Source organism: Papaver somniferum, chromosome 8, assembly GCF_003573695.1.
Source record: "Papaver somniferum cultivar HN1 chromosome 8, ASM357369v1, whole genome shotgun sequence".
Taxonomy (NCBI): domain Eukaryota; kingdom Viridiplantae; phylum Streptophyta; class Magnoliopsida; order Ranunculales; family Papaveraceae; genus Papaver; species Papaver somniferum.
In genome coordinates this window covers 149,573,693-149,645,781 of record NC_039365.1, presented here as the reverse complement: position 1 = coordinate 149,645,781, position 72,089 = coordinate 149,573,693, and the positions used below count along the sequence as shown (strand labels likewise).

Sequence of the window (72,089 nt, the reverse complement as noted above, 5' to 3'; positions counted from 1 at the left end):
AAATCAATCTTCTTTAGTTGCAAAAGATATTTAGTTTCCTTTCTTCCTCCAGCTGACCACAATGAAAGAAGTGGTCTTCCTTAAGAAAATGTGTCGACCCTATTTTCCTAAAGTAATTAGGTTTAGTCTCAAAACTTAATAACCGACACATCTGAAAATCATATGTTCCCACAATTGGAAGAAAAGTTTTTGGTGGGAAAACAAAGTCAATCTTGGTATCATAGCCTGGGATAACCACATCAACCAGAGGATGGGTTTCTAACAACTGAGCTCTCTTTTGGACACAACTAGGTTCAGGAGAAGTGTATGAAGATAATCTTATAAGATGGTTGAGGAAGAAATATCAAATCCTACACGAGGGAACTTTCTAAAAGTTAAAGGTAAGGCACCAGGAAAGTGATAATCACCCTCAAACTTAGAGTTTTCAGTGTCTCTAGGTAGACTAGTCACAATTTCCCTAATTTCTAAATCATTAGATTCCTGAAAATGGTCAATTGATTCTTCTAAGTTGTAATCAGGTGTATCCTCACTCATTTTTACGAGTTCACTTTCTTTGTCTAAGACTGTTGTTTCTAAATCGCTAGAATCAAAATAAACTCGTTCCTCTAAACCATCATCACAATCATATAAAGGATTATCAGAGAAAGCTTCTAGTAAAGGCTCATTAACTAAGGTGTTAATCAAAGTTACTTCCTCCGATTCACTGATAGGCACATCTAATAATGGATTATCCAACACACTGCAGGCTAAAGAATCATGAACTACATCGTCCAAAACGGTGGTATCCCTAGTCAAATCCTCATCCTTTTGAATAGATGAATAATTATTAAAATTATTTGGATTTGTACTAGAAACAAAACTATCATTATAAAGCTCAATCGGAGTAACAAATTCCTGATCACCATGCCTACATATTTCATGTTCTTCGTCAATACTATCCTCATCATAATCATCATTATAATAACATGAAAATGATCGAACCTCATATAAACAAGTAGTGTTACCAATTCTAACCTCTTCATCTTGATTATTATAAAAAGTATCCTCATTTTCACGAGTGATATAGGAAAGAATGTATTGGAAATCACGAGTAATTCGAGCTTCTCTTTCTCCCGTCTCTAATTCAAGCCCACGTGTTGACTCAGCAAACTCACGTGTTGACTCAGTTAATATACATGTTGACTCAGATAACTTCCTGAGTTTATCTTCTAAAGAAGGTTCACTCATTGTTACAGTTCTTACGTCTATAACTAAGTCATCTGTGTCCGCTGACTTATGTGTCAACTCATGTAACTTACGCGTTAACTCAAGTATCTTACGTGCCTCATCTAGAGAAGAGGAATTATAGGAATTTTGCTCGTACGACCGGTATTCATGTGAATAGTAATTGGGCTCACCATGGTATGACCCATAACCTTCAAAAGTTTGGTGTTCCCAACCACTATTCACACTATGGTCATAAAATGAATAATGTTCATGTTGCTCAGTCGAATAATCATTGTATTGGCTATACCAGTTCGACATCCTAACTGCAAGGGAATTCTAAACAAACACAAAGAAGGCTGACTCGACCATAATAAGCCTATTTTATCTAGCAAACAAAAAGCATGATGGCTCCCTTAGATTGTTTCTAGACCATATTTTATTCTTTCGAAAAGGAATTCGTTACAATATGATCAAACCTCTCTGGAATCAATCTGAGTTAAAGTAAGTTCAATAGAGACGAGGGAAGCCTCAGTGGAGCTTTGATACCCAAGGCCTCACCGGCGTTACAAGGAGGCATATTCAACTCACAGAAACCATCATGAACTTCAAAGTATGCTCAAAATAGTAACCAATTTTTTCCGAACGACTTTCCTAATAAGCTCGTTACCCCATCGATCTCGTTCTAGTCCAAATTTTAAGGCTTAGGTTCGCGTAGGTTACGTGTTCCTAAGGCGGGAAAGAAGGAAACGATGATGAAATCCGAGTCCTTATCTTGATTTAGCCAGGCCTTTCCCTTTACTAGAAAATTAAATCCGATTTCAGGTCCTCAACTATATGCATACGAAATCATCCAGTAAACCCGCTGACAGGGGATTCGCGGGTGTTTAGAATTCTTACCTCCCGTTCCAGACGGGGGATGAACCGTTGAAGTCGACTCGGGCCAAGACTCCTATTTCATGTACCTAAAAACAAATTTGCGTCGGCGGCGCCAAAAATTGATCGAATTTTATATAGTGGTAAGAAGGTTGTCGTTCTCTCGGACTTGTGAAGATTGATTTAAGATTATGGAAAGAACTGAGACTATGGATTCCACCATTGACCAATTTTTAAGTGATTCAGTTAACAACAATATTTATGCAATTCATACGTTCAATTTGATTCTAAGATATTGTCAATATTAGATTTCCAAAATATTAATTGTTAATCGCAAGTATGGAACATCAAGAGCTCTAAGCTAAGCATGCACCATCAAGAGAGAACACAACTAATTAATCAAAATATTAAAATCAATTATAGTTCAATGCAAATAATCATAAAGAAATTGCAATAATAAATTAATAAGAAATACCACTTTATTATTGGAACAACGCTTCCTCCATAATCCCAGCATGTGATTCTAGTTCCTCATTATTATAAAGAAAACTAAAACAAATAAAAGAAAATTGTGAAACTAGCTACCGGCTCACCGGCTCTCCCATCAATACCCTGGTTTCCTACTCTCGACATCAATATATAGATTTCAACGGGAGTGTGCCACTTGTCTAAGAATACATAATATTATCTAATAAAGACTCGCCACATGTCCGACCACTTGCTTTTATTTTCATGGGAAAGAAAATATTATATGAGCACATACTGATCTTATGCTCAAAATCAATCTTCTTTAGTTGCAAAAGATATTTAGTTTCCTTTCTTCCTCCAGCTGACCACAATGAAAGAAGTGGTCTTCCTTAAGAAAATGTGTCGACCCTATTTTCCTAAAGTAATTAGGTTTAGTCTCAAAACTTAATAACCGACACATCTGAAAATCATATGTTCCCACAATTGGAAGAAAAGTTTTTGGTGGGAAAACAAAGTCAATCTTGGTATCATAGCCTGGGTTAACCACATCAACCAGAGGATGGGTTTCTAACAACTGAGCTCTCTTTTGGACACAACTAGGTTCCGGAGTAAGTGTATGAAGATAATCTTATAAGATGGTTGAGGAAGAAATATCAAATCCTACACGAGGGAACTTTCTAAAAGTTAAAGGTAAGGCACCAGGAAAGTGATAATCACCCTCAAACTTAGAGTTTTCAGTGTCTCTAGGTAGACTAGTCACAATTTCCCTAATTTCTAAATCATTAGATTCCTGAAAATGGTCAATTGATTCTTCTAAGTTGTAATCAGGTGCATCCTCACTCATTTTTACGAGTTCACTTTCTTTGTCTAAGACTGTTGTTTCTAAATCGCTAGACTCAAAATAAACTCGTTCCTCTAAACCATCATCACAATCATATAAAGGATTATCAGAGAAAGCTTCTAGTAAAGGCTCATTAACTAAGGTGTTAATCAAAGTTACTTCCTCCGATTCACTGATAGGCACATCTAATAATGGATTATCCAACACACTGCAGGCTAAAGAATCATGAACTACATCGTCCAAAACGGTGGTATCCCTAGTCAAATCCTCATCCTTTTGAATAGATGAATAATTATTAAAATTATTTGGATTTGTACTAGAAACAAAACTATCATTATAAAGCTCAATCGGAGTAACAAATTCCTGATCACCATGCCTACATATTTCATGTTCTTCGTCAATACTATCCTCATCATAATCATCATTATAATAACATGAAAATGATCGAACCTCATATAAACAAGTAGTGTTACCAATTATAACCTCTTCATCTTGATTATTATAAAAAGTATCCTCATTTTCACGAGTTATATAGGAAAGAATGTATTGGAAATCACGAGTAATTCGAGCTTCTCTTTCTCCCGTCTCTAATTCAAGCCCACGTGTTGACTCAGCAAACTCACGTGTTGACTCAGTTAATATACATGTTGACTCAGATAACTTCCTGAGTTTATCTTCTAAAGAAGGTTCACTCATTGTTACAGTTCTTACGTCTATAACTAAGTCATCTGTGTCCGCTGACTTATGTGTCAACTCATGTAACTTACGCGTTAACTCAAGTATCTTACGTGCCTCATCTAGAGAAGAGGAATTATAGGAATTTTGCTCGTACGACCGGTATTCATGTGAATAGTAATTGGGCTCACCATGGTATGACCCATAACCTTCAAAAGTTTGGTGTTCCCAACCACTATTCACACTATGGTCATAAAATGAATAATGTTCATGTTTCTCAGTCGAATAATCATTGTATTGGCTATACCAGTTCGACATCCTAACTGCAAGGGAATTCTAAACAAACACAAAGAAGGCTGACTCGACCATAACAAGCCTATTTTATCTAGCAAACAAAAAGCATGATGGCTCCCTTAGATTGTTTCTAGACCATATTTTATTCTTTCGAAAAGGAATGCGTTACAATATGATCAAACCTCTCTGGAATCAATCTGAGTTAAAGTAAGTTCAATAGAGACGAGGGAAGCTCAGTGGAGCTTTGATACCCAAGGCCTCACCGGCGTTACAAGGAGGAATATTCAACTCACAGAAACCATCATGAACTTCAAAGTATGCTCAAAAGAGTAACCAATTTTTTCCGAACGACTTTCCTAATAAGCTCGTTACCCCATCGATCTCGTTCTAGTCCAAATTTTAAGGCTTAGGTTCGCGTATGTTACGTGTTCCTAAGGCGGGAAAGAAGGAAACGGTGATGAAATCCAAGTCCTTATCTTGATTTAGCCAGGCCTTTCCCTTTACTAGAAAATTAAATCCGATTTCAGGTCCTCAACTATATGCATACGAAATCATCCAGTAAACCCGCTGACAGGGGATTCGCGGGTGTTTAGAATTCTTACCTCCCGTTCCAGACGGGGGATGAACCGTTGAAGTCGACTCGGGCCAAGACTCCTATTTCATGTACCTAAAAACAAATCTGCGTCGGCGGCGCCAAAAATTGATCGAATTTTATATAGTGGTAAGAAGGTTGTCATTCTCTCGGACTTGTGAAGATTGATTTAAGATTATGGAAAGAACTGAGACTATGGATTCCACCATTGACCAATTTTTAAGTGATTCAGTTAACAACAATATTTATGCAATTCATACGTTCAATTTGATTCTAAGATATTGTCAATATTAGATTTCCAAAATATTAATTGTTAATCGCAAGTATGGAACATCAAGAGCTCTAAGCTAAGCATGCACCATCAAGAGAGAACACAACTAATTAATCAAAATATTAAAATCAATTATAGTTCAGTGCAAATAATCATAAAGAAATTGCAATAATAAATTAATAAGAAATACCACTTTATTATTGGAACAACGCTTCCTCCATAATCTCAGCATGTGATTCTAGTTCCTCATTATTATAAAGAAAACTAAATTGAACAAATAAAAGAAAATTGTGAAACTAGCTACCGGCTCACCGGCTCTCCCATCAATACCCTGGTTTCCTACTCTCGACATCAATATATAGATTTCAACGGGAGTGTGCCACTTGTCTAAGAATACATAATATTATCTAATAAAGACTCGCCACATGTCCGACCACTTGCTTTTATTTTCATGGGAAAGAAAATATTATATGAGCACATACTGATCTTATGCTCAAAATCAATCTTCTTTAGTTGCAAAAGATATTTAGTTTCCTTTATTCCTCCAGCTGACCACAATGAAAGAAGTGGTCTTCCTTAAGAAAATGTGTCGACCCTATTTTCCTAAAGTAATTAGGTTTAGTCTCAAAACTTAATAACCGACACATCTGAAAATCATATGTTCCCACAACTGGAAGAAAAGTTTTTGGTGGGAAAACAAAGTCAATCTTGGTATCATAGCCTGGGTTAACCACATCAACCAGAGGATGGGTTTCTAACAACTGAGCTCTCTTTTGGACACAACTAGGTTCAGGAGAAAGTGTATGAAGATAATCTTATAAGATGGTTGAGGAAGAAATATCAAATCCTACACGAGGGATACACAATATCATCTAATAAAGACTTGCCACATGTCCGACCACTTGCTTTTATTTTCATGGGAAGGAAAATATTATATGAGCACATACTGATCTTATGCTCAAAATCAATCTTCTTTAGTTGCAAGATATTTAGTTTCCTTTCTTCCTCCACCATGTCGACATACCTCGTACATTAATTTTTGAGTAGGATTTTTCATTTTACGTGATACCTCCTAAATCCTTCGAGAACTAATCACCAAGTCCTTCATCCTAAAATCCACAAGACCAAAATGCCCGAGCATGTTAATTTCTTAAACCAACTTCAGCCCATCATCTCCTTCACTAACTTAAATTGGGCATATCCCATTTAGATCCAAAAGTATCCACGACCCCTGTACTCCGTAGTCCGTATTCTCTTCTTGGAAACCTAGGTTTAGCCGATTTTCTTGGAAGAGCCCGTTTTATTCATTTACCTACAAAAACACAATAAATGCCAAAATAAGCACCAACAATATATATTTTGGGTAGTAAATATGTAAGAATTAATCGCTCATCACACCCCCAAACTTATATTTTGCTAGTCCTCGAGCAAATTTATTCTTGAAAATAAAAACTCACTAGGTGGCCCTAGTGACTGATTTATAGTCTCGGGAGGGTTTACCAGAGGTGTACCCACAAAACCTTAACTCCAGACCCTAGCTATCTACGCAGAACCTTGAAAGGCACTAAAGAATCTCCTTGGTTGGCATACAAACATTGACTATAGGAGGAAGTACCCTGATGCGAAATTCCAATTGTTGTACACGAGTTTGCACTCAGCATACTATAATTCATATATAAGTGACATAGCTCTACTCAGATAGTTTCTAGACATCATAACCGGATTCAAACAATCACATGGAAAGATTAAGAAGATGAATAAAGAGAAAAAAATAGATGGTTTAAAGTGAACGGTGTTTCTCATATCTGTCTGAAGGCCTCTGCCAAGATGAACCTATCCTAATGGACTGAGATACCGCTCTGACTAATATCAACACAACTGGAAAATACAAGGGAACCAGTGCTCGATAAACCTAACTCTAGGTCAACACAACTGGCATATACAAGGGCACCAGTGGTCGACTTTATTGAATTTATTCTGGTTGGTTTGATGGTCTGGTCTCTTTTTTTTGTGGTGTCTCAATTACTCTATTTCACCCTAGCAATGGTAACAACTTGAATCGTGTGCCTCACTAAATCACTTTAAAAAATAAAAACAGAAGGATTAGGATTCAACGAGATATGGCGAAACTACCATGTTTATTTCTTTTAATTCTAACACCTGAGATCTGTGCTTTTATGAATAGACTCTTTAGATGTTTCCATCTAATCAGATTGGTTCCTCAACTCCTACAACCAAGATGTTCCCATCCACTTAGATTGGTTAGTGACATCCTTAATAAACATAAATTTTTAGGCTTTGGAGTTTATTTATTGCAACTAAAAAGTTTCTTCCATATCTCCAAACTTAAAACTAACATTGTCCTCAATGTTCTAAAGATAAAATTAAAAGCAGGAACAAGGAGAAACTGTTACCACTCGAACCAAAAGAGTTAAGGAAAGATATTACCGTGTTGCATGAGATTGGGTTACCTCCCAAGAAGTGCTAAGTTTAAAGTCTTCAGCCAGACATCGGAAGGAATTAATCACCTCATAGAATCATAAAGCAGTATCCGGAATAACTGTGGATCATCTGGATCAAAAAGTGCTATTGATGTTTTTTCAAAGTTGTTGTAGTAATAAATAGAGTTTGTTCAAGACTTGTGAAGGTTTTGCTTTTAGATTTAAATTTTAAAACTAAAGAAAATAAAGCAAATTAAAACTGATTATATTAGAGAGACCGGGGTTCAGGATTTCACCATTCACCAAAATTCATGTAATTTAATGTTAATTTTTATCATGCAATTCTAAACAATATAACTCCAATCAAAAGAAATTGTGATTCTAATCATTGCCTAAATTAGATTTTCAAAACATCAATTGTTGATCGCAAGCATGAAGTATCAAAAGCCCTAAACTAAGCATACTTCATCAAGAGAAAACACAACTAATTAATAAAAATCATTACTCAATTTTCATTAGGTACAAATAATCATAAAAGAATTGCATAAATAAATTCAAATAAATTTTACCACATAACTTTTGGAAGAATGGCTTCCTCCATCGCCCCAGAAGATTGGGTTTAGCTCATCATGATGTTGGAAACACGCTCAAAAATTGATTTCATTGCTCAAAGTAGGTGTACAAATGATGAAATGGAGAAAATGATGAAAATCAGGTGTTTGCAACGTTTATAATTGTTGCAAAACACTGTTACAAAGAACGATAAAAAAGAACTGTTGTTGTTGTATCTCTGCGACCCTCGTGTGGATGGCGTTGTCACTGTTGATAAACGACTGCCTCTAGTGGTCTTTTGTTCTTCGTGTTCTTGGTGCAGCAGCAGAAACAGAGTTATGAAAACTCTTGATTCTCGCCTCCTGAGCTCTCCTCTCGACCCCAAACTCTCTGTCCCGCTTCTATGTGATCCTAGGAACCTATTTATACCCAGTAGCACCAAGAAATCTCTCTTAACTCGGCCTTGATGAAAAATATTTTGGGAATATTTTGTTCCCTGATTTAGCTTCTCACACTGTTTCCCCACGCCAAATTACTCTCAATGCATCCAGTCATTGTCCAGAAGTGTTCCAACATGCAGCAGCCACGCGAAAATCTCTTGGTCACTAAATCAGGACTCGGAATGGAAAACCAACCCATGATGATCTGATTTCATATCTTGGGTTATCTAGCCAAATTTGATCGAAACAAACACCCATACCAGCTCTGTTAGGACATATCACAGCTCCCCATGAAGTTTCAGCGATTGAATCGCACAAAAACTCCTCCAAAATCCGATCGAAAAATCTGCAGTGAAGTGACGTTTTTTTTCCCGCCATTTTTTATTTTTGAAATGTTGAAGATGAAGTGCCCCTATCCTTTTCTGGGGTGCGAATAGCAGATGGGTGCTGAGGATGAATTTGGGCTACCATAACCTTGGGTGTCCCTTATCCAAATCTGGGGTCCGTATAACAAATGTCCTCCAGGGGTCCAAATAACACTTTTTGAGCAACTTTTTCCACACAAGTGTATTTCTCCAAAAACACCTACAAAAACATAAAAACACCATAATAAGTATAAAATCAAGCACTAGCAATACAGACACTGAGGACAATTCATACACAAAAATGTGTCTATCAGCTACCCACAAGAAGAGGAAACTATAACAAACCAAGAAGACATCGAATATACCCTTGTTTAAGACAACTACATCTAGTTGTGGTTCAGGTTCAGGCTCTATAAAAGAGTCAAAATAAAAAGATTTCATCGGTTGGATTTCCTCACAGGCATTCTGAAGATCATGGTGAAGAGTCTGGAAATACTCAACTAAGAACTTAGAAGCGCATAACAAAAGCCTGAATAATTGGGGGTCCTCTAAGTCAATCAGATTTGACTCACACACCTGACCACAATGAAAGAGGTGGTCTTCCTTAAGAAAATGTGTCGACCCTATTTTCCTAAAGTAATTAGGTTTAGTCTCAAAACTTAATAACCGAAACATCTGAAAATCATATGTTCCCACAATTGGAAGAAAAGTTTTTGGTGGGAAAACAAAGTCAATCTTGGTATCATAGTCTGGGTTAACCACATCAACCAGAGGATGGGTTTCTAACAACTGAGCTCTCTTTTGGACACAACTAGGTTCAGGAGAAAGTGTATGAAGATAATCTTATAAGATGGTTGAGGAAGAAATATCAAATCCTACACGAGGGAACTTTCTAAAAGTTAAAGGTAAGGCACCAGGAAAGTGATAATCACCCTCAAACTTAGAGTTTTCAGTGTCTCTAGGTAGACTAGTCACAATTTCCCTAATTTCTAAATCATTAGATTCCTGAAAATGGTAAATTGATTCTTCTAAGTTGTAATCAGATGCATCCACACTCATTTTTACGAGTTCACTTTCTTTGTCTAAGACTGTTGTTTCTAAATCGCTAGATTCAAAATAAACTCGTTCCTCTAAACCATCATCACAATCATATAAAGGATTATCAGAGAAAGCTTCTAGTAAAGGCTCATTAACTAAGGTGTTAATCAAAGTTACTTCCTCCGATTCACTGATAGGCACATCTAATAATGGATTATCCAACACACTGCAGGCTAAAGGATCATGAACTATATCGTCTAAAACGGTGGTATCCCAAGTCAAATCCTCATCCTTTTGAATAGGTGAATAATTATTAAAATTATTTGGATTTGTACTAGAAACAAAACTATCATTATAAAGCTCAATCGGAGTAACAAATTCCTGATCATTATGCCAACATATTTCATGTTCTTCATCAATACTATCCTCATCATAATCATCATTATAAGAACATGAAAATGATCGAACCTCATCTAAACAAGTAGTGTTACCAATTCTAACCTCTTCATCTTGATTATTATAAACATTATCCTCATTTTCATGGGTGATATAGGAAAGAATGTATTGGCAATTGATAGACACATTTTTGTGTCTAATTTGTCCTCAATGTCCGTATTGTTGGCACTCGATTTTGTACTAATTTTGTTATTTTATGTATTTGTAGGTATTTTTTGGAAATAAATATTTTAAGAAAATTCAGCTCGAAAAGTTGATTTTGGCACCCGGAGGACAAGTGTTATTCGGACTCTCGCTTTTGGATAAGGGGCGACCACTGGATAAGGGGCGACCTTCTTTCAAAATTCAAAATTTGTTTGGCGGGAAAATTCTTTCCTTTACTGGCAGATTTTCAATTCGACATTTGAAGGTGTTTTAACGAGATTAAAGAGCTTAGACTTAATGGGTATATGTGATATGAGTATATGAAGATATTATGGTGGTTGGGATCGATCAAATTTGTCCAGAAAATCAATTCCCAATCAAAACAGAGAAAAGAATATCGTCTCATTTTTGGAAAGAAAATCACGTAAAAGATGTTGCATGTTTGTGTAGTTAAGCCCAGATATTCTCCTAGGATGCGTATAAATCAGTTTATGAAGATTTCCAAGACAATTAACGTACACAGAGGAAGAAATAAGAAATTATTCTCAAAAATATTTTTCTTCATTGTGAAGATTTTTGAGGAGTTATGGCGAGATTCAATGAGGCTTAGGTGTATAAATAGGTTGCTACTATCACAGGGAAGGGCTGTCGAGAGTTGGGAGTCGAAAGGAGGGCCATAGGAGCAGAAATCAGAGTTTTCAGAACTCTGTTGCTGCTGCTGCTGCTGCCCGTGAAGAACAAGGAATCGGCCACGGTTCCTTCATCCATTTGCAACTGTTTCTTTAACTGCTCTGCAACGTTTATCTTCATCGCAACAGTTTCTTCATCATATTTTGCAACAGAGAAGTAAACCACAGCATTTAATTTTCCGTCACCTTTTGTTTCGCTGTGTCAGTTCAACATCGTCTTCGCAACAGGAACTGCTGTTGCGATTTCTCTGTTGCATTGTTTACTCAATTGTAATCAACTTTGGAGCAATAATAAAACATTTTGAGATTATGATTAATATGAGGAGCTAAACCCAACACTGGGGTGATGGAGAAAGCCTTATTTCACACTTGGGTAATTATATTTAATTCTTCTCATGACTTTTGCACTAATTTTAATTGAAATTATGATTTGAAAAAATTAGTTGTCATTTGATTTGATGCGGCATGCTTAGCTTAGATGATTTGATGCCTCATGCTTAACATTTACATCTAATATTTGGAGAATTTATCTTGGCAAAAATAAGAGTCAATATATTTATGTTTTGAGCAGTAATTGTTAAGAACAAAAAATATACCACATGCATGAAGAATTGGCCAAGTCCTTAGTCCCAATACCTCTCGAACATCTTGTGACAAATTTGTACATATATTTTCGTTTTAAAATCTATTCAAGTCCGAGCAACGAACTTTTACTTACCTCTTGAAAATACTATAACAAAATGGCGCCGCCGACGCGGACTTGTATATAGATTGATTTATTTTTTTTAGGTTTATTATTTTTTTAGAATTGTTTGTTCCTTTTACGTTTCTTTTTTTTCTTTTTTGCAGGTTCGAAGTGAGCACTAAGGACTTGGAGAGGAAAAATCTTAAAGCGAAAAGCGAAAAGAGAAGAAAAAAGGACAATTTTAGGATTTAATTTTTAATTTTTTTTTTTTAGAGTGTGTGAGGAAAACTGTAATTTTTTTTAATTTATTTTGGACTTTATTCTGGACAATTGGACTTTATTTTTTTTAACCCTACGGAAGGGTATTATTATTAAAAAAAAAAAAATATTATATAAACTGTGTGCAGGGAAGGACGACGATTACTATATCGTCTCGGCCCCTCGGGTTCGTACACGGCATAGGAGTCGTGGCCCGAGTCGACGACAACGGTTCATCGCCCGTCTGGTACGGGAGGTAAGTCCAATCGAAACACCCGCGAATCTCCTGCAAGCGGGTTACTGTCTGCCTTAAGGTGATAATTGTTTGAGGACGAACCGGACTGTCTTTATTTTCCTAGTAAAGGGCAAGGCCTGGCCAATACAAGATAAGGGTTCGGATTTCATCACCGTCCCTTCTTGCCCGCCTTAGGAAAACGAAACCTAACGCGAACCTAACTTAAAATTTGGAATAGAACAGACCGATAGGGTAACGAGCTTAATAGGAAACTCGTTCGAAAAATATTGGTTGCTCTTTAAGCACACTCCAAAGTTCATGATGGTTTCTGTGAGTTGAATGCGTGACTGCGCCGCCTTGTGATAGCGGTGAGGCCTTGGGTATCAAAGCTCCACTGAGCTTCCCTCGCCTCAATTCAACTTACTTTGACTCGGATTGATTCCAGAGGGGTTTGCTCAAATTGCAACGAATTCCCTTTCGAAAGATAGAAGCTGGTCTAGAAACAATCTAAGTGGAGCCATCATGCTTTTTGTTTGCTAGAAATCTTTAGGTTTGTTTTGGTGGAGTCGAGTCGGCCTTGTTTGTGGTTGTGTAGAATTCCCTTGCAATTAAGAATGTCGAACTGGTATGATAGAAGCCAATACAATGAGTATCGACCTGAATTTGAATATGGACATCATCAGTTTTATGACCATGGTGGGAATAGTAGTTGGGAACGCCAACCTTTTCAAGGTTATGGTTCATACCATGGTGAGCCCAATTACTATCCACACATGCATCAGTCTTACGAGCAAGAAGATTATAGTACTAGTTCTTCGTCTCTAGAGGATACAATCAAACTATTGAAAAGTAGTCCTTTTTATGATCCTTCTGATAATTCCTCTTTACTAGAGTCAACACGTAAGTTAGCTGAGTCGACGCGTAAGTTAGCTGATATGAATAGTATAATTATAGACGAAAGAACTACAATAATGAGTGAACCTTCTTTAGAAGACCACCTCAAGCGGATAGCTGAGACGAACGAAAGAATTGCTCGAAATTACTTGAATTGCCAATATAGTGTATCCAATAATACCCTTGAGAATGAAGATAGTTATTTACACAATCAAGAGAACGAGGTTATAATTGGTAACACTACTTATTTAGATAAGGTTCAATCATCTTCGTACTATTATAATGATGAGGATAGTAGTGATGAAGAATCTGAAATATGTAGGCATAGTGATCAGGAATCTAGTAATCCAATTGAGCTTTATAGTGATTATTTATTTCTAATTCAAATCCAAATAATTTTTATGATTATTCACCTATTCAAGAGGACGAGGATTTGATTAGGAATACCACCGTTTTAGACGATGTAGTATTTCCTTTTGATTACGAAGCCGATAGTGGTTTAGAGGAACGGGTTTATTCTGAAAATGCTGTTTTAGAGTCTAGCGACTTAGAAACAATAATCTTGAATGAAGAACATAGACTCGTAGAGATGAGTAAAGATGCACTACCTGATAATAAATTAGAAGAATCAATTGACCATTTTCAAGAATCTAATGATCCAGAAATTAGGGAGATTGTAACTAGTCTATCTAGAGACACTAAAAACTCTAAGTTTGGGGGTGATTATCACCTTCATAGTGCCTTACCTTTAACTCTCAGAAAGTCCCTTCACTTAGGACTTGATATCTCTGCCTCGACAATTTTACAAGATTACCTTCATACTCGTTTTCCCGAACCTAATGATGTCCTGAAAAAGGTTCAGTCGTTAGAAACCCATCCTCTGGTCGATGTGGTTTGCCCAGGCTATGATACCCAGATTGACTTTGTTTTCCCACCAAATAGTTTTCTTCCAATTGTGGGAACGTATAGATTTCAAATGTGTCACTTATTAAGTTCTGAGACTAAGCCTAAGTACTTTAGGAAATTAGAATCGACACATTTGCTTCAGAATGACCACTACTCTGACCGTGGTCAACTTTGTAAGTCATACCTAATTGACTTAGAGGATCCTAAATTATTTAGGTTATTTTGTGACTCCAGGTTCTTATCTGAGTTTTTCCAAACTCTAGGACCTAATAATTTGGATCCTACCTATGAGGAAATGCATCGAGGAAAATAGTTTATTTAGACCCCTTCATAGAACCTGAACCTGAACCGCAATTAGCGATAGTTATCAGGAAACTAGGTAAGGGCATGCTAGTCTTGTACATTTTCTTGGTTCACTGCAGTTTCCTTTTGTCAGCTCTTTTTGGTTTTAAAGACCCACAGTTATTCCGGCTACTGTTATACGGTTCGAGTTGACTAAACCTTTCCTACGTCTGGCTGAAGACTTTAAACTTAGCACTTCTTGGGAGGTAACCCAATCTCATGCAACACGGTAATATCTTTCCTTAACTCTTTCGCTTCAAATGGTAACAGTTTCTCCTTGTTCATGCTTTTAGTTTCATCTTTAGAACATTGAGGACAATGTTAGATTTAAGTTTGGGGGTATGGGAGAAACTTTTTAGTTGCAATAAATAAACTCCAGAGCCTAGAAATTTATGCGTATTTAGGATAGCACTAACCAATCTAAGTGGATGGAAACATTTTTGTTTTAGGAGTTGAGGAACCAATCTGACTAGATGGAAACATCTATAGAGTCTATTCATAAAAGCACAGAGCTCAGGTGTTAGAAATAACATGATAGTTTCGCCATATCTTGTCGAGTCCTTTTCACTTTCTATTTTTAGTTTTCTTTTGTTTCAAGTGATTTGGTGGGGCACACGATTCAAGTTGTTACCTTTGCTAGGGTGAAATAGAGTGACTGAGTTACCTTTTTCAAAAAAAAAAAAAAAAAAAAAAAAGAGACCGGACAAGTTTAGACAATCGGAATAAGTATTAACACTTGGATAGCAATATGCGTGTGTTCTCCCTGTTTCCGTCGCCTAAGCAAGCGTGGAATGCAGGACCCGTGGGAACTATCGTGTAATCTGCTGACAAGAAGCATGCGCTTGGATCCAAAAGATCTATTCATGCCGTTAAGTTAAAAAAAAAAAAAAAAAAAATGGTTATTGTTATGTGTAGTCAACTGCTGGTTCCCTTGTATTTGCCAGTTTGTTGATCTAGATTTAAGTTATTGACCACTGGTTCCCTTGTATATGCCAGTGTGTTAATATTAGTCAGACCGGTATCTCAGTCATTTAGGTTAGGTTCATCTTGGCAGAGGCCTTCAGACAGATATGGGAAACACCGTTCTCTTTTCAACCATCTACATTTTTTTTTTCCATCTTCTTAATCTTTTCATGTGATTAGTCTGACTCCGAGTATGATGTCCATCGTGAAACTATCTTAGTAGAGCTCTGTCACTTATATGGATTTTAGTATGCTTGAGTGCAAACTCGTGTACAGCAATTGGAATTTCGCATCAGGGTTCTTCCTCTTAGAGTCAATAATTGTATGCCAACCAAGGAGGTTCTTTAGTGCTTTCCAAGGTTCTGCGTAGATAGCTAGGGTCTGGAGTATTGGTTTTTGTGGGTACACCTCTGATAAACCCACCCGAGATTAACTCGGTCACTTTTCAAGAATAAATTTTGCTCGAGGACTAGCAAATAATAAGTTTGGGGGTATTTGATAGACACATTTTTGTGTCTAATTTGTCCTCAATGTCCGTATTGTTGGCACTCGATTTTGTACTAATTTTGTTATTTTATGTATTTGTAGGTATTTTTTGGAAATAAATATTTTAAGAAAATTCAGCTCGAAAAGTTGATTTTGGCACCCGGAGGACAAGTGTTATTCGGACTCTCGCTTTTGGATAAGGGGCGACCACTGGATAAGGGGCGACCTTCTTTCAAAATTCAAAATTTGTTTTGGCGGAGAAAATTCTTTCCTTTACTGGCAGATTTTCAATTCGACATTTGAAGGTGTTTTAACGAGATTAAAGAGCTTAGACTTAATGGGTATATGTGATATGAGTATATGAAGATATTATGGTGGTTGGGATCGATCAAATTTGTCCAGAAAATCAATTCCCAATCAAAACAGAGAAAAGAATATCGTCTCATTTTTGGAAAGAAAATCACGTAAAAGATGTTGCATGTTTGTGTAGTTAAGCCCAGATATTCTCCTAGGATGCGTATAAATCAGTTTATGAAGATTTCCAAGACAATTAACGTACACAGAGGAAGAAATAAGAAATTATTCTCAAAAATATTTTTCTTCATTGTGAAGATTTTTGAGGAGTTATGGCGAGATTCAATGAGGCTTAGGTGTATAAATAGGTTGCTACTATCACAGGGAAGGGCTGTCGAGAGTTGGGAGTCGAAAGGAGGGCCAGAGGATCAGAAATCAGAGTTTTCAGAACTCTGTTGCTGCTGCTGCTGCTGCCCGTGAAGAACAAGGAATCGGCCACGGTTCCTTCATCCATTTGCAACTGTTTCTTCAACTGCTCTGCAACGTTTATCTTCATCGCAACAGTTTCTTCAACTGCTGTGCAACGTTTATCTTCATCGCAACAGTTTCTTCATCATATTTTGCAACAGAGAAGTAAACCACAGCATTTAATTTTCCGTCACCACTTGTTTCTCTGTAACAGTCCAACATCGTCTTCGCAACAGGAACTGCTGTTGCGATTTCTCTGTTGCATTGTTTACTCAATTGTAATCAACTTTGGAGCAATAATAAAACATTTTGAGATTATGATTAATATGAGGAGCTAAATTCAACATTGGGACGACGGAGGGAGTCTATTTTCGTCATTGTGGTAAATTTAATTTATTCTTTTTATGACTTTTGCACTGATTAAAAATTGAAAAATGATTTTAATTAATTAGTTATCATTTTATTTGATGCGGCATGCTTGCTTAAATGTTTGATGTCCCATGCTTACGATTTATAACTAATATTCTGAGAATCTATTTTGGCAAAATAAGAGTCCATATATTTATGTTTTGAGCAGTAATTGTTAAGAACAAACAAAATATACCACATGCATGAAGAATTGGCCAAGTCCTTAGTCCCAATACCTCTCGAACATCTTGTGACAAATTTGTACATATATTTTCGTTTTAAAATCTATTCAAGTCCGAGCAACGAACTTTTACTTACCTCTTGAAAAATACTATAACAGCAATCACGAGTAATTCGAGCTTCTCTTTCTTCCGTCTCTAATTCAAGCCTACGTCTTGACTCAGCAAACTCACATGTTGACTCAGTTAACTTACATGTTGACTCAGCTAAATTCCTGAGGTTATCTTCTAAAGAAGGTTCACTCATTGTTACAGTTCTTTTGTCTATAACTAAGCCATCTGTGTCCACTGACTTATGTGTCGACTCATGTAACTTACGCGTCGACTCAAGTATCTTACGTGCCTCATCTAGAGAAGAGGAATTATAGGAATTTTGCTCGTATGACCGGTATTCATGTGAATAGTAATTGGGCTCACCATGGTATGACCCATAATCTTAAAAAGTTTGGTGTTCCCAACCACTATTCCCACTATGGTCATAAAAAGAATAATGTTCATGTTGCTCAGTCGAATAATCATTGTATTGGCTATACCAGTTCGACATCCTAACTGCAAGGGAATTCTAAACAAACATAAAGAAGGATGACTCGACCACAACAAGCCTATTTTATCTAGCAAACAAAAAGCATGATGGCTCCCTTAGATTGTTTTTAGACCAGCTTTTATTCTTTCGAAAAGGAATTCGTTACAATCTGAGCAAACCTCTCTGGAATCAATCCGAGTTAAAGTAAGTTGAATAGAGACAAGGGAAGCTCAGTGGAGCTTTGATACCCAAGGCCTCACCGGCATTACAAGGCGGCGTATTCAACTCACAAAAACCATCATGAACTTCAAAGTATGCTCAAAAGAGTAACCAATATTTTCCGAACGACTTTCCTAATAAGCTCGTTACCCTATCGGTCTCGTTATAGCCCAAATTTTAAGGCTAAGGTTCGCGTAGGTTACGTGTTCCTAAGGCGCGAAAGAAGGAAACAGTGATGAAATCCGAATCCTTATCTTGATTTGGCCAGGCCTTGCCCTTTACTAGAAAATTAAATCCGATTTCAGGTCCTCAACTATATGCATACGAAATCATCCAGTAAACCAGCTGACAGGGGATTCACGGGTGTTTAGAATCTTACCTCCCGTTCCATATGGGTGATGAACCGTTGAAGTCGACTCGGGGAACGACTCCTATATCATGTACGAACCCGAGGGGCCGAGGCGATATCGTAATCGTCGTCCTTCTCTGCAAACAGTTTATTTAAAACTACTCTTCCGTAGGATTTTAAAAATAAAGTCCAACGTTCAATGTCCAAAAGAAAAGAAGAAAAAAAAATGTTCAAAAATAAAATATTACAAAAATAAAAACCTTAATTACAGTTTCTAAAAAAATAAAAATAAAATTATTTACAAAATCTTCTTCTTCATTCCTTTTGGATTTCTCTTTTCTTTCCTTTCTGGGCTTTTCCTTTCTTTTCAGCACTTTCTCTTTTCCTTTAGCTTAGCTCCAAATCTGAAAGCAAACAAAAATACCAGAACGCATAAAAAAGAACAAATAAAATAAAACCTAAAAACAAATCTATAAACAAATCCGCATCGGCGGCGCCAAAAATTGACCGAATTTTATATAGTGGTAAAAAGGTTGTCGTTCTCTCATACTTGTGAAGATTGATTTAAGATTATGGAAAGAACTGAGACTATGGATTCCACCATTGACCAATTTTTAAGTGATTCGGTTAACAACAATATTTATGCAATTCATACGTTCAATTTGTTCTAAGATATTGCCAATATTAGATTTCCAAAATATTAATTGTTAATCGCAAGTATGGAACATCAAGAGCTCTAAGCTAAGCATGCACCATCAAGAGAGAACACAACTAATTAATCAAAATATTATAATCAATTATAGTTCAGTGCAAATAATCATAAAGAAATTGCAATAATAAATTAATAAGAAAATACCACTTTATTATTGGAACTGGAACAACGCTTCCTCCATAATCCCAACATGTGATTCTACTTCTTCATTATTATAAAGAAAACTAAATAGAAGAAATAAAAGAAAATTGTGAAACTGGCTACTGGCTCACCGGCTCTCCCATCACTCCCCTGGTTTCCTACTATCGACATCAATATATAGATTTCAACAAAATCTAACCTTCCTCTTTTAATTCTCTTCCACATGTCATGTCCAATGGGAGTGTGCCACTTGTCTAAGAATACACAATATCATCTAATAAAGACTCGCCACATGTCCGACCACTTGCTTTTATTTTCATGGGAAAGAAAATATTATATGAGCACATACTGATCTTATGCTCAAAATCAATCTTCTTTAGTTGCAAAAGATATTTAGTTTCCTTTCTTCCTCCATGTCGACATACCTCGTACATTAATTATTGAGTAGGATTTTTCATTTTACGTGATACCTTCTAAATCCTTCGAGAACTAATCACCAAGTCCTTCATCCTAAAATCCACGAGATCAAAATGCCCGAGCATGTTAATTTCTTAAACCAACTTCATCCCATCATCTCCTTCACTAACTTAAATTGGGTATATCCCATTTAGATCCAAAAGTATCCACGACCCCTGTACTTCGTAGTCCGTATTTTCTTCTTGTAAACCTAGGTTTAGCCGATTTTCTTGGAAGAGCCCGTTTTATTCATTTACCTACAAAAATATAATAAATATCAAAATAAACACCAACAATATATATTTTGGGTAGTAAATATGTAAGAATTAATCGCTCATCATGTATTCTACACAGTTTAGTGCATGGGCTTATTACGTCTTTTTCCTGTTCTAAAATATTTTGAACCTCCGGGTAAATTTATAATATGGATGGACCCTAATAGAAATAACCATATAGGCGTAGACTATCAAGAAATCTCTCAATTTTCTTTTTACGAACGGGGCAGTGACAGGGATAGGGATTGTCATCACTCCTGTTAAAGGGGCGGCGGATTCCATTAGAGGGGCGGCGGTGAATAGGACAAAAAGGGTCACTACACGGTAATTCGAAGTACCCCTTATAAAAAAAACTAAAAATGACTAATTAACCCTTACATAGTTTAGTGTTGATAAACTAGTTTAGTGATGATAATCTAGTTTAGTTCTGATAATCAAATTTCACTTATATTAACTCTAAAAAAAATCAAAATCAGATTTCTAGAGTTAAAAAAAAAAGTTTAGAGGAGAAGAAAATAAAAACTTTTGTGATATTTGTGAAACCTTAGATTTTGATTCATTCAACCAAAATGAGTGATTCCAGTGACAAATTTGAGATGGATAAACCTCTAAATTAGTTCTCATTAGCTTTTTGTCGCTCAAAATTATCTAAAGTACGTAAAAAAATCGAAACTTTTAAAATTTCAGAAGAACTTACAGTTGGAATTTAGCTCGTTACCAACCGTAACTCGCAGTTACGGTTCCAAAAGTATCGAATACCAACCGTAACTGGTTCAATTTGGGGAAAACCCAATCGTAATACCAGTTACGGTTGCTAGAATGACAACATATATCAATCGTAAAAAATTACGGTTGGTAACTAATGAATCGGGATCAACCGTAACTAACCTACGGTTGGTAAGGTTATTTGAGTTACAAGTCGTAACTCAAATACGATTGATAACAGAGATGCAATTATAAACCGTAAAAATAAAATGAAACATCCAGGACAAATTACGCGTAACTTAAGTAACGAGACCAACCGTAAGTAATTTACGGTTGAATAAAAAAATCGTAACTGAACATTTTATCTCAAAATCAAGAACTTACGATTGGTATTTGAGTTAAATGAACCGTAACATCAACCAAATCTATAGTTACGGTTCCAATTGGAGTTATTACCAACCGTAACTCACATGCAACACAGAAATTTCAATTTCAATTTTGATCCAAAACCCTAATTTTTGATACAAAATTAACTTAAATCATACACAATAAACTAAACCCTAACTGGGTTTTTCGAAATATAGTTTTCAATCAACGATTATCAATTTTTCAAATCGAGGATGATGAAAATTTCAATTTTAATGGAGGAGGAGAAGAGAAGAGATCTGATTCCATTAGGTTAATTATTCCATTTAAGGTGAAAAGGATAATCTAGTCAATTTATACCCCTATAGGACATCCCCTAACCAACTAGAGGGACATTGTTATCACACTTGTCCCCTATTTAACAGGATTGATTGGCATACCCGCCCCATGCCATCCCTACCGGTTTCAAGACTAAAGACTTCACACCTGCAGCCACGAATTCGGGGTTAGGGTTGGTTCTCATCTTCTATTCTCTTACACCAGGTATTGCCTCAGGTTCGATTTCTTTGTCTGTTTTGATGTTATATTATTGAAACTGGTTATTTAATTTATTTCTAGGGTTAATCATTGAAGTGTTTTTTTTGTACCCTATACTATTCATTTTTTACTCTGTGAATTGTGATGAATTGGGAAGGATTGTTTTGATATCACTGGGCTTTGAGAAGAGAGACTCGATTCTCCTTTTCATGTGATTGTGGTTTAGTTCTGTTATCTGACTGCGTTTACTTTATTTTGTGGACTTCTGATGTCCTGGAAGTTGATTTATAAGAATTTTTAGGAATTAGGGTCAGGTCATATTTATCATTAGTACTTTGATCTTTTAAGATGGGTGAATCAATTTTGGCTTTGCCAATCATTGAAGCCAATCCTTACTTGTTGTGCCCATTTATAATATGAAGTAAGAATGATAATGATTGAGAGTCAGTTCAAGTAACTAAATGGTCTTGCTTCACTAATATACATGAGAGCTTTAGGGGCTCTGTACGAGTAACACTAGCTTAATACGATGCTCATACGTCTCCGGAGTGTTCTCGTGTCAATAACAGAACGAGTTCATAACCGACAATAAATACTGGATATTTATGTTTCTAAATTCTCAACATGGTATCTTAGTGTAGTCAATCTAGATGGGGCATGTAAGTTGTCAGCACGAATCTAGATCCATAAACCGAACAATGAAGTTTAAGCAATTCCTTGGTGTTTCGATTTCTAAATTTTAAGCTTCCATATATAGCTTGTTTTCAGAGTGTTTTGCCAACAAGTTGAACTCTAGAAACTATTAGCTAAGACCCCTAAAAAGTAAAAACAAAAGAATGTTATTATTTCTCAGTAGTTATCTAGTGTGTCTTACTCGAAACAGATAAATGATCAAGCTATACCATGTGTTTTTTGCCTCTCTTTCATTATAGTTTTGGTTGTTGCCAATACTGCCATCTTTTCACGGGTTCAACTTAAATTCTTATATATCATATTTAGATGTTTAGTTACCTGGAATTTTCTTTTTTATTCCTAAACCAAAGGTCACATTCAGGACTATAATGCTGATTTTATGATCCAGTTGATAGAAGAATATATAAAACTTCTCTAAAAATTTCTCTCTGCCGCGCTGCAGGAAACCACCACAGCACCACCTTTGCAGCTTCATTGGTAAGCAAACCTTTCCCTCTCTTTGATTTTATAGACACGACCAATTCAACTGTAAACCACCAAAGCACTACCGTTTCAACGGAAGCAGCAGTTCGGGGTCGGAACCTATGCACCGCTAAGGAGGGGAGTTTCCCTCTCTTTGATTTTGTTGTTCATGTGCCTAGGCGCACGAGTCGATCAAGGGGCGCCTGTCGATAAAACGCCCCAATGCGAAAAGCTATGAGCAATTTTTTTTTTTTTTTTTTTTTTAAATTTCTGCGCGCCGCTTTGACTAGCGCCTAACACAACATAGATTCCAATTTCATGTTCCCGAAAATACGTTGACAAATTGTTTCAATGTGATCATACTCATAGCCTACCAATCCAATAGGGATTAAGGGTTTTTTATTTCTTTCATTTTTGTTAGTCAAGTTCTGAAGTTGTCACTCCTCATTGTACTTGAGTAGATGACGGCCGAAGAGCGAGAAGATCAAAGTGACTCTAGTTTACCGGATATAGGAAATGCAGATGTAATCATACCAAATGATGAAAAAGCCGAAGCTCAGAAAAAGAATCGGAAGAAACTATTGTTAAAAGAAGCTAAGAAGGCACGGAACCGTGGAGTTTGTTATATGAGTAGGATACCTCCTCAAATGGACCCAGTAAAGCTACGCCAAGTTCTTTCTCAGTATGGAGAAATTGATAGGATTTACCTTGTGCCTGAAACAAAGCAGCTACCTCAGCAAGTAAATCGCAAGAAAGCTGGTGATTTTCGAGGTCAAGGGTTTTCAGAAGGGTATGTAATGTATGCTTTAAGAATTTTTCTTATTACTGCGAGTAGAATGCACATTTCGCAGTAGGATATGCCAAAGTTATTTTTGTCAATTACGGGTTATAATTGTGACATAATGTCATTTTTGTAGGTGGGTTGAATTTACGAATAAAAGAGTTGCAAAGAGGATTGCTGAAATGTGAAATGGGGAACAAATGGGTATGCCAGTTTAAACCGCTATATAAGTGTACTGCAATGAGTGATTAATTAATCTGATGTGTATTTGTGTTGCTGCAAATTTTTTAGGTGGGAGGAAAAGTCATCGTTCTTTTATGACATTTGGAATATCAAGTATCTAAGTAAATTTAAGTGGGAGGATCTTACCGAAGAAATCGGTAAACAACAATGAATTTTGACAAGTGATGAGAAGATCTGTTTAAATGTTAATATTAAAATATTTTTGTTGCATTCATTAATCTAGCTTACAAGCATGCTCTTAGGGAGCAGAAATTAACTTTGGAGATATCTGCTGCCAAGAGGGAACGGAATTTCTACACGGACAAGGTTGACAAGTCTAAAGGCCTGACTGTCATACAAGAACGGGTGAAAGGTACGTAATCTCATACTTAAATATATTTTTTTTCAGATGCTTTAATCGTTATTCATTGATCTATGCCCTGAAACTCATTACTGTTGTTTCTTCTTCGCTGGGAAATATTAGTTATTTGACTTAGTTTTCCTCTTGAAAATATGCCAATCACTCGCTTACTATTCTCAAACATTTCTAGGAGCCGAATGTGGTGGTTTTATCAACTTGCAAGTTATTTTCAGCAAACTTCAATGTATCGCATCCTCTGTTTTCTTAATTTATTTCTTATGATAAGCATGTCTCATATCATAGCTGTACTAATTTAATTCTTCCTCCATTTTTTTTTAATCGGTAAAGAATTTAGTGCCAGCGAGTTTCGAATACAGATCACTGGTACCATCACCCAATGACTTTACCACTATACTACAGTGACACCCATATAAGAATTTAGTTAACAATTGTGAGTCGGGGTACAAGGAGATTACAGAATACATCAGTCAATTGTGGGTTTTGCAAATTGAAGAACTTGTTTGTGTAAGAAAATGACATCATCTACGTGATACAATAAGAAGACTATGAACTCTGACATATTAATGGAGTAAGCCAGAAACCTGATTTTATTTTTGATGACTGAATTCTGTTTATGCTAAAAAAGTTGTGCAGAAGCAGAAGGTCCAAGAACAAAGCTCAGAGATAAATTCGGATCCCCAAGTGGATCAGCAAGAACCAAAAGTAATTCCACAATTCCAACAGACAAGGCCAGTTAAAGATGATTCAGCCCAGACCAAACTTCGAATGTCTAGAGATGTCTTGGCCGGGGTAAGTAACCAGCACCTTATTCTCTATCTTTATTTCAACCTCCATAACTGAACCTTCCATGGGCATATTCTACTTTGCTCACTGAATCTCCATGATCATGTTCGCTCCAGGTATTTGGTGGAAAATGATCACTACAAAACGGAAGGCCTCTAGGGGCGGTCAGAAAAACGTCCCAAGAACTTGAAAGCCGTCCCAAAAAGCTTTTAGGGACGTTTGTTGCTGCGTCCCCAGATCCACCGTCACTAATACTACTAGGGACGGATTTGCCATCTAGGGACGGTTCTGAATGGCCGTCAGTAGTACTATTAGGGACGACTTCATCTTCTAGGGACGTATCTTTTTGGCCGCCACTAATACTTCTAAGGACGGCTCCATCTTCTAGGGACGTTTCTTTTTGGCCGCCGCTAATTCTTCTAAGGACGGCTCCATCTTCTAGGGACGGTTTTTAAACCGCCAGAAAAACAAGATTAAACTGGAACAATGGGGACGGTTTAAAAACCGTCCCTAATATCTGAATATTGAAGCTTCGTTCCCCTGCTTTAATTGGCAGAATGCCATCCCCTCATAGGATTAGATGCCATACATCATAAAACTAGAGACAACTAGAATGCCATACATCCACAGAACAGAGACAAACTCATAGAAGACTTTTTTTTGTATGGATACTCAAAAACCAAGTTATTTGTTTACAAAAGAGACCCAACCATTCTCAAAAAACAAGCAAAAGTTTAGATGTTCATGTAATCTCTACAGTAAATGGTGTCTCATTTGTTAACTACAATTAGCGGCCTGCGACGTTTGAGTGCTATTTTATCATCTGTGTATCATCTGTCAAAATCTGGCAACTAACCCTTCTTGCACCTTTCCATGTCACATTTCCTGCAACAAACAGAAATCTACTCAATAGATACTCGATAGTTACATTCTTTTCAGCCAGGAAAAGAGAAAAAAAAACTCAAACACATTCATAATGGCAACAATCAGTTCTGAGATTCTAATGGAGACTGTTTTTTTCGTCAATTAACACAACATAGAGCATTAAGGTAAATTTAAGACCTAGGGTCATAGGCTGTCTTTAAGTCACAACGCACATGTTGCTTAGCCACTCCACATATTCAATACTTACTCCCCAGTTCTTAGAGACCATCATGAAGCCTAAACAATGACGCTTAAGGTATAGTTGAGAACCTAATTTTGTGTCAGGTGTCCTAAGAGATAGTGACTTAGATAACACGGAAGCTCATACATACCTAAATAACCACTGAGTCTAAGGTTAATCATATCAATTCAATATGGCAACAATCAATTGTTGCATTCTGCCAAAATATTTCCACTATTGACTGAAATTGCATGTGCAAGAAAAAAAAAAGTGAATGATGTACGATACCTGGAGTTCTTCGTTGTTCTGATTTGGTGGTAATACTACAACTTGAGCCTCCAATTCTGCAACCCTTCGTTTGAGCATTGCATTTTCCTCTGTCAATTTGAACGACTTTACTTGATGATGATGACTCGCCCCAAAACTGTTTCGGCTTCACAGTGCTGCCAAAGCAACGAACCCGACCACGCCTATCTGGTCCCATTACAACCGCAAATGCATCATTTCGTCCACCTAAAACGACTCCAGATCCAGGTTGGTTAGCCTGGTTGTGTATTTCCACCATTCGATCCTACAAGTAAATCAATCTCGAAAGTTAGGCCAATTCGAATTACAAATGCAAAAAACAGATGACCCGAAAGAAAACTTAAAAGTATAAAGGTATACGTATTGTTCAGTAGCAACAGATGACCAAGTAAATCAATCTCGAAAGTTTGGCGTACTCCTTATAATAAAGAATGCAGTCATTCGGACACGCATCAATCTTATTGTAAGTCAATCCTAACTCTGAAAGTATTTTCTTGCACTGTGTGAAATTTTCTGGCAAATTACAATCATCAGGAAATGAATCCCTCATAAGTTGAAGCATATCCTTGGCTGACTTCTCAGACATCCCGCCAACACATTTATAGTTCCAAAATCGGACAAGAAAAGACATCACTGACATTTTGTCGCAGCCAGGATACAATGGTATCTTTGACTCCTCGAGCAATTTATAAAACCTAGAAGCTGTACAATTACTTGGTAAACCACTCACTCCTCCATCCCCATTATCCATATCTTCATCGTCATCCATATCATCCATACCTTCACCGTCACCCCTATCATCCATACCTTCATCATCACGCATTGGTATTCCACACACGGCTCGCAACATGCCAAAAAGGTCATCCCCTGGTCGTTCATCGTTGTTATTTCTGACCTCAAAACATGTATCATGTGGTGCGATACTTGATGAGACCATTGAGCTTAAACTCTCACCATGATGAAACCATGTAGTATAATTTCTCATCATACCGTGCAATATCAAGTCACTGAAAATTTCACTTCTAACTTTGTAATTAACATTATTGCACTTTCTGGAAGGACATTTTATTTTACTATCTTCAGTAACAACCCCTTTCTCGAATGCATGGTCCAAGAATAGCCTCACGCCATCTTCATACTCTTTACCCCACCGAGCCTTGTGAACCCAGCTCTTATCCATGGTTTTACACAAACTGACTAAGGAACAAACTTATGATTAACGGAAACCACTAGTCACACACGCACACATATGCCACAAACCCAACAGAAAGTGGAAAAGAACGCAAGACAGACATGAATTAGTAAGAATTACTTGGTGATAGTTACACTAAACTTTGCAAATTTAACAATTTCATTACCTTTATAAGTTAATAGCGATGGATGATTATGAGCATGCAAGCCAGAGAATGATTCTGCGATGAAATGAACCCAATCGCCAACACCAGCAATATGCACCTGGTGCAACACACCTTAAATCAGTGAGTACTGTACATAGATGAAATGATCATGACCACCAACCTTTAAGTCTACGTTGTTTTCTAGTATATTGGAACAAATTTCAATTTCCCTATCAATTACCACCTCTTTTATAGAGAGGAGTTTGTATATATTGCGCCAGTTATTATAATCAATCAATCAAAGTAAGACCAAGATCATTGAATTGGACCTTTCAGACACACATGCTCGATTAAACAATCTATTCTATTGGCATGGAATAATCACAATTACATTTGTGGATAACATGACAAACACACAAATCAATGACATTCTGAGATTATACTGGTTTTGTATCCAATATTTGATTAGCTCATCAGCTCGCTCAAACTAGCTAACACAATCCATTTGCACTTATATTATTTCTTCCCACTAAATAATTCCAATAAAAACAACAAAAATACAAAATAAAACAATTGAGATTTCTAGGGTTAAATTAGTATTAGTAGTCACTTGAATGAACTACATTCCCACTTTTGAATCATGTTTTATAATACCAATTGAATGAAATACCAATTGGTTATTGAGATTATTTCAAATCTTTAACCTAGAGATTTTGAAAACATAATTCGCAACCCCTAAAATCAAATCAACGTAAGATTGAAAGAGAAAGAGAAAGAAAAAGAAATTAACCTGAGAATTAAGTTAGAAATTGCTGTTGGTGCTTCACTGCGAACGAATTTTAGATCACACAGGGGAAAATCACGAACGAGAAGAAGTTTTTTCAGCAGAAAGTGAAGAGAGATAAACTGAAAGAAGCGACGATATAACCAAGAAAAAAAGAGAAGTAAAATGTTATATTGTGCTTTTAGGCATAAGATAAATAAATTACTGATGATCCAATCACAACCATTGAAATCCTAGCTACTGGGACGGCTGAAAATAAAACATCTCCATTAGTTGACCAATAGTGGCGGCCAGAATCGCACGTCCCAAATAATCAACTCTAGGGACGGCTACAGCCGAGTGTCCCAACAACTAACCTCTTGGGACGTTTTTTTTTAAAAGTGGTCATCCCTAGAGGCCTTCTTTTTTGTAGTGGATCATCACCTGCCACGGTCCAGAGTGTTTTACGCGCATTTTTTGTTTTCATATGAAAAACTTTGCTATATTAGTATCGGTGAGATGTATTGAATCAATTTACCGATGGATTGATAAACTTATGAGACTCGCCAAACTGAAAAAGTGAAAGTTTTTTTTTTCAGAAACGGAAGGAGTATTTGAGGTATAGATATGCAGGATTTATATCCACGAGATATTTACTTGAAAAGATTTGTGTTATACAGGGAGAGCAAAAACCAAAAATCCTGAAACTGTAGTTTGACTCTTCAACTAGGACTACTCATAGTTTTTCTTAGTCGAACAAAACAGATAACTTATTCTTCTACTTGCAAGAACTACTATCACTAAAAGTCCAACGCGTAACACCACCACTATCACAAACACCAACTGGTCCAACTCCAACAGCTAGCAGAATCAATGAGCCAACACTAACAAAAGACTGTACCACCATGATTGGAACTTTGTTTTTTTTTTTTAGTCATAGACACATGTCCATGCTATCATGTCACATTGTTACTTAATGCTGAGAACTTAGGCATTAAATTTTTCCATCCCAATTCAACCTTTCGATTAAATCAATCAAATAATCTTTAGCACTAATTAGGTTTTTGTTGTATAGTTACCCTCTAATTCAACATTGATAAGTTTTATAGATGGGAATTGAATAATGAGCGAGTGAGACTCCAAAGTGGTATGTACTCATTTGATGCTTAGTCATGCTTAGACTCATCTTCAACTGTATGTACCGTTGGAATATTATAGATCCTTTTTATCGCAAAACTAATAATCAATATAATGTTTATTATATATATATTTATAAGTAGAAATATATTTTTAATTAAACAATAACGAAAAACACGTTATTTCCATGGAAAGAAGACTAATTCTATGGAATTAACTCCGATCAAACACAACCCAATATTAATGACTTTCCTTTCAAGTATCCGCAAAAAAATGATACACTTTGACATTGTTCACGACCAACTTGACCGCGGAGGCAGTTGTAACCACAGCAACTAAAGAAAAGACAATAATGTTTGCCCAATGCCACGCCTTGTGTCCTATTCCAGCTTTCTTTCCTTTAATCTGCGAGCAAAAACTTTTTTTAATGGGATTGACCAACTACTTTATTAGCTGAGTTTTAACTGTAATCAGTATATTAGTACAATGAATTACCTTGAGGAAAAGCATGCTTGGAAACACCAAAGTAAGAGGAAACAGTGTGAAAGAACCAAATAAGTTCACGAAATCTCCCATGAATGGAAATGCCGCCGTTATGAAAGTGTTTGCTGCAAAGATACCAGCGCGAAGGATAAGTCTACGCTTGACGTTACTCATGGAGTCCATGCTTTCATCCAGTTTCATGTACTTTGTATCTAGAGCTTCATGTACCGGCGCGATGAACATCTGCATAGGGAATTGTAGTTAGTAAGTTCGCTGGCAGAAAGCCGGCCGGCCGTTTACACACTGTGCTGATATTAATCTACGCCTGACTGTGTTAGCTTAATACATGTTGAGAGATGATGCTCTGGAGAAACTGTAAAGCGTTGATGACGACTTTCGCCCATTTAGGTCCGCTAAGCTCTCTTGGAAGGTACTCAGAAACCGTAGAACCATAAGCCCAATATCCGAGAATGCTCACCCCATAGTAAAATGCTAGCCCTATTGTGAACTGTAGGGATAAGGCTTTCCTCATGTTCTTTACTGCTGGATTACGCAACGTTGACTGTGTGGATAATGCAATTATGAGGGCACTGAAATGATTGTTAATATGATTGACACAACAGATTATAAAAATCAACAGAGTCAGCACGCAAGTCAAGTATTCAAACAGTATGGATATATTATACATAAACCATAGCCCCTAATTTCCCACGAAAGCATTCACGGATACCTGTATCTCTGGGAGCAAGGCTGGCGCACTGCAAACAAGGATGGCAGCTATCGCACCAAAGGCATTAAATACCTTATCAACTTGGTTTCCCTTGATCTTGTAGTTTCTGTTATTCCTGGAATCATCTGCGTTCCCTTTTTTTTGATGTAAAATGAATGTCTATTCAATACATGTATTTAGAATTAAGAAGGTAAAATAGGAAAAGTCAAGGTTTGCATGCGTACCATCTTTTACCAGGATGACTAGGAGGATGCCAATGTAAGTGAAAGTGAAGATAAATGAGATTCCCAGCCATCTTCTCATCGCTGATATTGTTGGTACCATAAATGCGAATACAAAGTATACTGCTCCTGTTATTATTATGAAATACTGAAGTCTTAATGGTAATGTTGATGTGATCCCTCCATGGTCATTGATGAACTCTGAATTGATTTCCTGTTTATGTATTGTCTTAGCATTGAAAAATCATGAACACGCTCGTGGTTATGTTTTTCGTGTATTTAAATTTGTTATTTGTATCAATCATGCAGTCTAATATAATAATATATGTAACCAGTGATATCTTTTATCCGACTCGATGACTTAGCTAATTAATTTGTCCAGAATCATATTTGAGGGACACTTGTACGTGTGTAGCTGACACCAACAAATTTTATCCATACGAGTATACGACCATATTTTATATGATGAGATGATCTGAAACCCACCTTCAGTGCTCTTCCTCCTAGAAGGATGAAACCCATGTTTCCCATAACAAGGGTAAAGAACTGAAGGATCCATGTCACATAATACATTTTCCTACCTACGAGAAAAACAAAAACCAAAAGAATCAATCACACATCTGTCATATCACAGAAAATAATTCAAACCCGCTGGATCTAAGTAAGACTATAGCTAACTTTCAAAAGCAAAACAGTTCTCTATGTATACGAAAAAATTGTTAATATATTCTAGCAAATAAAAAACTTTCTTGAACGATAAAAAAAAATCTAGTTTCTTAGGTTTTGACAAAAAAATAATAACATAATACATGATGATGATGATTTGTATAGCTCACCAAACACAAACCCCATCAAGTCTCTGTATCTAATGAATCTTTGACCATCAATGAGATGAAAACCTGCTAATAACCAGCTTGAATAGAAAGTGAAAAGAGCAATCACTATCAAGCATATAATCCCCCATGTCCACCCTAATGGAACCAACATCAAGTTTGAAAAACTCAATATGTATCCACAGTTGAAGCTTGTCACCATTAGCAAACCCACTTGTTTCCATGAATCTACACCACCAAGGCACCAACCATTAACACACAAACCAAAAGGCTAGTATATATCAGCGTATTCATCATACGGGGAGAGAGAGAGAAAGAGAGGGGGAGAGAGAGAGAGAGAGAGATTCACCATGGTCTATGGTATGAGCAGAGGTTGGAGTAATTTGCTGATCAACATCAAAAACTTGAGCAACATAAGTAGTGTTCCTGTTGCTGGTCTTCTGATCATAATTATCTTCATATAGTGATGGTTTAATATCTATCCCCATTTCTTTTCCTTCTATAGGAAGGATAGATAGATGACGAAATTTTGTTGGTTTTCAGGCCTTAAATCTCCTTTTTATGCAGATATTTGATGTTGTATTTGATTGGGTGTACTTATATGCCAAATGGAAGATATGTGTATATATATATATATAGATGAAATTAGATATAATTCGTGCTTCGCGCCGGGAATATCGTCTGATTTGGTTCGGGTTAAAAATTAGTTCACTGTTTGAAACTAGGAAATGACCCGTACCGTAACGGCACGGGCTATTTCACGTCGCTTTAAGCTGGGGCGTTAGGCAGTTGATGTCACATTAATGTCATTAGAATTTGAGCTCTTACTTTAAGTCACACATTGATGTCCCTTCTTTGAAATTTTATTTCATTGATGTAATGTTTGAGGGAAAAAAAAGATCTCGAGGGCAAAAGAGAAGGTTTAATTATTATTGTGCAAATATAATGCTGCCCTCACTATTTATTTAAGTTTGTTCCTGTAATAACAAACATATGGAGGCAAAATGGTCTAAAAGAATTGCAGCTTCACTAAGGTAGATGGCTTTATATAATAGATCGAATAGATAGATGTCAAAATAGGATCCAAAAACCGTGTTTTGTTTGTTGTCCATGTCGTCATTGATCAACGGCTAGGATTGACTTGAATCCGTGACATTTTGACAAACATTTAAAACACTTTCAAGCTTCCAAGCGGGTATACATTTATGAAAATGATGCAAAACTCTGTCCGCTTTCTCTTTCTTCTTATTCCATTTTTGTTTCTTCCTGGTTCTACCAATCCCCTCTTTTTCTTACTACTCTTTTATTTGATCATCACCCAGTGTTACCACTGTACTACAATGGCACCTGCTTTATCTACACAACATTTCATTGTAAAAATAGCTTTAAAAACTAATTTTTTTGAAGGGAAATTAATAAAATCATATCAGTTCCATAATGGAGTGTCAGGTACCCAGGGTGGCATTCTCCTTTACCCACGGCTTACCTTAAGGTACAAAAGGATATCCAGCATTCTTGATTTCAAACTTTGGTCTCCCGTCAATATGATGGCAATTTCACTCGCTGTTGGCAGATTGTAATGCCTCTGGTCCTTTTCCTTGGTGTAGCCTAGGGACAAATCTACGTCATTATTTGATGAGCCACTGGTGCTCAGTATCTCAAATGCTTTTCGCCACAAACACAGCAGTGGCAGTTAAATCTTCCACCTCCATTATCAGCAGTGCTACGTAGGCATGCATCCTGTTAGCAAAAAAAATAATCACATAATAGATAAATGTATTTGTAAGTTGGGTTGTGCTCTAGGGCATGTTTTCTAATGACTCATTCTATACTTGTATATGTTCATGCAGTAAAGATGATGAAACTAAAAAGTTCTTATGTCAAACTCTTATTAGAGGTGGTGGACGGCATGCAAGCACTGGCATTGAGCTCCGTTTCTCCGCTTCGTCATACAAAATGTTTTTCTGCTAAGATAGAACATGCATAATCAATGACGTTGCAGATTATTATTTTAAGTCTGATAGATGAACTGCAAAATAACTACCGAAGATCATTATGAGCTCTGCTGCCGTTTGACGGACCAATTTCTGGACCTGACTATCCAGAGCCACAAAGACTGTGGCGCCAGCGTGGTCCTCTTCTTCAAAGAGAAGATTGAACGTGGGATGAAAAAAGAACCATTGTTCGCTCCATTAGTTAATTAAAGGATGAAAAAAATTCATTGATCTCGGATAATGAAAAATCACAGTTTTGGGTGATTACCTTGCGATGGGCATATCAACTTTGCCTTCACATTTAGTGCACCAAAGATTACCATTCTCACCAAGAATTTTTCGCTACACCTAGGGCAGGCAAGATAAAGCCATCCACCTAAGATTAGCACGTTGGTGGCAACGGCGTTTAGAGATGTTTCCGTCCTTGGTTAGAGATGAAGTGGAGTCACAATCAATTGGATCATTCCCAACTTGATTTGCGGCAGAACCCCATATAACAACCATTAAAATTACATATACGGACAGACGGATTGTAAGATGAAAAACTAAGCGACGCTAACAGTAAACTGTGCATATCTAATATTCTCTGTTACCTCGCGAAAATTTATATCACCATACAAACAAACAACAGCGAAAAATACCATTTCATAATACGTTTAACAGAAGAAAAAAAAATGACATGAAGGACAAAAAAAAAGGGAACCTTCCTACTGCCATGACTTGAATCAACAATGGCCTGAGATATTATCGGCAAGCTTTAAATTTTCATAGCCTGGGATGTGCAAACAACATTTTCAAGTTTCGGCAAGATTTTAATATTTATAGGCTATGTACTGAACTTTTAACTTTTGGCAAGATTTCAATATCCTTAGCCTTAAAAGTAATCACTCTCTAACTGAGCCTCAGAAAAACTGATGTTATAAATGATTACTGCGTTATAAATGATTACTGCATCTGTACATAAAGTCGCGGCTGGCTGATAACACTGTTTGCTAACGATATCTAGTAAGGATGATACTCTCTGGAAACTCTCTACTAAGATATTCAACTGTGAGTGTAGAGATACTCAATGGCGATTACTCATATGAGTCACATGGAAAAGTGACTTTGTAATACTTCTATTGCCAATGTCAATATCAAAGGTGACATCTGTTTGTGGACATATTATAGTTCAATTTAAACAGAAATACACCTCAAATGCTATGCTCAAATTTGTCTACACCCATTGAAACAAAAAAAAAAGGTTGTGTGACGTCCACTTGTATAAGCACAGTTAATTGTTGCCACCGTCAATTGCTTCAGAATCACAATCTCATACACCAAAAACTAATGTAAATCACAATATGAATTTAAGATGAGGGGTGACATATTGACCTGTTCCACTGTGCCGGCAACATCATTAGTGCTAGTCAGAGTCATATATGAATCCTAACCGAATGATCACTACGAAGAGCGTTGCTTTCCTCCATATAGTCTTATGTGTAAATTCGCAGTATTTCTGCTTGGGGGCTACATGAAGTTAAAAAAATATATTAAAAAATTATCACTGCAACACAAAAAAAGAAAAATCTATCGTAAGTAAAACACGAACTGAAAGAGGCCATTTTTAATCTTGATATTACAATCAAGATTAAAAACATGAGCACGTTGGTGGAGACGGCGTTTAGAGATGTTTCCGTCTTGGTTAGAGATGAAGTAGCCACAATCAATTGGGTCATTCCCAACTTGATTAGCGGCAGACCGCATATAGCAAATTTCATTATTGAGCACCTGACTTAGAAAATAACCGTTAAAATTACATATACAGACAAACGGATTGTAAGATGACAAACTAACGACGCTAACAGTAAACTGTGTATATCTAACATTCTCAATTGTTATCTCGCGAAAATTTAACATTACTGAAACCTAAGCATACTTATGAACTTGGATTTTAACCAACTGTAAAATGAAACACAATAGACATTTGGAGATATTACCAGATATTGTGGCTCGCAACATGTAAGTGAATTACAAACAATCTTACCCTGGTAAAATTAATATCGGCTCTAAGCGGCAGTCAGGTTAGGACATTAAAAGTCACCTGCTGTTGACTCAGATACAGAGCCTTTTGAATTGACAGCATTAGCTCTCAAGCCTGGCAAAAGGTGAAAGCTCTCACTTCAAATGTTCAGGAAATGATCATCACCTCCAACACAACATTCCCCTCAAAAAAAAAGAAGCATGGGAAGACTCGTTGCCTTGGAAGGAAAAGCTAAATTTAATAAGACATATTAAAGTGCTTTGAAAGACAAATATGCCTCAGCCCCTTAGATGTTCAAGTTCTGTGGTCATCTCCGCAATCATTACAGGTCTATGTGTAGTCATCATCAGCATCAACATCCCGTCCCAAAACTAAATTTACCCAACCACTTTTCAAGAATCAAAAAAGCAACCACAAAAGAGAATTTCCAAAATTTTGAAGTTTACAAAAACTTACCCAAAACAACTGAAAATAAGAGAATAAATAGAGCAACAACATAATTTTGCGTCAACGGAACCATAATGAAGCCAAATGATTTGTAAAAACAAACATTGTCAAAGAAATGATTTGTAAAAACAAACATCGTCACGGGATTCTAGTTCAAACTGAAGCAGAAGGTGCAAAACATCTGACTGAAATTTCAAGAGCAATAGTAATGTGAGCAAAACTTACAAATCCTACCAAAAAAATCAATATGGAAACGATGTGGAGAAAATGATTGTTGATAAATCAATAGATTGCATGAAACTCAACTGCCCACTTTCACCAAAAATCAATTTTGCAGAGAATTCTTTCGGATGAAAGTGCATTTGAAGCACAATTCCAATACACACATATCTCTGCATTTTAAAATACCTCCAAAACTATCAACAAAATAAAAAGACACTATATAGTACACATCCTGATAAAACTGAAAGACACTGGAAAAAAGAAAAATTACAAATGTGGAGAAATGATTTGATTGTTGTTGTTGTGAAGAATATGTTGTGAAGAAAATGATTGTTGATAAACCAATAGATTATATAAAACTCAACTGCACAACTTCAGCAAAACTCAGTTCCGCAGATAGCTCCAATACACAAACATCTCTGAATAATAAATTCATTAACTCTAAAATTATAATCAATCAATTATTATTGTTAACATTAAATTATTAGCAATAATCAGCATTAATAATGAACTACATATAATCTTCATATAATCTTCAAGATGTTAGTCTTTCTACAAAGGATCCAAATGTAAAAGTTTACAAAAAACCTAACACAAGAGGATAAAACAGAACGACTAGAAAGATTTTGCACAACTTTTGAGCTTATCAGGTCTTTATGAAAATGTCACCTGTAAGCCTTCGAGTGTGCTAATCTGCTATCCGAGAAAACCAATTAGCTTGTAGACTTACATGAGAAAAAAGAAGGAACAGATTTTTCAATGGAAAACTTAACGTACTAACCTGTGTGCTTTTGCTTATCATAAACAAAATACAAGTGAACCGGAAAAAGGAATCTATAGAGATACTCGAGCTCAGTGGAAGGAGAAGTCGTTTTTGTTAAAGGCTCACGGCAAAGATTTTTATGTCTTCCCCACTGCCCTATACGCACTCCCATGCGCTTCAACTCATCATTGCATCGAAATCATAAATCGATTGAAACTCAAATCTTATAATAAATGTGAATGTAAAATGTAAGCTACCAAACAATCTAAAATTCACCATAAACCTCAAAGCCTCAAAGTTTATAAATTGATAATACCGAATAATGTAAATTGTAAGTGAACTAATATTTAAATTAACTGAAACATCTGAGCATCTTTTGCCAAGTCAATTTGGTCTCTACCATCTGCACAGCTGCATCGCTCTCATGAATCTTATGTAACTGTGCTGGTCAACCAACACAAAAGAAAAATAGTTTGCTAGAGTTATACCGAAACATTCGTTGGAATTGAACTACTTGATCTCGTTGCTCTGGTGGAAGAAAATTAATTTTCTCCGGTAGAAGTCCCATAACCTGGTGTCGACTATAACCAAACCGAAAGAGGGATATCAATCAATATTGGAGCTAACATAGAGATAAAAGGAAGTTACATGCAAAAGGAGTTGGTTACATTTGGTGGGCGACCACCAGTCGTATGTGGGCCTGCTGGAAACTACAATCGGCAGAAGGTCGGTCGTCCACTTAAATCAAACTACCGGTGTGACCACTGTAGTCTTGACCTAAGACATCTCTAATCCAAAAAAATTAAATAGACAATACGATTAAGAAGAAAGCAAGCCATCAATCAAGCAACCAATTTAAAAGAAAACAACTGTATACAACTTTTAAAAGTGAGACAAAATATGGAATAATGATAAAAACTGTAAGAGTTTGTATCTTTACTTTGTAATTGTATCTTCACAGAACAGTTTTGTCATTTGTTGAATTTAAAACTACAAAGGTTTGAGAACATGACTTGATTACGTGAATAAGAATACACAAAAAAACTGCTCATATGAGGAATAATGAGACAAAATACGGAATAATGATAAAAACTTTAAGAGTTTGTATCTTTACTTTGTAATTGTACCTTCACAGAAGTTTTGCCATTTTTTGAATTTAAAACTACAAAGCTTTGAGAACATGACTTGATTACGTGAATAAGAATACACAAAAAAACTGCTCATATGAGAAAAAGTTCATCAATCGAACCATGGGGACAGGCACCAAGCCAATAATGCGTGTGAACACATTATTTCTGCTATAGGAAATAGAAAAATGTGACCCAGCATTACGGAAGCCACATCTATACATTCAAACATATTTTTAATCAATATGGTGTCGACTGTTAATAACAGTCTGCTAACAAAAAGGGGAGGAGGCCCCAGACATTCCATCAACCTAGAGTTCAAGCGCTATCCTAAAGAAACTAAATCTAAAGAGGTAGAAAAATGGTGCACATATAAGGCTAGCACAACTCAGACACATCGGCATTCCAGTCATGGTATGAGAATTCCAGTCATAAGGCATGCATTAAAATGTAGAAGTCCAACCACCTAACAATATAACTATAATGCAGGTGGAATTTCAAAATAGAAAGGGTCAAATATGAAAATGAAGCTCGTACCTTTGGATTAGCAGGGTTGTCAGAATTAACAGGAGAAACTCTTCCTACTGCATTTTAAGCAAAATCTGCAATTAGAATTTCAATATTACAAACAGAGTCACCAAGTGCTTTGAAACTCGCATGCATTAATGTGCAATGGTTCTTAACATCTTTGAATGGCTTACCAAGTATAGTATCAGGCATATGGGCAGGCTTATGATATGAAGATTCTGCAGAACACATTTTCAAGATTAGGTCTTACATTCTACTCTTGCAATTCCCTCCTAATCATACATTTTATTACCCGGTTCATTAAACTACTCTTTGCTGAAAAAATGACGCATCCTGAAACTTTGCTAAAATAGAAAAAATACCAGATCACTATTTTCCAGATTAGTCTGCAGAGGAAAAGAAGCAAAGTTAAAGCTACAAAACAATCTAAAATTCAATGTAATGATGATATATGCTATAACCTTCTCTAATGGCTTGCGCGAGATTCCAATTTCCTCGATAATTGCCAAGATTTCAACATCAACCAATTTCAGTTCCTTCTTTGCATGTTCAATATAGGCATCTAGAGTTAACAACGTGGATACCAGAAAAATAAGAAATCATTTACAAATATCCCCTAATATGACGTTGGGTTCACTTTAAAGACATTGAAATCAAAAGAAATAAATGAAAAAAAAATAATAATAATTCAAAGTTAAAAGAGCTTGTGTGTTGACCTATCTTCATTTTTATCCTTCAGATTTAAGAGGATGGTTCAAATTTGGAGAACACCCCTCACATATGTTTAACCTTTTGAATGCGGGTTTTTCTTTGCTGTTTTCACTCGAGAATTGCAAGACTATTGTTCTCAACCTCCTCTTCTTCTTCTTCCAAGCAATATCACAATCAATATTATAACCAAAATTCATACCAATAACAACCCAACAGAAGTATTGATCTATTAAATCACCATAAATTTCTTAACTGGTTGATCCCCGTATCTCTAAGACAAAGTTCATTCAAGAAATCAGTTCAGAAACTCAAAATACTAAGTAGGTAACAATGAAGCAACATAAATAATTATCACAACATAGACACAAAAACTTAAGCAGGAAATATATTCAAATCATATGAATTAAACTGACTCTGAGATATGAAAGCTAGGGTTTCCACAACAAATAGAAACCCAAAAGACCGAGTAAAAGTTACATACCTTGCAAGTGGGGTTTCACGAAGGATTTCCCACATTTGATTTTATTTGGTCTTTAGCTTCCGCATTTTTAATGGTTACTGAAGTGGGGAGTTTCAGAGAGATTTTGAGCAGTTTTGGATGTTGGAAGTGGGAGAGGTTTGATGGGTTTGTCCGATTATGGAACATGTAAGCAGAGTGTAAACAAAAGAAGTTAAGTAATTGTATGGGGCTAGAATCAATCAACGAGTGTTATTTGGTAATACTCTCACCAGATTGTCCACATCAGATTTTTGTGGGGTCAGAATGAAGAAAAATTGAGATTTAGGATTCAATCAGATTCTTGTGGGATCGGAATGAAGGAAAATTGAGATTTAGAATTCAATTATCATTTAGTTAGATTAGATTAGCTAGATTAGATAGATAGATAGATTGTGCGGATGAATCTTTCAGAGAATCCAAAGATGCGAAATCGCACGAGGTTAATGGCATCAGGGGCAAAGAACTTAGTAGGCGATGCATGATTGATATTGTATTTGTTAGAGTGCGTGGCCATCCAACTCAAATTCAATTAACTACGAGTGGAGTGGTCCTTTTTTACGTTAGGGAGATATTATGAACGTGTGGGACTATTATCCTTGGCTTAAATCAAGACTTTTTTCTTTTTGTTGGATTATTTTTGAGAAAATGCTACCTTTACGGATGATTTCTGTCGAGTGAGAAAAACAGTGGGGGACCCACCATAACACCATTTATAATCCTAATGTACAAAGGCATTTCCAGGGCCACACGACCCCTTATCGGGATTTTATTCGAGAGAAAATATCGGTAGATGTATTACTTCCTTTATTTTCGTACTTTAACTAGATATAGCAGCAATTAGCTTAACATGTGCCAGATTTAGATCCTTATTCAATTGCATCAATGGCGTGCCAAAGATGGGTGGGACATTACTTAAGCCTATATGCATGTTTTCTCTCTTACTTGCAGGATGTTTTTTTTCTTTATACTCGATAATGAAATTGAATTTGTTGGATGATTTGTTCTTTTCTTTCAACTTTCCATCGTTTGCATGCCATATTTTCATCTATTAAATATTTTTTTTTCTTTTTGTGAATAAGATATTTCATAGAACAACTAAGACTCAAAAAGGGCCTGCATTACAATAGAAGTAGAGTCATCTAATATCGATCTTTGAGGAGATCTCGTTATATTAGTTTTATTTACTCATAGATGATGCTGAATACAGGGCGGGGGGTAGTCTCCCAATTTAAATTTGAATTTAAGTTTCTTACATATTTATATAAAGTATCCTCTACCATATTTCCTAGTCTATGAATAAAATGATAATCCAAAAATTTGTTGCATAAGTTTGTTATCATATCTGCCTCATCAAGACAAGCTTTAGCCCGCTAAGAAGTTCTGAATTCTTTCCATGAAAGTAATTGAAAAGGCTTTCACAGTCTCCTTCCATGCTGAAGTTCTTGAGTCCTTTCTCCTTTGCCCAAATGGATGTCTGCATCACCCCAATAGATTCTGCTTCTTGAGGGTCCCTACTTGTTGATGTCCTGCTCTTCCTCATTCTGAATTCCTGCATCATCCCTCATGATTAAGGCATAACTAGATGGTAAAATGTCAGAGTTTCAAGCCGCGTCTACATTAATTTTAAGGTGTCCTTTTGTGGTGCTTCCCAAACAGTATTTTTTATCTTCTTATGAACCTTTCTTTATCTTGACAGTTTTACTAGTTCTTTTGGACCAGAAAGAAATGTGCCCCTAAATTTCTAGAGGTAAACTGGTAGTTGTTTTAGATTTATCATCAAAAACTCTATTGCATCTCTCTTTCCAGATAAACCACATCTTAGTAAGCATTAGTTCTAACGAGATTTCCTTCCTAGGGTTTTGAATCGAATCCTTACGTCTAAGATCTTACTTGAATTATCTATATATAAAGAGATAGGGTTAGAAGCTGAGTTCCATACTTCCTTAGCATAGTGACACTGAAATAAAAGGTGTTCATTAGTTTCAGTTTCCATTCCACACATAGTAGAATGAGGATCAACATCTTTTATTTTTCCAAATATCTTAGAGTTTGTAGATAAAACATTATGTAAGCATTTCTATAAAAAGTATCTTATTTTTTTGAGAGATATCTAACCTCCACGTAGATTTCCAAAAAGAATCAGGTAAATATAAACTAACAATTTCTATACCAGTTTCATTCAATTTATCATACACGGATTTAACTTTATATTCCCCTGTTTTAGTTAGGGTCCATCTAAGTTGATCTTTCTTAAGAGTGTGGTTTTTATCCTTGAAGAGATAGATATTACTAATTTTGGAAGCAATATCAGCGGGGGAAATTGAGTTGATAAGAGGAAGATTCCATGCACAATTACCTGAGTTTACTATATCATATACTAACGTTTTCCTTGTTAGTTAATGGCATACATGACTTTTGTCAACCGTAAACAAGACAAAATTCAAATGCATGCCCAAATCAGATAAATAAAAATAAAATAATATGAAGTAATGCGTGTCATTGTGTCACAACATCACTATTTGATTATTCATGTTCTTCGCAGCTTGATCGATTCAGAAATGACCATTTGATGACTTATTCCCTTTTGGCTTATTTCTAAAATCAGATCTATATAAAATGAATTGAACTTGATCCATTCCCATTTTAGATGGAATATTTGGATAAATCATGAACATTATGCACTATGTGTAATGTTGAATTCTATTTATAAAAAATGATTAAATTGTGTCCAAAAAATATATCAAATGTTTAATAAGATGAACATATCATCAAAATATTTGGTTGAAATTCATAATCATTTGCACTATGGAAAAAATTGTCTTATAAAAGATGACTAAAAAAGTGACCTCATGTTCCAAATTCCGTATAATACGACTCTTCCCACCCTCCCACTGTTAGAGCACTGCTCGGTCGAACTTGAAAGCGTTGATATCTCAAGCTTGTTTGTCAAGTTTATTTGATCAAAACTATATACTTGATTTCTAGTCTACTTATAGCTATGCCTCGGATTAGTATAGAATGTTTAGTTGAACTTTAGACTTGAAATTCACGAATTCAAGAAGAAGATCTACTAAGGAGCTTGGAGGAACTTCATCAATAAAATGTATGTGGAGACTAAAGCTTATCTATCACTAAGAAGTCTATTCTATTCAATCTTTTAATGAGACTAATTCGTATAGCTATATAGACACTTTACATTATACACATTTGACATTTCGAGTCGAGTTTATCTCGCTTATCTATTTCATTTGCGTGTAACAATCTAAGACCATCTAACGATAAAGATTAATTGCTTAGTTTCTAATTAGACTTAGCTTGAATCTTAAATCAGGAGTTCATCTAACGGTGAATATTAATTGCTTTGTTACTAAGCTATCTTAGTTTTGATTGTAAACAACCCTGATTTGAAAGACTATATAATGGAGAACTCTAGCATCTAGGAAACCTAATCCCGACACTTTTGTGTGTCCTAGTTGAAAACTAGATTCGATTATCTTTTAACTTAGGTTTTTCCAAAATCATTATTAGGTTAACGACTTTAAGACTTCATTTGGGATTCGTGAAGCAAGATCCGACTATTTTCTCTATACCTGCGTATTCTGATCTTACTTGTTCTATCAAATTGAGTTTTATCTTCTCTAATATTTAATCGGGATTTACCTCGGATAAGTAAGATATAAAAAGTAATCACAACAGTTTTTCGTCACAGACTCTTGTGATTCCGCAATAACTTCTTCTGCTAATCAGTTAGGTTATGTGAGGTGACTAATATTCTACGCTTCTCTTCAGGAGTATAAGAGCGGATTATTAGTGGGTTCCTGTTCACCTTTGATCTTTTTATCAAAATACGGAACAAAAAGAAAAAAAAATAGACATATCTGTGGGAGACAAATTTGTTTATAAGTCTTCGACCTTAGGTCGTAGCAAATCTTAGTTGTGGGTGAGATTAGATACGGTAATCAAGTGTGCAGAATCCGGCGTGGTTCTGGAGGCATAAGTAACGCGACTGTATCTTAATAGGTGTGAGACTTGGTTAGGGCTCAAATACATTCCATTCCGAAGTTAACTTGTAGTAGGATAGAGTCTGTAGCAGCTTAATACAATGTGGTATTCAATCTGGACTAGGTCCCGGTATTTTTATGCATTTGCGGTTTCCTCGTTAACAAAATTTCTGGTGTCTGTGTAATTTCTTTTTCGCATCATATTTGGTTATACAATTGAAATATCACAGTTTGTGCATAGTTCAATCAGTTGATAAATCTGACCTTGATTGTTGGATATAAATTGATTAGCAGTTGGGCATTGGTATTCGTTACCGTCCAAGTTATTCTCATCTCAATCAGTCTCAAGGATTTCTATCCAGTTGTTTTACTGATTGTATTGAGAAAGAGATAAAACTATTTGATGCCATTGTTGAGGGAAATAACCATGAAAGACTTTCTAGGAATACACTTGTTGGAAAGTTAAATATCTTTGATCACGAGCATTCATTCAAAGCTTGAAAGGATATTGCTTTCAAAATACTAAAGAACACTAAACTACTTGATCAGAGTAAAAGTGTTGGCAACTCTATGGATGATCCTATCGAGACTGAATCATCAGATGAAGATCTTGACAATTCAGTTTATGTGATCACAAGACAGTTTAGAGATCTTCTTTTGAAGAAAAGTAAATGATTCACCAGAGATAAACCTAGATCATCGTTTAAGCCTCATGATCGTGGTCCTCCTAAAAGCAGGGATACTGCCTACACTGATGATGAGGATATGCCATAGTGCTTCAAGTGTAAAAGTTTTGGTCATTTTTCTAATGAGTGTCCAAATCGTAGAAAATACACTGGGAACAAAGGTCTTGCTGCAACTCTTGATAAAACATTTGATCACTACGATTCTATGGAAGATGAAAAATCAAGTGTAGCACTCCTTGGTGAATATATCAATTTGGATGATTGTAGCAATACTCATATCAACGTTGATATTTTTCCCGGAGACATACCTTCGACAGACCTGGAGGATGAAATTGATTTTAATTTGTCCAATGAAAACTCTATCTCAGATGTTTCAGGTACTTCGCTTTGTTTAGCAGCATGATCAGTTATGGTGCTTGAACCATCCTCCACATTGACATGTTTTTATTGTACTATTAAGGGTCATGAACTCTCTAATTGTTTCAAGTACAAACATAAAGTAAAATGTGTCAACAAACTTCAACGGAGAGATAATCAATTAGCAAACAATCTCAATCTTTTTTTAAAGTCAAATCCATCCGAGGTATGTAACTTTTAATCATCTCCTAAGAAGTTGATTTCTAAGGAAAATACTAGATCACTACAAAAAAGAACTAGGTCTAAGTGACCTATAAAAAGGGGTGTTAAAAATTCCGTGGAGGAACCATGTGGTGGACAGATTATCGTTCATCCCAAAATAGACTAATTGTTTTGAAAGTGCATCTTGTCCCATATGCCCGTATTTCGAGAAGAGACAAGAGTTGCGCACAATAGGGCTCTAGGGTCAGAAACTTTTCTAGTTTGTATTCTGAATTTTGTTTTCTGAATTTTTGTTTATTCTTTTCATATCTTCATATAATGGTATTGAAAAGAATTTTCCCTACTTGAATATAAAAAAAGGGGGAGGGGGAATCGACATTTTTACCTTTCTTAGGGTTGTTTGTGTTGATCATACGTGAACCTTACTGCTTTGCATATAGGAGCTGTAACCCTACATTCTTTTCCTTTTTTGAAACTCTTTCTATCAAAAGGTTGCTTGTGGAGCTGTTGTTTTTTTGTTTTTTTTAACAAATCCAATATTTTAATTTTATGGAGACTCCAAGCATCATTTCTACGGATGGAAAAGATGTTAATATGATTGTTAAGCTGCAACAACCCTACTTTCAATATAACCCCGGCCGATGATTAAATAGAAAGTAAGCCGTTAATTTCCTGCAACAAGGTACATAACTCACATAAAACTAGGAACATAATTCCATTACAATTGCATATGCAAAAGGAAAATTTATTTCTTAGCAAAATAATGAAGATGTCTAAAGAATAAAAACGGTGTACTAGACTTCAATAATATAATCCACCTTTAACTGGAACTAACAAAAGAAAATAATAATGAAGTCTACCCGAAGCAAGTATCCCCACTGCCTCATAACTACATAACGGAAAAATTAAAATTAAAGAAGAAGTGCAGATGTCCACCCTCAATTAGATATCTTTTGAATATCCATCGACGCTGGAATCAATCAAACTCCTTCACGATCCTTACTAATACCTGAAAATAATCAACGGGAGTTAAAGTCCAAGCAAGTTCACTCGATCGCCGAGCCACGAAAGATATAAAAAGGATATACAAATAAGTCACAAGCCAAGTATATCACTAGGAGAATTAAATAACAAGCTATGTGTTACGAATAGAACAACCACCAAATTAAAATTTTAAGTTTTTCCTAAATTCGAACAGTCATTGAAAGCATGAATCAAACAAGAGCTTTCTACCTATCAAACCTCTACCGTAGTGCTATATCGGGACATATCTGCAATAACACTATACCGAGTTCAGAACATATCCGCAACAAATCGTTCAACAGAAGTATACATATATGTATACAACTATACTTGAGAACATATTACCTATCTCAAATATCCTTTTTCTGAGATGAAAGACCACCAGTTTCGAGACTTACATAAAGCCTCCATGCATACGAAATACCAACCGGGATTCAGGAAATTTTATCATCTAAACAGTGAGACTGTCGATAAAATACACACACCCCGTCGTCAAATTATACGCAGTAAGAACATTTCATGTCAGTTAACACTCAATATAAAATTTTAAAAATGAGCATTAGCCTACAGGGAACTTTGCTAAAAGAATCTCTGACCAATAAAAAAGAAAAGTGCACTAACATGGATGGTGAGTCTCCTGCACCCACACAATAGCAAACTGACTTAAGATTCATTCTATGTTTCACTAGCGTAAGTCTCGCACTCTAAACTACCGTATCTCCACCCATAAATCACCACAAATTCCACCAACATAAATCCACCTAACCACTAGCGTTTAGTGCTTAACCTGCACATTTTCTTGAGTGCCATAAAATACTCCACCCATTGTCATCAATACTCACCAGCTTATAACATAAACACGCCTGGACTATCTTATCCCACTTGCAGGCCACAAAATACTAACTTAGTGACTTATTAAATATCTAGATTTATTAACACTTGTAGCGAAATGATTGAGTATTTATATCAGAACTAGACGGAAACTGAGCAATCGTCCTATTAGCACTAGATGATTAGAAATCTAGGTTTTGTTGTTTTCCACCATGTTCACTGTATCACAAACTAAGAACCTGGTGTACCCACCCTCTTCATTGGACCTCCAATAATAATCAACAAGGAAAGTTAGGTAAAATCACGAACTGACAGAATTACCGAACGGAGATAATGCAACACTAGTTCCAACATAAGTCACACAATTTATGAGTTATTTGTTAGTCAATTCTACGTCTATCCGAGACTAAGAAACCGAATAAACTTGCCTTAAGATATGCTAGCAGTTCGATCGATTCCTTGGGTTGAAGCTCCTTCAATTATCAAGTCCTAAAGATACAAAACATCAACACACAGAGAAAGAAGATCCAATCAAAAATACAACCAAAATCATCATGAGAGAAAATAAAAGACCAAAACTAACTAAAGACTTACCGCCCGCACCACTGGTATTCTTTTCTCTCTACTAATTTTCTCCTATCTCTTGTCTGTTTAATCGCCGCACTAATGTAAACCCTATTCCCGTAAAAGGAATATACATAAATTCCACTAACCCTACTTATTAATACTAAGTCAAAAGTTTAGAGTCAACCAAGTAAAACACCCTTAATTAATACGGGGTGCCTATCAATAGCTAAAGTGACCGATATTATGTTGTTCTAATACAATTTTATTTACACAGGGAAGACAAATCAATGGGCATTACAGTCTACCCCACTATAAAAGGGATTCCATCCTCAGAATCAGATTTACCTCATTACTAAAAAGGTGCGGGTGAGAATGACTAATAACATCCTCACGCTCCCAAGAAGTCTCTCGCTCGTTTTGTGCATTCCATTGCACCTTGACAAATGGTATGGCCCGATATCGTAATTGCCTAACTTGTCTTTCGACGATACGAACACCTTTTTCTTCAGGGCATCCGGTTTCACCACTAACTCACTAAGATCTGCTTGTTGAGATCGCTCCTCATCCCTTAAGTGTTTACGTAACATCGAGACATGAAATACATTGTTCCCCCGGACAATTGCGATGGTAAATCTAACAGGTATGCCACGTTTTCGATCTTCTTAGTTATAGGAAAAGGTCCTATAAACCTAGGAGTCAATTTCCCTTTCTTCCCAAACCTCATTACTCCTTTCATCGGAGAAACCTTGAGTAAAACTTCATCTCTAACTTCAATAGTTAATAGTTGACGCTTCCTATCTGCATAAATTTTCTGCCTACTCTGAGCTTTACGAAGACAATCCTTAACCACTAGGATTTTCTCTGTAGCGAGCTGGACCAAATCAGGTCCCAAAAAGCTCTTTTCTCCCACTTCTACCCAACATACTGGTGAACGATAAGGTCTTCCATAAAGAGCTTCAAAATGAGCCATACCAATACTTAACTGATAACTATCATTGTTTGAAAATTCCGCCCAAGGTATATATTCATCCCAGTTTCCTTGAAAATGTAGCACACGCGCTCGAAGCATATCCTCCAATATTTGATTAACTCTCTCTGTCTGACCATCAGTTTGAGGGTGAAATGAAGTACTCAAATCCAATTCTGAACCCATAGCTTGTTGGAATCCTCCCAAAAATTTGGAAGTGAATTGAGCACCCCTATCAGAAATAATTGAAACTAGCACTCCATGCAATACCACAATCTTCTCTACATAGAGCTTGCATAATCTGTCTACGTTGTAAGTAGTATGCACCAGTAAGAAGTGTGCCGACTTAGTCAATCGATCCATTATTAGACAAATACAGTCATGTCCTCTCTTTGATCTCGGTAATCCAACTATAAAATCCATGGAAATATTATCCCATTTCCATTTCGGTATTGGGAGTGGTTGTAATTCTCCAGCTGACTTTTGATGTTCAATCTTAACTTGCTGACAAGTTCGACATTTAGAAATGTATTCTGCAATCTCTCGCTTCATACTTTTCCACCAAAACTGTCTACGCAAATCCTTATACATTGTGGTAGCTCCAGGATGGATAATGTAGCGACTACGGTGAGCTCCATCTAATACCTCACGTCTCAACTGGGCGTCCACGGGTATACATAACCGACATCGAAGTCGAAGCCCACCATCCATCCCAACATCAAAATCTTCACTTAAGTCTCCAGATCCTAGTAGTTTCACACACCAATCATCCTTGGACTGATCCTGAACAATACGGCTAATAAATGTAGTTTGTACCACAAGATTTCCCAAAAATACTTGAGAAGTAGAAGAATTATTAACGTCTAAGAAAAACTCAGCGACTGCTCTAACATCTTCCACTCTTCCGCCATCATAAAAGCTAACAAACCCCTTGGTTTTCTGCTTAAGGCATCAGCTACAACGTACATTCTCCTTACCAGGGTGATATTGTAAGCCGAAAGTGTAATCATTGATGAGCTCCATCCATCGACGTTTTCTCATATTCAAATCCTTCTGGGAAAACAGATACCTGAGACTCTTATGATCAGTAAAAAGCTCAAATCTCTCTCCATATAAGTAATGACGCCACAACTTCAGAGCAAAAACCATTGCTTCCAACTCCAAGTCATGAGTTGGATAATTCTTCTCATGGAAACGCAATTGCCTAGACGCATAAGCAATAACCTTACCTTCCTGCATCAAAACACACCCTAATCCCAGAAGTGAGGCATCTGTGTAAACCACTAGCTCATTTCCTTCCACAGGTAAGGTCAAAACTGGTGCCGAAGTAAGCTTAGTCTTAAGCTCCTGAAAAGCGTCTTCACACTTAGAATCCCAAACAAACAACACTCCCTTCTTAGTTAGCTTGGTAAGTGGTCCCAAAATTCGAGAAAAATCCTTAATGAAATGACGGTAATATCCAGCTAAACCACGAAAACTTCGAATCTCTGTAACTTTTGTAGGTTGTTTCCAACTCAACACTGCCTCAATCTTGAAAGGGTCTACAGAAACTCCGGATTCATATATCACATGCCCCAAAAACTTGACTGATTGTTGCCAAAATTCACATTTTGATAACTTTTCAAACAATTGATGCTCTCTCAAAGTATGCAACACTAAGCGTAAGTGTTTCACGTGTTGTTCCCGAGTCTTAGAGTACACAAGAATATCATAGATAAAAACAAGAAAATCTCTAAATACTCGATTCATCAAGTCATAAAAACCGTTGGTGCATTCGTAAGCCCAAAAGGCGTCACCAGAAACTCATAAGAACCATAACGAGTGAGGAATGCAGTCTTAGAAATATCTTGCTCTCTAAAAAGAAGCTGATGGTAGCCTGATCGATCTTCGAAAACCATATAACCCCTTTCAACTGGTCAAATAGATCATTAATCCTAGGTAAAGGATACTTGTTTCTTATCGTGACCTTGTTTAGTTCACGGTAATCAATACATAATCGTAAAGAACTATCTTTTTTTTTTCACAAATAAAACAGGAACACCCATGGTGAAGAACTACGTCGAATAAATCCTTGACTTGAAAGCTGGTCAATCTGAGACTTCAACTCCTGCATTTCCTTTGGAGACATTTTGTAAGGAGCACGAGCAATTGGTGTCGTACCTGGTTGAAGTTCGATACATAACTCTACTTCCCTACTTGGAGGTAATCCATGACCTCTTGGAACAAATCCGCAAAATCAGACACTACCGGTATACTCGCAATCTGCATAGATTCACTATCTACTATTTCACCCTCAATATGGCTAAGGAAAGCTTCTACAAACAGACTTCGAGATGTAGTCTGCACTACTACCTTAGATTGACCCAGCTTTGAAAAAGTGATTGTCTTGTCAGCACAATCCAATTGCACAAAATTAGAAGATAACCAGTCCATTCCTAATATTACATCGTAAGGAACCATCTATAACACATAAAGATACGCCAAGTACTCAACATCACCAATCATAATAGGACATTCATCAACCTTGTTACTCAACTCTACCATACTACTAGTAGGGATGGAAACACATAACGGAAAATCACACACTACTACATAAAGGTTTACCATGCAAACTAACTTAGAAGAAATGAGAGAATGTCTAGCTCCGGTATCAAATAAAATACTAACAGGCTCTCCTAAAATAAAGAAAGTACCTCCCAAAGTAGCATTCTCTATCTCAGGAGGTTGCACAACAAAGAGTTGACACTGGCCATGAGGCTGCACATTACGATTTGCAACTCCAGTGTTTAGTTGATCACGTCTATCTGATGTCTGAAATTTCTCCTTGGTACATTTTGATGCCTTATGCCCCCTTTCACGACAGTTATAACAAAAACCATAGAAATTAATTGGTTTGGCAGCAAGAGCCTCGCCCTCAGCTGGCACTACTTCCCCTTTATTACCACCGTTCTTCTGACCATGATTCCTTGATTCCAATACCCATTCCTTTTCTTTCCTGGCTGGTCACCTTTTTGAGTGACATTCTGGGTCTGCTGGTTCTTACTACTTCCATGTTTACTCAAAAAAGACTTTGATGCACGGTCAACCTTACTCTCCTTCTTCAGGTATTCATCATCCCTCTTATGAGCCAAATGGTCTTTCTCAAGTTCTCTAGCACACTCAACATCCCTAACATATGTGCCAATCATATGTTTTGCAACAATATGCCTCTGATACACAGCATTCAGACCATAAACAAACCTACGACTATTTTTCTCTCCAGTATCCACTAGGTGAGGTACAAACATCGACAATCTTGAGTATTCAATCTCGTACTCTGTAACAGATAAAGTACCCTGCTTAAATGAAAGAAACTCTCTCTCCTTAGCATTTCAAATACTCTGAGGGAAATATTTGTCATCAAACATACGAATGAAGTCTGTCCATGTCATGGTGGCATGATCCAAGCCACGTGAAGCTGAAGTCCACTAAGTATGAGCATCTCCAGTGAGTTCAAAGCTATCTAATCTCTGCTTAAATACTTCTGCGCAAGAAGGTCCTATGGCCCTAAATATGTTGACCATCTCATCCTTCTATTCATGGGCTATCATTGGGTTATCAGACTTTCCAGAAAACTCTTTCGGGTTCAACTTCTTGAACTGAAACTGAACCTTCCTATATCTATCTTCCTCCGTTTCAGTAGGCGGTCCTTGGTTCTGATGATTGTTGACTTGTCCAATATTTTGATTCATAGCAGCAGCGACTGCTTGGGATATTAACTGGGTCAACTGCGCCATATTCACATTCACAATATGATTTCCTAATTGTGGTTCATCTCCATCAATAAGACCACCATTTCTGGTACCACCAGTACCAGTACGTTTCCGAGTACCACGCCTTGAAATTCCTATATAAGTCAATGATAATCTTAGAAAAGAATACAATTATTCTAATATTTATAAAGCATATCCAAACCATGGATATACATAACGAAATGTCCTAGGCTCACTTCCCCCAAGTCCTAGAGTTACTCTAACCTAAGCTCTTGATACCAAGTGTAACAACCCTACTTTCAATATAACCCCGACCGATGATTAAATAGAAACTAAGCCGCTAAATTCCTGCAACAAGGTACATAACCAATATAAAACTAGGAACACAGTTCCATTACAATTGCATATGCAGAAGGGAAGTTTATTTCTTAGAAAAATAATGAAGATGTCTAAAGAATAGAAACGGTGTACTGGACTTCAATAATATAATCCACCTTTAAGTGGAACTAACATAAGAAAATAATAATGAAGTCTACCCAAAGCATGTATCCCCACTGCCTCACAACTACATAACGAAAAAATTAAAATAAAAGAAGAAGTGCATATGTCCACCCTCAGTTAGATATCTTCTGAATATCCGTCAACGCTGGAATCAATCAAACTCCTTCACGATCCCTACTAACACCTAAAAATAATCAACGGGAGTTAAACTCCAAGCAAGTTCACTCGATCGCCGAGCCACGAAAGATATAAAAATGATATACAAATAAATCACAAGCCAAGTATAGCACTAGGATAACTAAATAACAAGCTATGTGTTACGAATAGAACAACCACCAAATTAAAATTTTAAGTTTTTCCTAAATTCGAACAGTCATTGAAAGCATGAATCAAACTAGAGCTTTCTACCTATTAAACCTCTACAGTAGTGCTATATCGGGACATATTCGCAATAACACTATACCGAGTTCAGAACATACCGAGTTCAGAAGTGTACATAGGTGTATACAACTATACTTGAGAACACATTACCTATCTCGAATATCCTTTTACTGAGATGAAAGACCACCAGTTTCGAGACTTACATAAAGCCTCCATGCATACGAAATACCAACCGGGATTCAGAAAATTTTATCATCTAAACAGTGAGATTGTCGATAATATACACACACCCCGTCGTCAAACTATACGCAGTAAGAACATTTCATGTCAGTTAACACTCAATATAAAATTCTAAAAATGAGCATTAGCCTACAGGGAACTTTGATAAAAGCATCTCTGACCAATAAAGAAGAAAAATGCACTAAGATGGATGGTGAGTTTACTGCACCCACACAATAGCAAACTGACTTAACATTCATTCTCTGTTTCACTAGCTTAAGTCTCGCACTCTAAACTACCGTATCTCCACCCATAAATCACAACAAATTCCACGAACATAAATCCACCTAACCACTAGCGTTTAGTGCTTAACCTGCACATTTTATTGAGTGCCATAAAATACTCCACCCATTGTCATCAGTACTCACCAGCTTATAACATAAACACGCCTGGACTATCTTATTCCACTTGCAGGCCACAAAATACAAACTTAGTGGCTTATTAAATATCTAGATTTATTAACACTTGTAGCGAAATGATTGAGTATTTATATTAGAACTAGACGGAAATTGAGCAATCGTCCTATTAGCACTAGATGATTAGAAATCTAGGTTGTGTTGTTTTCCACCATGTTCACAGTATCATAAATTAAGAACCTGGTGTACCCACCCTTGCCATTGGACCTCCAATAATAATAAACAAGGAAAGTTAGGCAAAATCACGAACTGACAGAATTACCAGACGGAGAGAATGCAACACTAGTTCCAACATAAGTCACACAATTTATGAGTTATTTGTTAGCCAATTCTACGTTTATCCGAGACTAAGAAACCGAATAAACTTGCCTAAAGATATGCTAGCAGCTCGATCGATTCCTTGGGTTGAAGCCCCTTCAATTATCAAGTCCTAAAGATACAAAACATCAACATACAGAGAAAGAATATCCAATAAAAAATACAACCAAGATCATCATGAGAGAAAATAAAAGACCAAAACTAACTAAAGGCTTACCGCATGCACCACTAGTATACTTTTCTCTCTACTAATTTGCTCATATCTCTTCTCTGTTTAATCGCCGCACTAATGTAAACCCTATTCCCGTAAAAGAAATATACATAAATTCCACTAACCCTACTTATTAATACTAAGTCAAAAGTTTAGAGTCAACTAAGTAAAACACCCTTAATTGATGCAGGGTACCTACCAATAACTAAAGTGATCGATATTATGTTGTTCTAGTACAATTTTATTTACACAGGGAAGACAAATCAATGCATATTACATAAGCCATCAGTCATGAAGGAAAAAGACAAATCCCATTCCTCGACAACTTTGAAGAGAAAATGGATGAATATGAAGAAACCAAGGGCTAACACCTCAAACCTTGAAAAGTTTTCAGTTGTTCTTGAAGAGTTAAAATAAACAAAGATAGAGATTTAGAAAATAAAGGCTATTGTTCTAAGGTCTCTTGAAATTCAGAAGGCCCTGATTCGGCAACAGTCAAGAAGGTTTGGTGGAATTGAATTTTTTTTTCATGAACTTTATGTTCCAATGTCTGTTGACGACAAGGAGTTCGGTACGATAAAGAATTTTTCAAGAATCTTAATGTTTAGGAAACTTCTTTTGAGAATTTGTTCTTATGTTTAAGAAGGATAACAAGGGTTCGGTATTGTGATTACACATAGCTATTGCCAACGATTTTCATCTTGCAATAATTTTAGATTTATTTATTTAAATTCTAAGTTATTTGAAAGATGATTTTTGCAGTATTTAATCTTTTGGTTTTATATATTGTAAATGTCTTATGAGATATAAATGTGTTTACATTCGTGAACTGTGATTATCTCGTATATGCTCAAAAGTTAAGTATATTATGTCTTTATGCAAATATTGATGGAAAATAGAATGAATTTTTGAAAAATTCTGCAGTATTGATATTTCCCTGATACATTTTTATGTGAAAGTACTGTATGGCTCCGTAAGTTTTCTTATGTTGAGTGTTTCCGACTAAATTAATTAATAAGATCTTCTTGTGGTTAATTTATTCTAGCTTTCTGGATACAAATCCATGTGATTTTTTAATGTCCAAAGAAATCCTACTTTTCTCGTAAAAGTAAGGCCGCTCTTGTTGTTCTCTCGGGAATGACATCAAATGGGGGAGAGTTCTTAATTGAACTTGTGCTCAATTACCATATCTTTGTGGGGAGTGCGGACGTGGAATATTGTATGAGTTATCTTTTATCTTTATTATAAACTTCTTGATGAATACACTAAGTTTCGACCATGTGATTTCGTCGAAGCAAGTTGATATGTTTTTCTCTTTTAGTCATGAATTATCTTATTGAGAATTTCATTATGATCCCATAGTTTTCATACCTTAGCCAATTTATTGAAAAAAAAGGGGAGAATTATTTGGTAGTTCGCTACATACATATGATTTACGGATCATCATGTAAGGGGGAGTGGTTTTCATGTGAGATGGAAGTATTGACTAAGGGGGAGTGATACATATCACCATAGTATTATTTCAAAGTTGTAATGCAATTGGACTTTGTTTCTTATAATAATATTATGACAATTGAAAAAATCATGAATCAAACCGATTTCGATTCAATTGTTTCATAAATATTTCTACGAGATAGTGAAAATTGAACAAATCTATTGACGCACAATTAGATTCATTTGATTATCTATCATGATTGATTGATCTTCATATTTGATCTAGATGTGTTAGAAGAATATGGCTAAGCAAGAAGTGTTCATATGCCTAACTGCGGTTAACTATTATTGAGCCAACAAAGTATACACGTTTGGGTACGGTTCATCCATATCTAAATATAAATATATTTCATTTGTATGTAACAAGCTAAGACCATCTAATGGTGGAGGTTAATTGCTTAATTTCTAAGCAGACTTAGCTTGAATCTTAAATCAGGAGTTCATCTAATGGTCAATATCAATTGCTTTGTTACTAAGCTATTAGCTTTGACTGTAAGCAACCCTGATTTGAAAGGCTATATAAGGGAGAACTCTAGCATTTGGTAAAACTAATCCCCATACTTCTGTGTGTTCCTAGTTTCAAACTAAAGTCGATTCTTCTTTAACCTAGGTTTTCCAAAACCATTATTAGGTTAACGACTTGAAGACTTCATTGGGATTCGTGAAGCCAGATCAAACTATTTTCTCTGTAGTTGCGTATTCAGATCTTACTTGTTATATTTTATTGAGTTTTATCTTCTCTAAGATTCACTCGAGATTCATCTCTGATTGGTAAGATATAAAAACTAATCACAAAGTTCTTCGTATCAGACTTTGTGATTCCGTAATAACTTCTTCTACCATCATATAAATAAGTTATTGTGAGGTGACTAATATTTCTAGACTGCTCTTCGGGAGTATAAGACCAGATTATTAGTAGGTTCTTGTTCACCTTGATTTATCAAAAGACGGAACAAAACTTCATAGATATTCGGTGGGAGACAGATTTATTTATAAGAATAGACTTATCTGTGCGAGACATATTTGTTTATAAATTCTTCGACTTTGGGTCGTAGAAACTCTTAGTTGTGGGGTGAGATCATCTAAGGGAATCAAGTGCACATAATCCAACGTGGTTCAAGAGGCGTAAGGAATGCGACTGTACCTTAATCGGTGTGATACTTGGTTAGGGCTCAACAACATTCCAGTTTGAAGTTAACTTGTAGTAGGATAAAGTTTTTAGCGGACTAATACAGTTTGGTGTTCAATCTGGAATAGGTCCCCGGGTTTACTGCATTTGTCGTTTCCTCGTTAACAAAATTTCTGGTGTCTGTGTTATTTCTTTTATGTATTATATTTTTATATAATTAAAATATCACAGGTTGTGCACAGTTCAATCAGTTAATAAATCCGAATTTTTTTGTTGGATAAAACTCGATTGACACTTGGGCATTGGTCTTTGTTACCGTCCAAGTTATTCTCATACTAATCGGTCCACAGATTCCTATCCTGTTGATTTGCTAATTGAATTGAGAAAAATACATAACTCTTTGATATCTTTCTTGATTGAGTCTAACTTTTAGGTTGGTACTCTCGGAATTATACTGGATTTTATTCCATACAGATTGCCGAACGAATTATTGGGTGTTGTTATACCCCGCCTTTTCAGATGTCGTCGTTGTAGTCGTTACTTCTTCTCATTTTTCAGGTCTTTGGAGTAATACTTGTATGTCTCAATATTCCTAGACTTTCTAGTATAACCTAAACGAAGTTGACTCTAGTATTTAATCAAGTGACCCTAGATGAGTTTTGATACTAAAATATGACAACCAAATTGACATACTAACGCTTGGTGGGTTCAACCGAGCTATGCTCTAACACTAGCTTACTATAAAAAATTCGGACTGTAATGTAGTTGAGTCCGAATCACCGTCACGGTAATTTAGTTATAGGCGCGCTCCTTACGCCTCTTGAATCTCGCAAGACTCTGCGCAATTAATTCCCTTAGCTGACGTCTTTTACAGACTAAGTGTTGCTTCAACTCAATTGAAGATTTTAAACCAATTTTCCTCCAACATATAAGCCTATATGTGATTTCCGTTTTGATCAAAGATCAAGGTGAGATAGGAAATCATTTGTAATAGACAAAGTCTAGCAAACCTCAAAATTCGGTATTTATGACTCCCGAAGAGCATCCTATATTATTGTTCAACTCACAAGTAATACCTAATTTGATTTCAACAAATAATCGTTATAGAGGAATATACTCGTGGAATCACAAAGTCTGAGATGAAGAAACTTGTGATTTCTGTCTATCTCGCCTGATCGGAGTGAGACTCAACAATCAATAGCAAGATCAGGATACACGAACTATCAAGACAAAAATATTTGGACCTGACATCACGAATCCCTTGCTAAAGTATTTTTAGTCGCTAAACTCTAGAAGGGTTTTAAGGAGAGGACAACTCTAGTGTACAACTAAGACACACAAAGAATAGTGTTAGGGATTCAAAAATCCAAGTTGCTTGAGGTTCTCCCTTATAAAAAATTCCAAAGTATAGGTTGATTTAGGTTTAAGCTAAGACATCTTTGGAACCAAGCAAACAATATATACCGTTAGATGACAACTTGACTTGAGATTAATATAACAGAATATACATTCTGGTTAAGATGAAACGTAACTGAACCGTGTATAATGAATTGTTTATGAAAGGTTAGCCGAAACTAGCCAGAAAAACTATAAGCTTAACCATTTTTATATAAAACTTAAATAATTTGATCTTGAGTCACAAATGTGATTAAATATGTATAAATGTGTATTTAGAGAGATGTTCAAATTCCGATTTTCTCATAAAAATAATTTTGATGCATCTGAAAACATTCGACAGGCTAAGTACGTGTACTTGGCACGCTTACTTACTTTCTAGTTAGTGAGTTATTTTGTCATGGTACGTATACCGGGTTTATATACCCTTAAGACAAAACGATTTCAGGAGTCGACAAAACTTTTTCGGTATGCATGCTAGGTATGTGTACCATCCTGAGTTCACAAGTAACATAACCCTTTGGGTTTGCATACTTGGTATGTGTACCAAAAATCGTTGTCGAACTATAGCTACGTCGGTACGTGTATATCGGGTACATGTACTAGGGCTCCCGACCTATAACAGTTGCGCCAATATGTAATCTGCTACCTGTACTGTCCTGTATCCTGACTTGCAGTAGTTCTATATCTCTCTAATAATCAATTTGAAACATTCCAGAATAACGTCAATGTAACATATCACTGATCCAGGTTATTTTCAAATGATTAAATCTTAAATCCTAATTTAGGTCATAAACAATAAATTGTTCTTAACCAAATTCATCAAGTATGAACAAATTTTCTTAAGCCTAGTCAACATATTTCGAGAATAATTAACAAGATAAACTTGACTCGAAATTTATATTATGAATGTATAGTCCAATTTAGTCATGCAACATTGTCTTATAGTGTAACACCCCGATTTTCGTGCCCGGATCCCAAGCCCGAAAACCCGAAGTTCTACTTTGATGCCATAGACGAAGCTCGGCTACTAATCCCAAGCTCATTAAATAATTTATTTGGGCTTAATTAATTTATGTTCAATTCAGAATTTCTATCGCAGCGAATACATAAAAATCCTTTTAGAAAGATCTAACCGTTACTTTGACATGAATTTTAATACACATGAAGCCTAGAAAACTCTAGTTTAGTATAAAAATTAATTTCACCGTTAATCGTTCTAGATTCAATCCAAAAGAGTCACGTTTTTGTGGAACAAACGTAAAACAGAAATAGACATCAGGTCACTCCAATAATTTTATTGAGCACAGATCAAATAAAAAAATTATTATAATTATACATTATGAATCCTAACTGAGTATAGTTCCAGTCATAATTTTTTTACAATTTTTAGTTTAAGCTAAAGTAATTTTGACCACAATCAAACATGTAGTTGACCAGAACTGCAGAAAAGCAAAGCAGAGATACTCCATTTTATAAAAATCGTATAAAATCACTCACAACTCTTAATTCTTTGAACTACCACTTAGACACCATCCTGTAAAGAGAGCGAATGAATAATAAGGATATATAGATAAATCAGGTTTTATTTACCGTTTTAAAAACGATTAAGAAAGATATTCAAGTTTATAGAGACACCAAAGCCTAAAACATGTCATAGAATAGTTTGAAAACAGGAAAACACCAATATAGATGAATCTGTCAGAAAACATCTGAACTTCTTACGGTGAGAAACAATTGTTTTAAAAATACTTATGAAGATCAGAAAATTCTGAAATATTTATCACTATATCCTGGAGGAGATTTTCATAAAATAATATAAAAAGGATGAAATAAAAGTATAATATAGAATAATTATCATTAACAGTCAAACCAGCATGACTCAGAAATTTTCATTGTCTAATCAAATAAAATTTCCTTAACAAAGCATTTTTTCATTGGTTTTACATTAACCCAATCATCTCCAAAGTATTAATAATCAATAAATACTCATTAAAAATCATCTAAAAGAGTTTGATGATATTTTATTATAATTTCCAATAACAAATTCTATGCAAACTACTAATTAGAGCACCAAACCGATCTCTATGCTTTTCCGCCATTAGCTCCTTGTGGTGCCATAAAACCTGGAATTTTTTGTCATGAAACGACGTGAGTTGTGACACCCAGTAGGAAAAGAAGCAACAAAACATTTTAAGCAATATTTTTCAATTCCTTTTAAAAAAAACTAGCATGATTAACAACACCGCAAACACATGGAAACACTACATCCATAAACAATCAAATCAATCAATCCGCTCGCCCCAAGAAGCCCATGGGTTCAGCAATCAAATAGGAGGCAACCATCAACTCATAATTAGCCCATGTTGTTTTAGGGAGGCAACCTTCAACTCTCAAGGATATCTCATACCCGTCAAAAAGGCAGTCTTTTGGGAAGCAACCATCAGTTTTTAAGGACCGTAATTTATCAAACATGTACACACATCACACAACTTCAACATCATCATGAAATCAATAAATACAATACCATCAATCACACGTCACCATACTAATTAAAACCAATAAATATGAATTTAAACAATTTTTAACTCAAATAAAATAAGATTTAATTAGTGTCGTGCCTACCTCAATTACTAGCAAATAATCCTAAGAAATAACAACGGCAAACGAACTAGCAACTCCTCTTGCGAGAACCAAAAACCAAAAGCTAAATAACACTGTCACTAAGGTCTCGAATCTACTATGTTCTCTAAGTTTTTGTTCCTCACTTTTTCTGTTTTGTGCGGCTAAGGAAGAAGTAAACACAATTTTTTTTTATCTAACCCTAAAACAATACAAGTATGGTTTATATATACCATCCGTGGTCCTAATATTAGTCAACATGCTTAATCCCACATATATAGTCAGCCATGCGGTTCGGTTTCACACGACTTCCACAAATAGATCACTGAGATGATAACAAATCCTATTGACCGAGCTACAAATGAAATCTCAAGGTTAATTCAAGTTTTCTTAATTCCTTAACTAACTAAGACAAGAACCAATCGTATCGAGACATGTAGCAAGATGATAAGCCAAAACAAAAGAAGAAAACAAAATGTAAATACCCATGGACACGTTTCTAGCTAGATATTGCACTAATCGACTCCTTGACCTGGAGAGAAACTTCTCCGTCTTTTTTTTCTTTTTCTTTTGTCATACCAGCAGTACCACTAAGATATCCCTAATCTAATAAACAAAACGGAATTAAGAGGTGACCACGTAATTATTTAATGAAGGTAATCCTGAAACCAAGTCCACTGGCTCCATTAGTCAACCAAGAGTTGCCAAGCCAGACATCTTGTATATATATCTAGTTAGGCCAAAATGGCATGTGCCCACACTAATCACTACTAACTTAAAGCTAGGCATAAATTAAAATAATATTAAATAAAAAGAAAGATAAGTCAAATATGTTTCCATAAATTAATCTAATGAGTAGGCTAGGTACCTAGACTATCAAAATTTCCATTTTAACATAAAATGACTAATTTATCCCTACTGGTAAAATGACATAAATACCTTTGAAATTTGGGATGGGCCCTACAACCCTTCCCTCCTTTAAGAAATTTCGGCACGAAATTTAGAGGTTACCTCGATACTGACGTTGCGCCACAGAAGGCTGTTGATCCCGTTGAGCACCAAGTTGAGGGAAATTTCTCTTATAGTGACTGAGTTGCTTGCACTCAAAACACACAACATGTTGAAGATTTCTTTGTGCATCGTCTCCGTTCTCTACCCTTTCGTACGGGTGATTTTTATTCTAACCGTTCCCATTCCTATCGCCAGCATGGCGCTCACGAATTCTTGCAGCTTCCTTGAGATCTCTCTCCGCAATCATCGCTCTTTCCACTATCTCAGTATAAGATGTAATCTTCAAAACAGACAACCTACTCTTAATTAAAGGCTTAAGTCCTTCCTGAAACTTAAAAGCCTTCAGCTCTTCAATCTCAACCAGGTGGGGAGCAAAATGAGAAAGCTCTTCAAACTTGGATCGATACTGCGCTACTGTCATATTTCTCTGGGTCAACAACATAAACTCGATCATGCGTTGGTTTTGAGCAGTTTGTGGAAAGTACTTATTCAGGAAAGCGAGTCGAAATTCCACCCAGGTAGATAGACTGTCATTCCTAGAACGACGAGTCATATCCCACCAATGAGTGGCTTCACCCTCAAGCTTATAAACTGCAAGATTCAGCTTATCCTCGTCATTCATGTCTAAGAGGGTGAATATTTTCTCAATCCTATCTATCCAATCTTCAGCAACTAGTGGATCAGAACTACCCTTAAAGGAATCAGGCTTTTGCTCAATAAACCTTCTCACTAACAAAGTCCTTTGATTAGGAGGAGGAGGAGGAGGAGGAGGAGGAGGAGGAGGTGCGTTCTGATTAAGATTCACTTGTTATTGCATCGCTTGAGCAACAACATTCAAAGCACGAATAACATCACCTAAACCCTCATCTTGTGGGCTGGTTGAACCACTATTACGACGAGACATGTCCTGAATAAAGGACATTAAAACATAAGTATCACGGAGAGAATTTCTTTATGCAAAAAAAGTGCAACCTATTACGCATTCTAGCAAAACACAATCAATAATTACTACAAGCAATTCACATACAAGCATATACACGCACTGACCTATTCAGAAACTAGCCTACCCGAGGGATCATACTAGCTCTGATACCAAACTGTAACACCACGATTTTCGTGCCTGGATCCTGCCCGGATCCTATGCCCGAAAACCCGAAGTGCTACTTCGATGCCATAGCCGAAGCCCGGCTACTAAGCCCAAGCTCATTAAATAATTTATTTGGGCTTAATTTGTAACACCCCGATTTTCGGGCTTGGATCCTGCCTAGATCCCATGTCTGAAAACCCGAAGTGCCACTTCGATACCATAGCCGAAGCCCGGCTACTAAGCCCAAGCTCGTTAAACAATTTATTTGGGCTTCGTTAATTTATGTTTGTTTTAACAATTCAATCACAGCGAAATACTTAGAAAATTATTTAGGATAATCTAACCGTTGATTTAACCTAATTTTAAATCCACCGGAAATAAAACACATTTTGGTTTCACATAGAAAATATTACGACCGTTCAAGACTTACGTTTTAATTAAAATAACGATTTCAACACGAAACTGTCAAACTGAAAACAGACCAAGGTAGATTCCTAGAATTTTATAGGCTTCATACGAGTTCCAAAATTTATGATAATTATGCAGATAAATTCAACAGACCAAGGTAGATTCCTAGAATTTTATAGGCTTCATACGAGTTCCAAAATTTATGATAATTATGCAGATAAATTCTATACTGTAAATACTATAAGGTGTAAATTTTACAGGATTTTTAAATGAAGTTAAGTATCCTATAACCACGGTCAAAAACGAAGTTGACCAGCACCGCAGAAAATCAAAACTGTGATAGTCTGTTTTATAAAAATTATATAAAATCGCATGCAACTCGAAATTGAACGAGTCTTGTCATTTTGGAAATATAAAACATAGATGGTGATTTCCTTGGTGGACACGAAGGTCTAAAAACCAATGTATCATAGCTCTTAATTAGGATCTTTATAAGACATTTAAAACGGTAAGATATTTTCTGGATTTAAAACGGGTACAAAGAATTATATTAAAAATACTTACACAACTAATAAAATTATAAAATTTACACCAAGTGTTCATGAAGATGTTTTATGTTTATTACAAGAAGATAAATATCAAAATCTACTGAGAATTTCAAATGAAAATCAGTCAACTCAACATCATACAATAATTTACAGCTTCAAATCTAAGACTAATTACATCTTTGAACTAGAATTTTACGCATAAATAACAATCTTAAGGACTTAAAATTATTCTCTAGGCTCCACGTTGATCAACTCCTTGTCATGCGTCAAATCTGGAATTTTTGTCATAATACGACGTGAGTCGTGACACTGAGTAGGCAAAGAAGCAACAAAACATTTTATGCAACATTTTTCAATTCCTTTTTAAAACAAAAACTAGCATGATTAAAAACACTGCAAACTCATGGAAACACCACATCCATAAACAACAATAAAATCAATCAATCCGCTCGCCCCACGTGGGTTCAGGGAAATAAAACCGTTCCCAAGGATATCTCGTATCCCATCAAAAATATTTTTAAGAATCAGAATCTATGGACCGCAGCCCGACAACCATATTCATGCTCACATCATCATCAGTAGCATCATAAAAACTTGTAAATATGAATTTAATTAACAAAATCATAAATAAAAAGAATTTTTGATTGTGTTGCGTCTACCTTAAATTGTAAACCGGACGATAATTATCAACTAATAAAAATAAGGGAACTCCAAAAACAACATCGTCTTCCATCTACACTGACAATCGGTAATACTATTAGCTTTTTGGTACTGGTTTCTTTCCTTTTTGCCGCAACACTACAATAACCTGGGCACCGAACAGAGACTGCAACTTCCTCTTGTTTGATATATATATAGTCAAAATTTATTAAACCCTAGTAATTTTTTAACTAATAGTGAGACGACACCTAGCAATAAGAATTATCTCGGTCAAACCTAAATTTTGGTACTTAAACCTAGAAATCATAGTCACGCTCTCTGAATTAACCTAGCAGATGCGTAACATTTTCTAACGAGCTATGCAGCAATAGTGCTTGTATAAGCTAACTGTTTTTCATCCAAGGTCCACTAACACTTGTTTAATTTAAGTAGCTATACCAATTTGTCACCTTATAAAATTTGGTACCAACTAAAGGAAAATTCCCACGTGGCCTTATTTAATTCATCAGTAATTTATTGATTGTGGTAACCAAAGTAAATAATTTATACTACCTCAGATGTTGTTTATTTCAGAGAAGAAATCGAGTAATAAAATTATGAAATTACGAAAATACCCTTTTATATAAAATGACAAAAATATCCTTGAAAATCGGACAGATATTACATAATTATTTTATATTCAATTCAGAATTTTTATCGCAGCGGATACATAAAAATCCTTTTAGAAAGATCTACTCGTTACTTTGACATGACTTTTAATCCACATGAACCCTAGAAAACTCTAGTTTAGTATAAAAATTAATTTCACCATTAATCGTTCCAGATTCAACCCAAAAGAGTCACGTTTTTGCGGAACAAACGTAAAACAGAAACAGACATCAGTTCACTCCAGGAATTTTATTAAGCACAAATCAAATCCAAAAATTATTATAATTATACGTTATGAATCCTAACTGAGTATAGTTCCAGTCATAATTTTTCTATAATTTTTAGTTTAAGTTAAAGTAATTCTGACCACAATCAAACATGTAGTTGACCAGAACTGCAGAAAAGCAAAGCAGAGATACTCCATTTTATAAATATCGTATAAAATCACTCCCAACTCTGAATCAAGTTTTTTTTACCGTTTTAAAAAAGAAAAAAGAAAGATCTTCAAGTTTACAGAAGACACCAAAGTCTAAAACATGCCATAGAATAGTTTGAAAACAGGAAACTCCAATATAGATGAATCTGTCAGAAAACATCTGAATTTCTTACAGTGAGAAACAATTGTTTTAAAAATACTTATGAAGATCAGAAAATTCTGAAATATTTATCACTATATCCTGGAGGATTTTTTCATAAAAAACAACAAATGAAATAAAAATATATTATATAATAATTATCATTAACAATCAAACCAGCATGACTCAGAAATTTTCATTGTCTAATCAAATAAAATTCCCTTAACAAAGCATTGTTTCATTGGTTTTACTTTTACATTAACCCAATCATCTCCAAAAGTATTAATAATCAATAAATACTCAGTAAAAATCATCTTAAAGAGTTTGATGATATTTTATTACAATTTCCAATCAAAAATCCTATGCAAACTACTAATTAAAGCACCAAAACCGATCTCTATGCTTTTCCGCCATTAGCTCCTTGTGGTGCCATAAACTCTGGAATTTTTTTGTCATGAAACGACGTGAGTTGTGACACCCAGTAGGAAAAGAAGCAACAAAAACATTTTAAGCAACATTTTTCAATTTCTTTTAAAAACAACTAGCATGATTAACAACACCGCAAACACATGGAAACACCACATCCATAAAAAATCAAATCAATCAATACGCTCGCCCCAGGGAGCCCATGGGTTCAAAAATCAAATAGGAGTCAACCATCAACTCCTAATGAGCCCCATGTTGTTTTAGGGAGGCAACCTTCAACTCCCAGGGATATCTCGTACCCGTCTGTTTGAGGGTGAAAACAGTTTTTGCTGATTTTGGTAATTTCGAGTGTGTGGTGAGAAACGAGTCTAAACCCTAAATAATGTAATGTAAGGGAGTACTTTGATTCGAGAGATCAACCTGTACAAATCCGGACTAAACCAAAAAATGGCCGTTCCAGACTTGCTTCGGTCACAAAGTGAAGGAGAAGGGTTGGTTTAGGGAGGGAAGCGGAGAGAGTGTTGAGAACAGAATAGTTGATTCGGGAAAAGTAGTTGTTTGACGACTTGTATCAGAAAGTGGAAAGCTAACAGATGGGAAAGCTAACAAGTGATTTCTGAGTGTTGTATTTTCCTGACCAAAACTTGTTCTTTGGTGGAAATAGGTGAGACCTATTTATACAAGTCGCAATGAAACGTACCCTGGTCTCGTAAGAAGTGGAAACGGTTGAGTAAATGGAAGAAAGCGGTAACGGGTAACGTCTGGAATTGATGTTTCCATAATGAAGGAAACGTATCACCATTACTTCTTGTAATTACTAACCGCCTCACTCTTATGACACTTTCTTGTAACGGGCGTAGTGTACGTCGCACGCTGTAAACCGCCAGACCAATACCCTGATGAGCATCCCCCAGTTTGTGACATGTTTTGATGTCTCGAGTGTTTTGTGTAGCATGTTGCTATTTTTTGGCAAGTTGAGCTTGGGAGGCTTGCCGGCTCGGTGGTGACCTTCGACGGTCGAGATTTTTCATCTTGAGAGGAAGGTTAACCGTTGATTGTGGTTACCTTCCGTAGGTAGCCAGTGGTGTGGCCACAGTGCTGGCATGGCTTGCGCATGCCCTTGGCGTGGATAATTACGGTTTGGTGCTGTGACCATAGAATTGGCATAGCTAAGTGTGCGCTGTGGCCAAAGAGTTGGCAGCGTAGACAAAGGTTGCCAAAAGTCGTTTGGTTTAGTGGCGAGCTTGTAGGCTGAGATTTGCATCTCAGAAGGAAGGATAGTCGTTGATTGTTGCAACCTTCCGTTTGGCAGCCAGCGACATGGAGGCATGGCCGGCATGGCTTTGGCGTGGCAAAATTAGGGCTTTGTCACCGTGGCCAAATTAGGGTTTGGCACCGTAGCCAAGAGATTGCCACAAGTCGTTTGGTGGCAAGTTTGTACGGCCGAGATTTGCATCTCAGAGGGAAAGGTATCCGTTGATTGTTGCAACCCTCCGTTTGGCAGCCAGAAGCATGGAGGCATGGCCGGCATGGCTTTGGCATGGCCAAATTAGGGTTTTGGCACTGTGGCCAAGAGTTAGCACCGTAGCCAAGAGATTTCCACAAGTCGTTTGGTGGCAAGTTTGTACGGCTAAGATTTGCATCTCAGAGGAAAGGGAAGCTGTTGATTCTTGCAACTCTCTGTTTGGCAGCCAGCGGCATGGAGGCATGGATGGCGTGGCTTTGACATGGTTTAGGCGCGGCCAAGCTAGGATTTTGGCATAGTTTTAGGCGCGACCAAAATTAGGGTTTTGGCATAGTTTAGGCGCGGCCAAAATTAGGTCTTGGAATTGGGACAAAAGTTGCCACGCGTTTGGTGGTGAACTTGGACGCCTGAGATTTTCATCCCAGAAGGAAGGGTGACCGTTGATTGTTGCAACCCTTCGTTTGGCAGCCAACAGCATGGAGGCATGGCTTTGGCGTGGTTTAGGCGCGGCCAAGCTAGGATTTTGGCATAGTTTTAGGCACTGCCAAAATTAGGATTTTGGCATAGTTTAGGCGCGTCCAAAATTAGGGATTGGCATTGGGACAAAAGTTGCCACGCGTTTGGTGGCAAACTTGGACGGCTGAGATTTGCATCTCCGAAGGAAGGGTGGACGTTGATTGTTTGCAACCCTTCGTTTGGCAGTCAGCGGCATGGAGGCATGGCCGACATGGATTTGGTGCAGAGGTATGGATGGCATGGCATGCCATTGGCACTATGGTGCGGATGGCATGGTTGGTATGCCTTTGGCGCAGAGATGTGGCTGGCATGGTTGGCATGCCTTTGGCGCGGAGATGTGGCTGGCATGGCATGGTATTGGCACCGTGGTGCGGCTAGCATGGTTGGCATACCTTTGGCGCGGAGATATGGCTTGCATGGCATGCCATTGGCACGGTGGTGCAACTGGCATGGTTGGCATGCCTTTGGCGCGGAGTGGCATGCCATTGGCACGGTGGTGTGGCTGGCATGGTTGGCATGCCTTTGGCGTGGATATGTGGCTGGCATGGCATGCCATTGGCACGGTGGTTCGGATGGCATGGTTGGCATGCCTTTGGTGCAGAGGTGAGGCTGGCATGGCATGCCATTGGCATGGTGGTGAGGCCGGCATGGTTGGCATGCCTTTGGCGCGGAGATGTGGCTGTCATGGCATGCCATTGGCACGGTGGGGCGGCTGGCATGGTTGGCATGCCTTTGGCGCGGAGATATGGCTATTAGGGTTTAGCGTGTCGAAACCCTAGTTTAAAATATGTGGCACGCGTGATTGGCACGTTTGGCTAGCATGTGCAGAGATGATGCCAGTCAGTACCGAGGGCCCTGCCGTGGAGCATGGCATATACATAAAAAAGGTACCCTGGTAATTTTACGCAGACATGTTGAATGTTTCAATAAATGTGCTAGTGGAGATATTATTACTCAAGTGTGACGTCACTGTTTGACAAAGGTTTTACGATTTTAACCCTAATATAAAAACCACCATCAACATTAAGTCCCCTGCTTAGCTCAGAACATGGGCTTTGTTGCGAGTAAGCATAAGATGGTGACAGACAAGGAAAAAATCTAAATGGCAAGTCATGAAGAGATGGTCAGGAAGATCCGTCTAACCTTTTTCGGGAGGTAAGGAGAATTCGTGATTCTTGTGTTGGTGGCTTTGCGTAGATTCTGCTCGTGGTGCTGCTAGCTAGGCCGCGGAGTGGTAGAGGTGGTTGCTGGACGAGATGCAAACAGTTGGCGTCAGCTTGTCTAAGCTAGGGAACGCGGAGTTGTTGGCGTTGTTGGCTTAGCTTGGCAAGCCGTTGGCATGGTGTGGCTTAAAACTGAGCCGCTGGCGTTGGTCGGATTGGAATGGGAGTCGCAGGTATTGTGCGGCTTGTGATGGATCCACAGGCATTGGATCGGCTTGGGATGGAGTCGTTAGCATTGGATCGGCTTGGGATGGGTGCTGGCTTTGCACAGTGCTGGATTGGCGTGGCGCGGGCTGTTGGCTCTGCGTGGCGCGGACTGTTGGCGTATTTTGATGGCCCGGTTGCCTCTTTCCATGCGTGGCTCGGGTAGTAAATCCTTTGCTTATTCATATCCCAAAGTATCACGTCCGTATGAAAGGTGTTAACTCTCCTCCTCATGTTATACTACCGGTTTTGCTTCCAAATTCCGTGGCTGGCAGTAGAGCAGTAGCGATAACGCAGGCCAGCATGTTCCAAACACGTACTTCCACGTTTTTTTTATCAAACCCTAATTGACTCTCATAGAAAAATATCTTTTCCAGCCAATATCACGCCTTAATTCACGACTAGTAGAAAGTTTTTCTTTTTCGGATTTCATCGCTCTGTTGAATATAAGAGGCAATCTTGAATCCTTCGTTCGTAAAGATCGTTTTGAAATCACGTCTATCCTCTTTGCAGTTATCGTCTCGTGCTTTCTCCTAGTTCCTCACCATTTTTTCTTGTTCATGTAGATTGCTGGTGCAGATATGGTGAGAACTTATCTCGTCTTTCAATTTTGTGGTAGATAATGGGATCTTCCAGTGACAACCATACCTCTAACTCTTCGGAGAGAAGCTTTGGGATGGACGAAAACTGGTTTTCTTCTCATGAGGAGGCATTGGGCAGAATTAATTCTCTGTTTCGTGAAGCTGGCGAAATTATTCAGGGCATGCCTTTCACCTATTTATGTGGAGTGCGGATGCATGCTCAGGATTTCATGACTCTGGTGGACATGGAGGAAAAGCGGGGAGATGATGAAGTATCCCAGCGCGTTGAGATACCTCAGGGCAACGAAACTTCTTGACAACCCAGCGCTGGGACTGGACAACTCGCCTCTCGGTTGAAGCGGCTGAAGACTGAGTCTGTGAAACTTTTAGGGGAGATCCAACTTAATTTCCCTGCCTGAGATGGTGTCATAATCCTTAATTATGATGCGGATGAACCGGGACACCCTCGAAAGCCCGCTGAAAAAGCTTTCAAGGAAGACGCCGCTGTGGTTGACGAAACTGAAGCAGCTTTTGGAGTGGACGCCGAAACCGCTGTCAGGGACGTTGGAGAAGCTGTGGTGGCATATGATGAGACGGTTGTCGAAGTGGGTGTTGGACAGGAGGCGGAAACTGTTGCTGCTAAGGCGGTTTCCGGGTGGGATGTTGGAGTTTTTGTTACGGAGGCGGCTTCTGAATGGAACGTTTGTTGTCCAAAAGATTGTTAGGGAAAGTGCTTGAAGGGGATATGACAGAGGCGTTGGCGATCCGGGCGTCTACTTTCGATGACAAGTTTCCCGTTTTGCCGTTTCTCTTTGGCGTGTAGCCACTTTGATGTTTCACATACTCATTTTTATCTTCTTTGTATTCATGGCAAGTTAGGGTTTCGCCAAATAACATCCCGCTTATTTAGCTTCTTTGAATAAAATCTCTTTTTCGAAAAAGACTTCATCAAAATAAGTTGTTTGATATTCCATACCTTTCCTGTCGTATGATGAATCCTTGTATATTCTTTCCATTAAAGTTTCGAATAAAGTATTTTTTGCAGGGCTTCGGCTTTTCTGGTCGTGATTTGATGGGTAATGGTTTCCTGATGATTCGGGATTTATTTAGTGTTTTTCCTTTAAGATTCAGAAGACTCGTTAGAAAGGAAAGGTATGCTTTTTGAATAGGAATCGAAACCCCAATTGAGAATGCAAACGGTGCATCCATCTTGTAGGAAATACAAAT

General features: G+C 36.7%; 3 protein-coding genes, 1 long non-coding RNA gene and 3 other non-coding genes across 16 annotated transcripts; 1 reads left to right on the top strand and 6 right to left on the bottom strand.

Moving 5' to 3' along the window:
* The first annotated feature begins 23,422 nt into the window (after nt 1-23,422).
* Nucleotides 23,423-25,916, top strand: LOC113306190 (pre-rRNA-processing protein ESF2-like). Its single transcript, XM_026555157.1, has 6 exons — nt 23,423-23,751; nt 23,923-23,946; nt 24,034-24,122; nt 24,209-24,337; nt 24,972-25,135; nt 25,246-25,916. Exons 1-6 carry the CDS (start codon nt 23,423-23,425, stop codon nt 25,261-25,263), a joined length of 753 nt encoding a protein of 250 aa, XP_026410942.1. The 3' UTR covers nt 25,264-25,916.
* A 3,961-nt stretch (nt 25,917-29,877) lies between these two features.
* Nucleotides 29,878-32,640, bottom strand: LOC113303469 (proline transporter 1-like). The gene is made up of 8 exons (XM_026552499.1): nt 32,394-32,640; nt 32,048-32,272; nt 31,698-31,792; nt 31,215-31,425; nt 30,991-31,124; nt 30,607-30,822; nt 30,273-30,503; nt 29,878-30,182 (listed from the first exon to the last, which is right to left on the bottom strand). Exons 1-8 carry the CDS (start codon nt 32,530-32,532, stop codon nt 30,033-30,035), a joined length of 1,401 nt encoding a protein of 466 aa, XP_026408284.1. The 5' UTR covers nt 32,533-32,640; the 3' UTR covers nt 29,878-30,032.
* A 374-nt stretch (nt 32,641-33,014) lies between these two features.
* Nucleotides 33,015-40,482, bottom strand: LOC113303467. Of its 10 annotated transcripts, none has more exons than XR_003337521.1 (5): nt 40,341-40,482; nt 39,865-40,130; nt 39,322-39,710; nt 33,531-39,222; nt 33,015-33,400 (listed from the first exon to the last, which is right to left on the bottom strand). It is a non-coding gene; the product is annotated as an uncharacterized LOC113303467 (long non-coding RNA). The 10 variants fall into 10 exon arrangements; XR_003337524.1 differs by having other exon boundaries at nt 33,531-34,008; nt 34,089-39,222; nt 39,865-40,442; XR_003337523.1 differs by having other exon boundaries at nt 33,531-38,074; nt 38,162-39,222; nt 39,865-40,442.
* Nucleotides 36,334-36,415, bottom strand: LOC113307048. Its single transcript, XR_003339014.1, has one exon. It is a non-coding gene; the product is annotated as a small nucleolar RNA SNORD25 (small nucleolar RNA).
* On the bottom strand, nt 36,763-36,907 carry LOC113307373. The gene has a single exon (XR_003339150.1). It is a non-coding gene; the product is annotated as a small nucleolar RNA snoR135 (small nucleolar RNA).
* LOC113307314 lies at nt 37,579-37,688 on the bottom strand. The gene has a single exon (XR_003339103.1). It is a non-coding gene; the product is annotated as a small nucleolar RNA Z152/R70/R12 (small nucleolar RNA).
* Nucleotides 40,483-62,690: 22,208 nt separating the features above from the next.
* Nucleotides 62,691-63,554, bottom strand: LOC113306189. Its single transcript, XM_026555156.1, has 3 exons — nt 63,549-63,554; nt 63,354-63,428; nt 62,691-63,311 (listed from the first exon to the last, which is right to left on the bottom strand). Exons 1-3 carry the CDS (start codon nt 63,552-63,554, stop codon nt 62,691-62,693), a joined length of 702 nt encoding a protein of 233 aa, XP_026410941.1.
* Between the last annotated feature and the right edge of the window lie 8,535 nt (nt 63,555-72,089).

Coding starts and splice junctions, on each gene's coding strand:
- LOC113306190 (XM_026555157.1), top strand. CDS start 23,423: ATGACGGCCGAAGAGCGAGAAGATCAAAGTGACTCTAGTTTACCGGAT. Junction 23,947..24,033: donor GTGAAATGGGGAACAAATGG/GTATGCCAGTTT, acceptor CAAATTTTTTAG/GTGGGAGGAAAAGTCATCGT. Junction 24,123..24,208: donor GGATCTTACCGAAGAAATCG/GTAAACAACAAT, acceptor TCATTAATCTAG/CTTACAAGCATGCTCTTAGG.
- LOC113303469 (XM_026552499.1), bottom strand. CDS start 32,532: ATGGGGATAGATATTAAACCATCACTATATGAAGATAATTATGATCAG. Junction 31,125..31,214: donor AGTCATCCTGGTAAAAGATG/GTACGCATGCAA, acceptor ATCAAAAAAAAG/GGAACGCAGATGATTCCAGG. Junction 30,504..30,606: donor AGAGCATCATCTCTCAACAT/GTATTAAGCTAA, acceptor TTCCCTATGCAG/ATGTTCATCGCGCCGGTACA.
- LOC113306189 (XM_026555156.1), bottom strand. Junction 63,312..63,353: donor ATGTTATTCGTGCTTTGAAT/GTTGTTGCTCAA, acceptor AATCTTAATCAG/AACGCACCTCCTCCTCCTCC.